This window comes from Seriola dumerili, unplaced genomic scaffold (genome assembly GCF_002260705.1).
Source record: "Seriola dumerili isolate Sdu_G_001 unplaced genomic scaffold, Sdu_1.0 BDQW01000017.1, whole genome shotgun sequence".
In the NCBI taxonomy this organism is placed as follows: domain Eukaryota; kingdom Metazoa; phylum Chordata; class Actinopteri; order Carangiformes; family Carangidae; genus Seriola; species Seriola dumerili.
The window spans coordinates 11,926,897-11,998,985 of NW_019174272.1; the positions used below are offsets into that span (position 1 = coordinate 11,926,897).

The 72,089-nt window shown below is 38.9% G+C and overlaps 2 protein-coding genes across 2 annotated transcripts; both read left to right on the forward strand.

The window, feature by feature from the left end:
• Positions 1-12,435: 12,435 nt before the first annotated feature.
• LOC111228609 (VIP36-like protein) lies at positions 12,436-21,956 on the forward strand. The gene is made up of 8 exons (XM_022754599.1): positions 12,436-12,640; positions 13,466-13,584; positions 13,880-13,997; positions 15,447-15,529; positions 16,117-16,278; positions 17,802-17,916; positions 18,172-18,288; positions 20,035-21,956. The coding sequence occupies exons 1-8, from the start codon at positions 12,436-12,438 to the stop codon at positions 20,175-20,177; spliced, it is 1,062 nt and encodes a 353-aa protein (XP_022610320.1). The 3' UTR covers positions 20,178-21,956.
• A 3,544-nt stretch (positions 21,957-25,500) lies between these two features.
• LOC111230855 (leukocyte surface antigen CD53-like) lies at positions 25,501-36,705 on the forward strand. The gene is made up of 8 exons (XM_022757724.1): positions 25,501-25,596; positions 26,187-26,276; positions 28,102-28,290; positions 28,433-28,507; positions 28,671-28,781; positions 28,967-29,074; positions 35,134-35,217; positions 36,138-36,705. The coding sequence occupies exons 2-8, from the start codon at positions 26,214-26,216 to the stop codon at positions 36,204-36,206; spliced, it is 699 nt and encodes a 232-aa protein (XP_022613445.1). The 5' UTR covers positions 25,501-25,596; positions 26,187-26,213; the 3' UTR covers positions 36,207-36,705.
• Positions 36,706-72,089: the final 35,384 nt, after the last annotated feature.

Below are 72,089 nucleotides of genomic sequence, written 5' to 3' on the forward strand. Positions count from 1 at the left end.
ACAACACACACACACGCACAGCGGCCACATGTTTTGAGGTGGGGCAGACTGGAAGAGGAGCCATGAGAAAGTCAAGTAAACGCAGTCACCATCAGACTGCAGCATATTGTATCATTACTCCATTCATGTCACATTCAATCATACAAAGTGAAAGGATTTTTTTCTTCAAATGTTCAGGATAAAACCAAGTTTTCAAATTATATCTCCGTTCTCAGTCATGTTAGGAACAGAATATATAAGTTATATAGAAAATACTTTATCAATGTTATGTGCTGTATTATTGACAGCGTTTACAGCACATAAAAGAAATGTCATGATGGTATGATTAATGTACGAGACATCAGTTTACACTATACCCTGTCTCCTTGAAAGTATATTTATATATTACTAGTTTGTTTAGCCAAATATATTTTAGGGGAAATGTGTTTACCTCCTAGATTATATTCAGTGCCAGCGTTTTTTTTTTTTTTTTTGACTTAAAGAAGTGTCATGTTTTTGTAAAACGGCATGTGACTTCTTTTATTAACATTTAACCAAAACCTCAGACTTTCCCTGACCTTAAAGTGGTAGTTTGGGTTATTCGACGTGGGGTTGCGTGAGCAGCAGAAGCTCAGTGATGTGCGGCTGTGGACATGTAGGGCCATGCGCAAAAATGTGTTTTAGCCACTTTAAAAATACCCACAGAAAAAAGCTGATACTAGTTGAAGTATACGCACAAGCACAAACTATCATTATTGATTTGCAGTATGTTAGAACAATACATCCAGTAACACTTTGATTCATAATTCAATACTGTATAACGATCATGGCATTAGAATATTTTCTGATTAAATTAACTTTGACTCTCTACTGCAGAATAAGTTACATTCCTTCACTGCCACCGCTACACGCAGCCAGTGGTCCAGTGGAGACTGTGGAGGCCAGAGCCACAGGCCTTGGTGTACTGTACATCTATTTGAGATGCGTCTGTAGGACATGAGCCACACCTGCGCCGCTCAGTCAGGAGTGTGTTTCAGAATTAAACTGTGTGTGTATGCAGACGGGCCGCAAGACGACCTTTCGGGCTGGCGGGATGAGTGAGGGGTTTGAAGCGGAGGATTCACGAAGTGATGTAAAGCATTCCTCACATTTCCCAGCTCCTCAGATCCCCTCGGAAACAAGTCAGACACAGTTAAGATATATTTGCTCCGCAGGCCTGAATAGTGACAGCAATGCGCATCAGTGGTGTAGTAATGTGTAATATGAGGTAATAAAAAATGTCTTGGTGAATCTCTGAGAATGACAATGTTGAAGTAATAACCCACATTTTCACACAGAGATGAATTACAGTAAATGTAACACGTTTGAATTTGAGTCTGCTGCACAACATGCAGATGCAGCGAAAAGAAAAGAAAAATAGATAAATGAATCAATGCTAGTAAATAGGGGCTTAAGACTTTAGTAAAATGTATGAAAGGATGAAAATAGATATCAACATTATTCTTTGAAATTATTTCTAAAAATATTAAATTTATTTAGAATTAAAAAGATTAAAAATTAAAAATGAATTTCAAAAATAATTACACAAACTTGTGTCTGATACTTTGTTGGTAATGGTACCATTCCTGTTGCCATTTTTTATGTCTTCATTTCTTACTGTTGCAGTATTATTAGTTAAATGATTAATTTATCATTAAGTAGTAAATTTGTTTTTGTAGATTTTTACTTTTAGTGTGACTGTTCATTGAGGGAGCTTTAACCAGTATAATACCACTTTACTGTTTCGTACTATGTATTTTTTTTTTGTTTAATATTGAATATGGAGAGAATGACAGTAAATTCCACCTTTATGGAAGTTATGCCAAAAACTATTCACTGAGAGAAATAAATGAATGAAATATTGTCAAATATGTTTTAAAATACACATTGCCAAAATATGACATTTAAACAACTACAAAGTCTAAAATAAATACTGCTATCGAATGACATGGCAAATGTACTGTCTCATATTTGTCTTAATACATCAAAATGATAAATGCAAAAACCAAAATGTGTTTATCCTTTGTAAATGGAGCCTGATCTATAGATGGTGGCAGATTAGCCTTTACAGTAAGGGAATCCTGTGCTTCATAAAAACTCTGTCTCCCAGAAATGATGCTTATACAGTACCACCTATTTGTTTTCCCAATTACAGTTTGTCTAAATGTATTCACTGCCTGGATCAAGTTCCCTGGCAACGTTTATTCTATTCAAGGCAGTGCTACATTTGATACCGCGCACGTACTAGTCAGAGTGAGGTGGTGTAGGTGGGTGTTGGGCGTATACCCAGAGACGGGATTTCCGTCCTGAGCCCTGTCTGTAGTTAAGACAACGAAAGCACCGGTTGGTAAAGGTTACACAAAGATTGTTGCTTCAGTTAAATGTTAATACATTAGAAGGCTGTGTCTCAGGCCTCAAGTCTCTGTAGATGTTTTCAACAATCTTTCTCTAAATTTAAACCAAGTGTGTCTGATGAATGTATTTGTATTGTAAGAGTGGAAATTGGTGAGAAAGAAATTCAATATTTTGTCATTGTTCAACATTTTGCAACTTGGCAGACATGTTTATTATATATAAATATTTTCTTATGTTGATAACGAGTATAATTCAGGTGGTTCTGTGTTTCTTTGAGAACGTATTTAGTTAAACATAGTTTCCTATAGAGGATTCTATTTAACAATTTATTTATAACTTATTTATCTATTTAACTTTTTAACTTTTTAAAATTCCAAAGTGCTTCAAATAATTGTGCATCTAGCAGCAGAGCAGCAGGTCAGGTTCACAACACACAGCTCCCAGTGAATCCAGTACCAACACCAGTCAAGCATAAACGGTAGGTAGAGGACAAGCCCGTCTTATTTAGCAGGATAATGTTTTATAGTTTCATTTTCTGCTCTGGTCTCATCAGAAATGAATGTGCCAAGTAAAGGCCTCAAAGTCTATGTGATCAGCTCAGATCTACAGAATTTTACATCCAGTGAAGGAAGAGAAAGACACTGACATTCAAATATGTTCGCTGCTGTGTTTCCTGCAGTAAAGTCAATGACAATGCAAACAGTTCTTCTTCACAAACTAGATTTCAGTAATAAAATCATCATAAAATCTCTAATTGAATTCTGTAACTAGACTATAATATTATAAAATTACAAAAATGTTATTCATCTGCAGGTTTTACTATTTCATGTATTGTTCCACAAATCATCATGTTAATTTAAACTCCATTTGATCACACAATCTTTTTAAAGTGTGTTTTTCTTTCTGAATGAAAGTACTGCTGCATTTATGAACCAGTCTAGTTAAGATGGTAGTTTTGGTTAAATGTAAATAAATTCACTATCTGAAGTCACTGTGGACTCTTCCTGTATTAAACAGGAGCACAATCTTTCTCTAACCGTAACCAAGTGCTGCGAGAACCATCAAAATGTTTCATAACACTGCAGTCGGTCACTGTAAGTGGGTATCGCACTGCAAGAGCACATATTTGAGAAAAAACAAAGACGTAGTCCATGAACATTTTACTGACATGATCAGTATCAACATTTTTGTGACTTGTCGAAATCCCTAAACATTTCCTCATTATTGTGAAAGGAAAACATTATCCAGTCCTACAGCACGTATTTAATGTAAATTCTGGGAAACAGAGATGAACTGCTGCTCGTCATAAAGACTGAATCTGAACCAGCAGTAAACAGAGTTAAGGTGCTTTTAAGTGCTGAAGATGACTGTCTGGCCCTGGCATTTATTCATTTCTATTAAAGTGCAAAGCTGTGAAGCATCACAGATAATAAGAACCTCTGAAGAGAGAGCAGTACACTTCACTATTTTAGGACTTTTAGGACTGAGTTTTGTTTTTCAGCTGTTTTGTTTGAATAGTAAACTTATCAGGAAAGGTTTATGCAAAGAAAAAGAAAATCAATGTAGTTTTCCCAGCACCAACAAGACCATAAATCTGTTGTATTGGAAGGTGAGTGAAGAAAGGGGATGAGAGGGAGCTGTGTAGGGAGGAGGAGGAGGAGCTGTGTGAGGAGGAGGAGGAGGAGGAGGCAGAGGCCCGTAGAAATCAATTTTGACACATTAGAACTATTAGCTTATTGACAGGTGAGAGATGGATTGAAGGCTGGACGTTAAAGAGAGCTGTAACTGTAAAACAGCTTCTCCGCTGATGAGCTCTCTGGAAAGAGATGCTCTTTAAAGATCTACACTCAAATATCTCTCCATCATTAATTCATGCCCGTGAGTATAAAGAAGTGAAGTCAGCTTCAAGATGTATAAAAAAAAAACCCTTACATTACACTACAATTATAACTGCATGATGGAATCTCAATTATTTGAAAAAAACATGGCCGACATGATGATTGATCATAAATGAAAACAACTTCTCCTCCTTTTTAAAGGAAAGACATATCTTTTGGTAAAATATTTTTTAAAAGATTACAAGACTTTGTTATATTATAGTATTGTATGTACTATATGTAATGGATATTAGGAACTAAACTAAACTTATTTATCTAAAAGTCTTTTTTTATATGTATAAAGTTCTTAAGTACAGTATTTGACATGCATGTTGAAGTGTGAAGTTTATCTTCCTCTTAATGTCATCTGTTTGTGTTTAATATGAATTATAGACTTCACATGACCCTCAATAATTGATTACGTTTTTCAGTTTACTTCCTGATTAGTAAGAGCAATCATCAGAGGAGAAATGTTGATATAAACTATTCAACCTTAGTTTTTTTACTCTTAATTATTTTGGGCCTATTTACTTTTATTTTGATAGTCCAAGATAAGAGATATGGCCATAGCAACAACTGTAAAAAATAGCATGTAATGACTGTATATGGACTTCCTGTAATACTTCCAACACAAATATTTAAATAATGTCACAAACCCTCTGCTCACATCAAGAGATACAATTCTAGAGGAGAAATGCTGGAGAGACTTTTATGTTTTTATTATTGTGTCTAAAACAGACACTTTGAAACATATTGAGTAAAAATTACTGGAATAAGCCTTCACCCCCTTCTACATATTTTATTTGTACAATGTAAACTACCCTCAGTTTACAGATTAACAAATAAAAAAGGATCAAATAAAATAAGGAGACCCTGATCTCAGTGGTGTAAAGCTACAGCCCTAATGAAAGGAGGAAAAACTGAGGATGACATCTGCCAATATTCAGCCAAAATGTCTTTATGTCATGTTGACAGCTGAATTAAAAAGTTGGTCAATGCTATTTAGTAATATTTAATTTGTATTTGCTGAGATTACATAGACACCAACACGATCCATGTTCTCACAATTTAACACTGACTTCCCCGATCAACACTTCAGTCAATGGTGATGACCAATTGTTTCGTTTTTTTTTTAAGTTTGAAAAGATAAAATGTAGTAATCTTACATCCCTATTGGCATGCTATTCGTATTTGTAAGGGTGGATTACTGAATGGACTGACCAGGCACGAGCCCAGGGTTCCAAGGGATCGAGGGGCCCCAAAGCCTCCTTATCATTACAGTCTATTTCAGCCTGTTTCTTTTACAAAAAGTAAAAATTTGACTTATGAGGATAATAATGTTTAAGTTATCAAGTTAACATGATCCATGTATGTACTGCACAGTGAGCGTTTCAGGAAAGTATGTTTAAAGGATATTAAAAGCTTAATCATCTTCATAATGAAATAAAAACATAAAGACAAAACTGTTAGAATGACTCCTGTTTTCATTTAAAATGTTAAAGTAACAAAATGTGAGTAAAAACAAGACGTCGTAGGCCCACCCATGTTTATGATTAACACATTATGGTTAAAACAGTTATCAGTGGGAAAACAGTAATAAAAATGCTGCTGAATTGCCCATTGTAGTAGACATGTAAAAATATAATAGATAATAAAAAATGAATGAAACAGTCTGAAGCTCATAATGACAAATAATTTCTGTTTCTGTTTCTCATATTATGAGAAGTGTTTTCATGGCGGAGGACTGTGAGCTCTTCACCTCCCACATCAGTTCCTCCACCTATCTTTCCTTCCAAGCTTCAAGTCTGACGCCCTAAACTGAACACCAGTGCACTTTTCAGGATAATTTACAGAAGCTGGCAGACTCCCGCTAATTTTCTGGAGTAGCCTCTCACTGTGTGAGGAAGTCAATCTTTTTAAGAAGAAGTCTTCTCTGCATTTACAAAATTGCTCAAAACCCAGTCAACTTCCTGTTTTCCATCTTACACATCAGCCAGGAAGCTGAGTCAAAACCTGGACAACCATTAATTTTTCCTGTCAGTCGACATTTCAACAAACAGAATAACTGGAATTTTTTTTTTTTTTTTTTTTCAAGCAGAACGTCAATATTTTTAAAGAAACGTGTATTTATCATTAATCAAAGTTTAATTGTTTTACGTGATCACTGTGGCTGTGAAATATTGACGGTGAATGCATCTGGCTAACAAATGCTTAAGACCAAATAGTGAGGAAATGAGCGTTTCAATTAAGAAGATGTGTTTTCCTTTTTGTCAGCACAAAGAGCCGGGGCGAATGAAAAGTCCATTAAAGTGCGTCTGAAATGAGCAGCGACGATAACTCATCCTCCTGACTGCTCTGACAATATTCTCTCGGGCCCGTTGATTTGAATAGTGTGAATATTTATGTCCAGAGGTGTTTGCCTGTTCTTAATGTCTGCGCTCTTTACGCAGACTAAGAGGACATTTACTGTCTGCTTTAAGTGATCATGTATCAACAGAGGCATGTCCTGCCAGAGGAAGCATTAAGGGCTCCTCATTATTTAATCATTGGCTGCTTCACACTGCGAGCTCGTCAGACACTGGGTAAACTGTTTACTGTATGTGCAATGAAAACTGCTGTATATGGTAAACATCAACACAATCATCAATAGGCTTTGTAGCTGAAATAACTATGAGCAACTGTAGCAAAACATCTGGTTATAACGACTAAAGCCAGCAAATAAAATTTTATATAATTTAGTTTATTTGTGTTTACCGCTTCACTACGCCCCTGCTCCTATTGTAATACAATATGTATAGTTAATGAGAGGCTGAGGGACTATTCTGCAACACCATGCCCTGTCATCAGAGACTATTGGACAAGGACACACAATGCCCCACAAGACATTTTTGATTGTGGGAAATGCCTCTAGAAATTAAGACTATATATTTTGGATATATACCTCATGTCCACTCGACTCCACTGGTTGAAAAGAGATAAATATTTAATGGATATACTGGTGGCAAGCAAAAAGACACTCTTATTACTCTTATCTTAAAATGGGAGAAACCAACTTTAAATGCATGGAAGCAAATTACAATGGACATTTATAAAGTGGGGCAGACAACAGCATTTGTCAATCATACATTAGAACAATTTACAGCACATTTGGAAAAATGGATTAAATATGTTACGCCAGTTCAGGCTTGATTTTATTTTCACAAATCAATAATATTGTTGTAGAGAAAAGATCATTCCCAACTGTTCATGGTTCTTTTTCATTGTCTTTCTTTTCTTTTCTATATGTGTGGGCTACTTTGTTAAGAAGTATTTTCATGTACATTCAGTTTGAAATCTGAAATATATTGTATGAAAATATTTTTTTATGGACGTTGAATGTCAATAAAAAAAGCAAAAGAAACAACACCACATTGGGGACATATCACTGTGATAAAAACGTTGGTATTAGGTTTTATTCACTAGTTTTTTCTTTGACTCTTTCAACTGTGTCTCACAGCCCACATCAGCAGATGGAACTTGTTCATGTGTCTCAAATATGGCCCCATTACTAGTCACAACATCGACTTACTACAGGTCAGTGTAAAGTGGCTCTGGGACATGGTCAAAAACTGTAAAAATAAAGGCAACAGGGATATTTCATCACAAAGAAATGTTCTGTTAGACTTTAATTTTGGTAAATTAGATGTAGAATTATTCTGAAATGTATTTAAAGATAAAGAAACAATGAAGAATTCTTTATTCAGGGGGGTTAAAGTATTAATGCATTAACAAATAAGCAGTATTTTAATACTGGAGGTAGTTTAGAAATGCATAATAATTTATGGGTTTAGGGTATTTTGCATGTTGTAGGTATTTAATTTGCTGGACTAAACAAAAACAGTCCTGTCTAGTTATTTTATCCATAAACAATTTCTACTGTAATTTGCTAGAAATCTTTACTTCATACATCTGGATTTGTGTAAATTCATAATATGGTCAAAAAGCAAATTATGATGCAAGATTTTCTTACCTTCATTAAAAACAGAAAGTTGGAGTGAGTCACAGATCTCAGGACACACAGTTAGTAAAGATGATAGTCCAAACCTAACCTGAAACCTCCATCACCGTCATCCTCATTGGTACAGTATGGGCTCATGATCAAACTCTTATTCATAACCTCCTAACTTCAGTGATTAGCTTCATCTCAGCGTTCAGCAGTGCAACCATGTGAACACACTGCACATGTACAGCTCTGGTATGGAGTCAGAGTTACACCCATTACTGACAAACCAGTGTCAGCCAGTGTTGGAAAAGTTATTTATGTACATCTGTGTTTAAGAATTACCTACTCGTTACATATTACTCATTGAAAAAGTAATTGCATTAGTAATTGCTCAACAGCAAAAGCAACTAGTTACATTACACATGACTTTCCTTTTGTTACTCAGCCCAGCTCTGTTGAACATGTCTTTAAACAACAGCACATATTGTTTTCTGAATTTAATGCATGTAGAAATATAAAACAAGACGGGTTGCAGTTTCCCTAAAGTCGCAGTTTACCGACCATCAACAGCTAGCTTAACGTTAGCCTAGGTAACTCTACACAGCACTAGTTACATCCTCACAGTAAAGCTGTGGGGGTTCATGCGCCCTCCAACAGAACCAGATGAGTCCTGAATGTAGGCTCACCACCAGTGGCTAACGTTAGCAAGAGGACACAACGTGTAGGCTAAACAAGACAACTCTGGCATTACAAGGAGGCAAACAGCTTCCCCTGTATTACTGCCCAACACTGGCCACAGTCTTATTCATCACAACAGTCAAAGCCACAGCCATGCCTACAGCCATAATCACAGTGAAGGCCAAAGCTACAGCCATCCCATAGTTACTCATAATTACAGCTGCACCACATCATAACAGATCCTCCCCTAGTTATCTTAACATTAGCAGCAATTGTACAGACTTGGGTCCAGACCTTCCACAGCTGAGGGTGTTCACACTCATGCTAACAGTTACATTATACATAACATTACTGAGTATCATCATGCAGCTCAGTCTTCCTCTGTGGATCACAAAGAGCACAGAATTTAAAGCCAGGAAAAAGCTAAATTGATTGCGAGGTCACACAAAAGTAAAAATTGGCCAACGTTGTGACCTTAAAGGAAGAACATGGGTCAGGTTCCTGCTTCACCTGTCTGGTGAGCCATCCGTTCTATTGTCATGACACATACAGTAGATGAATAGCTATGAATACTGTTTTATCTATGTAGTAAACCATAATGTAGCGATACCATATTGTTCCTTTATTTCCTAAACAACACACATGGGCTGCACTGCATTGCTGAAATCATCCCACATGTAGTTGTGTAAAAGTGATGCCTTCTCTTCCCCTAGGAAACATTCACTCCCAATGGTTTATACTAGAACAGGTGTGGGCGGCTTTAATGAAGATTAGCATTGAATCTGACTGTGACCAATGGATATTAAAATATCGCTTGACCTTGCAAACAGGGTTTACAGTGCAAGTCTGCCACAGCGGGAGGCGGCTGCATGCAGCATGCCCTGCAATCCTCTGCACTCAGTAAGCTGAGGCAGAATTTATGGCCCCGCACACAGCCCTGAGCTGTATGTGTCGGTCTCCGCCGCGGATTACAGGACACACAAATGGTGATGCGTGGGTGTCCGGAGAGGTGCTAGACACTGATGTTTCAGGTTTCAAGGTTCAGCTGGAATTCTGTAGCTTTCTCATTGTAAGTGAATAATATCTTCCCAGGGGACATATACAGGAAATACTAAGTGCCCCAAGTCACTGTTGGATCATAAACACCTTCATGTTTGCTCTCTTATTCCCTCTCTGTCTCTTTGTTTGTCTCTGAGGAGCAATAGCATCATCCTTAACTTGACTGAAAGAAGGTAATTCCTCACCAGGATCCTGCCACAAGTCCAGCACCATCACATGTCAATACTATAGGCTCCGTCCATTAATCGAACCGAGCGCCGTTCTTTTACGAGACACAACAATGCTGGGGGAGCGAGCAGGAAGTCTGGGCAAACAGCTGAGTCTAACGTAATTCACCGCTGATCCAGACGCCATCATAAGATGTTTCGTGTGATGAGGCCAATCATGAAAAAATGCATTGACTAGCTTCCAGCCTTGCTCACATTAGATCATTTACTCTCCAACTCATATGTAGCTAACCATGCACTTTTTGTGATCCATAGACCTTTAAGGTGCTCCAGTCTTATGTTTATGGTTAACAATTTACAATATGGTACAGAAAAATGTAGTCATTGAGGAACAAATCAAGTTGAGAGTTAGTGAACTGTTACAGTAGAGTAGTTCCAGAGGCTCTGAGTCTCTCTTCTGATTGGCTGACTGTTTTCTGAGTGACTGAATAAAAATTAAGCTTTCAGTATACAGATTTCAGGTAAACACTCAGAGGAACCAAATCCTGCAAGGTTGGATGGTGGGTCCAGGTCTGGGTCAGGTTGAGGCATGAATGAATAAATTACATGTTAAAGAATATGTCTGGCAGGAAAAGGGAAACCTAATTTGAAGGGCAGTATTACAGACGCAAACACGAGTCATTTTTCTTTTTTCTTATCTCAAGTTAAATGGACCTTTTAGACATGGCAGGAAAAGCACAGGTGTAATCAGCTGTAGTCAGACAGTATACAATAACATTATACAGCAGTATATGATTGAATCGCATTCGGGTGAACTAGTTCCAGGACACTGTGCATGCCGGTCATGGCTTACTGGGACACATAATGGAGCTGGAAACTTTAATCTGTCTGAATCCAGGTCTGATGCTACTTGTGTTAAACAATAACATGACACTGGGAAATCCCTTTATCATTGTTCTTCCCCTTTTAGCAGATTTTTCAGTTCAAGTTATCAAGTTGTTTTTGATAATGGACCACAGATGTAGAGTTTCCCTTTCAAACACGTCCAGCTGCGAAGATGCCAAAGATGATGATGATAATGATGCAGGATGAAGTCTTCTACTCGTGTTGACCTGAGGAGAAGTCTCACTCAGACGTTGCGATGTTGTTGAGATGTCCTGATTGCATAAATAATCGGTGACACCTCATGATATGAGCATCAGTCTGTGGACATTAATCCAGAAGCTTCACATACCTGATAGCCATTATCAGTGACAACAGCACAGCCAGTAAACAGACAGTCCTCTGGGATCACACAACACTTGGTCACAGACACACTGTCTCCATGCTTATCCATCATGTGGAGTGTGTAACAGGATCTGGCATCTGGAGGACATGGCACGCCTTGATTTCTGGGGTGATTTACAACTTTGACACCATGCTCTCAATAATATTTTAGAAAGATAATCTGTTAAAACTGATCACTACCAGTCTTAAAACAGCACCCACTGTATTTATAAAGAAAATACACCTTACAAAGACCATGAAGACATCACACTAGGTTTACATCAATTTAACTCAAGCATTCATGTTTATAGGCCCTTTAACAACGGGTGTCATTAAATTCCACAAACCTCACTATTTTATTTCCTTTCTATTAAGAATGGGGAAAAGCATATCAGTTCCAGCAGGAAGTGGGAGGAGGACAGTCACTGGGGAAAATTAGGAGAAGAGACTCTGAGAAGCAGGACTAGACTGAGACAAACTAAACTGGTAGGAAGAGAGAATGAGATGATGGTTTTATAGTATTCAAAGGAAATTTGGAGAAATGAGATGGATAAAAAGAAACAGAAAAGAATAAACAATAATATCCAGATTCAGGTTTGGTCATACAAGAGTCAAAGGCATCTTCATCACAATTGGAAAACATAATAGGTAGTGTGACTTTGTGGGAAAAAAAAATAGACTTTAGTTATGAACATGAAAGAAAAGATCTAATAAGAGTGAACTTTGATTAGGACACTCTCAGGAGAAAAACGCTTTATTTTTATGTTCTTAGAACACACTTGTTTGATAGGATATTCTACGTGTATTCATTTATTTTATAAACATAATGATTTCATTTCTTTATATTATTCTTTTTTTGTCATTATATATTTTTATTATTCTTTTTGATCAGTAATAGCTCAGAATTAGAATCGCGATATGTACTCCACACCAGTTGGTGGCGATAAGACACCATTTCCTTGTTTGCCAACCGCCATTAAACGTCAAGAAGAAGAAGAAGAAGAGGAGGAAATGCAGTAGTGGGAGCGTAAAGATGGTTGCCGCTGTAACTAAGCCAAGTCAGGACCGAATGAGAAGCATCGGGTTTTTATATCCAATGTTTTATTTCAAAAACATCCGTGAATTAACATGTTTGTTTGTTACCGCTTGTATTTTGATGAGCCAGTCGTTAGCAGACGACCAGGACTTTTTGGAGGAGTTTCTGAAGCGGGAATATTCTCTGGCAAAGCCATACCGTGGTAGGTTATGTTAACTGTCAACTAGAGGTTACGTTGACGTTAGCTAGTGAACCTAAACTAAACTAAGTTGACATTAACCAACAATAGCAATTCATCCAATCATAAATGGGGATTTCGTTCAATTCGCGGATTACTGAATGTATTAATGTTAGCTGCTGCTGATAATAATTAACTCAGAGGAACTTTGAGCCTCTTCAGCACTAATCGTTATACATCTTAGCTGGTGTCACAAGAAGGGGTAGTTACTATTAGCCCACATCGAATAACTGTTAGCAAGTAAGGCTAACGTAACTTTAACCGGCTAAGTTACTTGTCTCTTAAAATTAGCTCCGACAAGTGCAACTCTCGTGAGTTGCCCCGTTCAGGACTGTAGCAGACACTCTGTAGAAGGCGATTCCGGAAGCTCCCGGAGGAAAGAGCCGGTGTACTGACGAGTTTTAAATTTTGCCTTGTTGGTTTCAATTTCCAGTTCCTATATCCCACAAAGCTATGACACCTCTATATATGTGATTCGGTTACAAACACCGGGGGGTGGGGGGGCATTTGGAGCAGATTTACTAAGTGAAGCTGTGTTGCTTAAAGTTTGTACAGACTGTATTATCAGAACCTTTGGGCGAGCTACTCTAAAACGGGGTGAGCTACTGATAGCTCGCGAGCCAACTATTGGTGACCCCTGCTGTATTAGAGCGCGTTGCTTTTCTTACTACCATCAAGCTCTTAAAGGTGATTAAGCAAAATCATTGATATATTGTTTTTGTGGCATATCACTGCACTGTATATACAGTTGTGAACACAGTATCTAACAGGTATGTTACTGTTTTTCAGGGTTGGGCTTCTCTAGTTCTTCACAGTGGGATCTGATGGGCACTGCCATGGTTACACCTGACCATGTTAGGCTGACCCCAGACCTGCAGAGCAGACAGGGAGCAGTGTGGAGTCGAATTGTAAGTCTATCGCCACAAACTGTAAAACCTACACTCTTACACTCATACACTCTGCTCTGTGTAAGTTGGCACTTAAACCTCTCACATCCTACCTCATACTCACACAGTTACTCTGAAATGAAAATCACACATTATTGCATTTTAAAAATCGTACAGACCTTTAGAGTGTACATTTACTGACTGACATTCATCCTGTGACAAAATAATGGTATGTTACTCAGCCTTGTTGACCAACTTACTGCATATAGCACACCACAAGAATAACCTGTTTGTCTTCATTTTTGTTGCTTTTTAGCCTTTCTTCTTGCGTGATTGGGAGCTTAAGGTTCACTTTAAAATCCACGGTCAGGGAAAGAAGAATTTAAACGGGGATGGACTGGCCATCTGGTTAACCAGAGATCGCATGCAGAATGGTAGGTACAGACCCTATAGGTGTCTTATACAATGAAAAGGAAGTAGATGCTAGAGATTATTTAATGTAGTCTGAAAAAACAGGATAGAATCTTGGTGCCCAAAAAGGAAAAATCAAACATTTTAGGAAAATGCACTTGTTTGTCATCTTACTTTGCTCAGGCAGATGATATGATTGATACATCTGTTTCATCTCTGTATGCCCTGTACAAAAGTGATGTAGGAAACCAAATTGTGGCTGCACATATGCACTCTCAGCTTCAACACTAACTAACTAAACTAACTAACTAAACCACAACAACAATTTTCCATGTGTACACATTGAAAATACACAAGTTACAATGTGTAAATAAGACCTCAAGCCTGAAGAACTAAAACTTATGTGGATGTCTTTAAGTCAAAGTTTTGTTTCCAATGCCCTGTTGGGATTCGATTTTCAAGGGAAATGGGGCAGGTTCAATATTACTTGCACCAGTGAGTGATTTTAATCCTGTCATGAGGACCCCCACTAGTATAATTATAACCCCAATTACCTACTATTTTTCACAAACACTTTGTCCAGTTCCATCAGCTCAGCGCAGGGAAGACATAGAAAGGGACGTTGCTAATCAGATAGATCACTTGCCACCATCAGTCAGCTCAGTGAAGGAATATGTAAAGATAAACACTATGAGCACAGTACAAGCTCACCAGTGTCATGTCACAGGTGATTCTGTGTTTAATGGTTTACCTTTGTATTGCTGAGGTGATTCCATGTGGAGTAAGCTACAGGTACTAGGGAAGATACCAGTCCTTCTCTTAGTGAAACAGCAGAGCATTCAGAGATATTCACAGAGACATGTAAGCAGTTCTTAACTCTGTATGTGTGTGTTCTTATAATTAGATTACGGCTAAATAATAACTAGTAAATAATATTAATAATATTAATAAAAAATAATACTTAACTCACCTGTGATGAAGGTTGCATATGATTCTCTCTGTTGCCTGTTATAGGACCAGCTCCTATAATTTGCCAGTGGCTAAATTTCTGTCTAGAGCAGCAACTGTTATGACAAAAGAGGAGGGGGAAATATTTTAATTATTCACTAGGGCTGACTTGATTTTGTCTGAGAGGGGGGCACATTGTCAAACTTTGACAGACTTTGTTATCCCTGTATTTAAACTGATTCTTTTTTCCAAACAGTCAAAAGCCTGAAGATACTCAGGTTACTATCACAGAGGACAAAGAAAACTTTCAAATTCTCGATTTGAAAGCTGGAACAAATTAATTCTTTGGTATTTTTGCTTAAAATTGACTTAAATGGTTTTTCTTTTATTAAATTTGTTGGTGCATAAGTTTCAGCTCTTATCATGCCTGTAAAATTATTCCTGTCTGAATTGGACTTAGGATTGTTGCTTCACATTGGTGTTGAAACTGTGAAGTGCCCTAATGTTCCTCACTGTCTTTGCAGGTCCCGTGTTTGGCAACATGAACCAGTTCATTGGACTTGGAATATTTGTGGACACTTACCCCAATGCTGACAAGACCCATGATGTGAGTGACAGATGTTTAATGGCTGTGGTACTGTGGTACTGTTGGTATTTCTCTATAGTTACATGCTACGTTTCCTATAGACTCTATTGCGTTCTATCCTGCCATTTTTGTCTTTACTGAGGAAGATCAATAGGTTAAAAGTGTGTCTGTCCTCAAAAATTATACAACTTCTGGCAGTAGCACATTAATTTGTTTGTGCTGGATTAATGTCATCCAGCCAAATCTGACCGACACAACTTAAAAGAATGCCAGGGTACAAGCTGCATGTGGCCTCTTTATTTACCCTTATATACTGATCTCAAAGATGTGTCATATTTCTTTTCCTGCATCCCTCTTATGAATGTGAAGAAGACGCAGCCTGGAGTTCAGGTAGAATCAGAAACTGATGTTTATTCCACGACCTGAGCCTCTGAATGTCCATCCATCTTGAACTGCTCACCATGTCATGCCATTTCAGTATCATCATCATCATCATCAGTGGTGTTTGGTGTAATTGTGATACTATAACCGAAACAACAATGCGATTGTGCGTTTGTGAATCTACAGATAAAGGTGTCTATGTTGTATCTCCCCTGTCTTTCTCACAGAGGACTTTCCCTTATATATCTGTAATGCTGGGGAATGGGACTCTGTCCTATAACCATGATCATGATGGACGGACCACTGAACTTGGGGGGTGCACTGCTATGGCGCGCAACGCAATCTACGACACGTTCCTCCTCGTCAGACTCTCCAAAAACAGACTCACGGTATGAAACTGCAATGACAAAGTAAAAATATGTTTTTAAAAACTTTAACATATACATATATACTCTGTAGAAGCCTCTTTGGCACCAATTACAGCTTCAAGTCTTCTTGGTTAAGTCTCATCAAGCTTCACACACCTGGATTTGGGCATCACATTCTTCCTGATAGATCCTCTCAACCTTCATCAGATCAAATGGAAAGTGTCTTTGAACTGTCATCTTCAGGTCTCTCGTCAGATGTTCTACGGGGTTTAAGTCTGGGCTTTGGCTGAGCTTTTCAGTGACACTCCAGTGTTGTTGTCTTTAAATGTTACATTGTCGTGTCATAATTTAAAAAAAAATAGACAATTACTGAGTGGCCCATAAAATGTTGAATGTTCCATCATTGGAAAGTGATAGATTTCAAACCCGGGCTAGAGATGGGAATCGAAAAACGGTTCCAGTTGAGAACCTGTTCCAAATTGTCGAACCATCAGAATCGTTTGCCCCTGAGCTTATAAATTCCTTTTGTCAATGCCGGCATGTTTTCCAGAGCTTATGATTAGAACGCTGCATTGGCAATCTAATTCCCTTTTTGCAGTAACATTAGCAGGTATAAGCTGTTTTTTTTTTTTAAACCAGTTAAAAAAAGATGATGAGTCATTTTACACTGCCAGCCAGGTTTGAGTCTCTGTTCGGAGAGGACACACACACACACACACACACACACACACACACACACACACACACACACACACACACACACACAACTGCAGGGAGCAATGTCATCACATGAACACAGAGGACACACACACAGACACAGGTTGAAAGAGTGAGCTGCTAGCTGCTGTGCAGACTGGTAAAATGGATCCGTCACATCTCATCCCCGGGTTGATGCTCCTGTAAGTGTCGGAGCCTCCGTGGGAGACGCTTCCATCTGTCAGAGTGTGTTTTTTAAAACTTATTTCGGCCCTGCAGCTCTCACTCTTTCATCCCCAAGCACATTGTAGCCACAGTGCTTATGGTTTAACAGCACCGTGCTGGACAGGTGACAGCACAGAAAAGGGGCAAAAATTTGTGTTTTCACCTGGGTGTTTACATCACTACCAATCGTAGCCAATAAATAGAATAAATATTGTTTGTTTATACCTCATTCTGTTCTGTATTGGTCTACTTATTCTTAGACCGACACAAACAACAAGCAAACTCTTTTAAAGGAGGGAGGACTGTAGTGGGAGAACTGGGATGTCAGGTGTGACTGTGTGGCAAAAACCTATGTAGGCCTCCTTTTTGCTTCACACAGAAAATTGATGAGGAATCATTAAGGAATCGATGAAGAATTACACAGATAAGTAGAATCAATAATGGCATTGGTCTCAATAAAATATTATCAATTCCCATCCCTCCTGATGATGGTTCGGTTTGGTTTGCTTGGTTTAAAAACCTATGAAATATAAAAGATGAAAAACAGTTTATAAAGATAATCCCTAGCATGTTTTTTTTATCCTTCATCTGTGACTCATGCTGACCGTTCCTCTGCCTTCTAGCTCGTGGTGGATGTGGATGGTAAGCAGGAATGGAAACACTGTGCTGACGTCACAGGAGTGCGGCTACCTCCAGGCTACTTCTTTGGTGCCTCCTCTGCCACTGGAGACTTATCAGGTATAAAGAATTATCTGAAGGCTGCTTAACCACTGGAAACCTCTGTTTAATTAAGTTAAATCGAATGAAACTTTAATTAGATCCTAAGGGAATTTGGGTTACAAGCACTACAGTCAAAGCAGTTCCACTTAGTTGACTGGTAAGATGGGAAATAAGCCTCTCTCCCAAACTCCACAGGAACATTCAAATGGCACAAGTGGTTTGTATGAATTCTTTTGTCAAGTGTTAATAACTCACTTGTGCATGTTGCTCCAGATAACCATGACATAATCTCCATGAAGCTGTACCAGCTGACAGTAGAGAGGACTCCTGAGGAGGAGGAAGAGGAAGAAATCACCGTACCCAGAGTTGACAACATGGAACAGTTCCGAGGTAGATGCACCACAATCACCTCACCTCGACTCTCAGTCCTTTCATGGGTCACAGTGATAATTCACAAACTGTTTACATCTTATTTATTTTCCTCGCTGTGTTTCTCACAGCAGATGGAGTTGTCACAGAATTATAGATATTTCAATTTGTATTTCTTTCTGAGCTCTTTAAGGACTTAATGTTCATGTTGGCTTAAAAGTTGAGATCAATTTTTTTTTTTTTAACCTTTATTCAGGTTAGGTTCACTGAGAGGCAAGCTCTCTTTTACAGGATCGCTGTGATCGCATTTACACAGTTACACACATTCACACCCAGAACAGTCTGACCTGTTGGCCACTGAGCAGCTCCACTGGAGCAATAGGGGTTAAGGGCCTTGCTCAAGGGCACCACAGTGGTGAGGGTGAGTCCTACTCTTGACACAAAAAAACAGAGTGGGCTGGAAAACGCTCCAGGCCATCCTCATGACCCAGCACGGGATGGGCTGGTGTAGATTAGGGATGAATGGATGGATGAGACTTTTGCAGTGTCTCATAAGCGTGACATAAACCATTTTAACGACAATTTAGTGCCAAGTAATAATTTCGTTCTAAAGCTTTGGAAAACATGATTCATTTTTTGTGGTATTACTCTGTAATATTAAACATTCATTACTAAATGTGCAACAATCAAAGTTTGAAAAAAAAAAACACTAAAGTATTATTTACGAAATACTTCACACTCAAAAAACAAATCTGCTTCATCTGATCTTCAAAGCTGTGGTTTGAACAGATTTGATTGACACTGGCCAGATGAAAAACCATCACCAGATCTAGATTCAAATGCTGTAAAATCCTGATTGGTCCACAGAAATGCATGACATCACCTTTTTCCATTTGTTTGGCACACTTTAAACTAGTGAGAAGAACTCAGACTAAAACACAAATACAGAAAGTCTCTCGGATGAAATAAGAAAAACTGTTGGAAGAACATTTTGTGTTCATGTAGGACAGTATTGCTGATAAGAAGCTGATTGAGAAAACAGGTTTTCAGGACCTGTATTAGGAAGCTGAGCAGAGTATCTATCTGATTATAGTTACTTGATTATAGACTGGTTTAAAAATGTGAACAGAACTCAGCCAATATAAGCGGTCAGGTGCTGGTTGGTCGCAGGAAGATCTAAAATGAAAATCATACTCAACCACAATAAGGCTCCTTTTACCAGTTAGAAATGTTAGTAACTCATTAATAAATGCTTGTAAAAATGAGATGATGAAACATGAAGATGGATGTGGGGAGAATCAGCTCAGTGAACACCAGAGTATGAATCTGGTCATTTGATATGTGTAAGTTGATCTGCCAAATGAAACTTTTTGACCATTAAGATGCTGACGGTGGTTTATTTCTAGTAACTTAACAAACATGTGATGAAGCAGCAGGTACAAATGCTTGATGATGGAGGAAAACAAAGAAAGATAACGAACTAATGAGATATGAGGCTTAACAGTACAGAGAAATGTGAGCTCACTATTTGGCAAGCAACAGGTCACTGTTGCCCTTCTTATCTAATGTGTTATAACAGCTTATACATGATTTATAAAGTGTTAAAAAGCTAATTAATAAACCATTCAAAAACATACATAAGGGTAATCTGATTGTAAAGTGGCACCAAAATCCCTTTTTCAATAAGTGGTTGTACAAACTTAAAGTGAACACTGCTGGAGACCCTCATCTGTTTGGTAATGACTCTATCATCCTTTTGCCTTGCAGTGGAAGTCGAGGAGGAAGGGATGAGCGGAGTCCAGTTCTTTTTCACCCTCCTTTTCTCCATCCTGGGCCTAGGTGTGCTGGCAGTGGTGGGACTGATGGTTTACGGGCGCTGGAAGGAAAACAGACGTAAACGTTTCTATTGATAAGAGACCAAGTGAACCATGTGGGTTTTTCAGAATGTGTGTTTCTTAATCAACATACATTACAACAATGCAAAGACTTGCCATAGCTTTACTGAAACTATCGAATGAACTGAATGAACAACCTCATGGGTCTGAAGCCCACAGCCTAGAGATCATAAACTGCCGAGATGAACAGGTGAAGAGATCATGAACAGGTGAGCCAGCTGTGAAATATATATTTTTTTTTTAGAATTTTTTTTTTTTTTTATTATTATTATGGAAGGTAAAGCTGCTCAAGTTGATTTTTTTGTGTTAAAATATGCTCATCTCAACTTGAAGCACAGTGAGGTTGCAGCATCCCATATCACTAACTGACACTAGATTTCAGACAAACAAAAACTTCAGAATCAGATGCTGTATGTAGTTTATTGACGCCATGTTACGGTACTGAAGTGTAGTTACCTCCTACGGCCACTTGGTGCTGCCAGCGTGCAGCTTTAAATCTGACCTGTACCTGCTGTGAAGACTAATCAGCCTGTGGATCATTGCAGACGTGTTGCTGCACTGAAGAAGTTTCAGTTGTAGTGACCTCTTCAGTGAATCTGAGAGCACTTTATGAGCCAGGCAACGCACTTACATCAGCTGTGGAGGTTGTGTGACCTGTTTTTAAATGTATGATCAATGACACATCACATTATGTTGTACATGAAAGTAATGATTCGAGTCACCAGTGCTGTTTGAAGTGCCTAGCTAGGACCGATAAAGACAAGGTGTTACTTTATGTTGTGGCCCTGTCTGCAGGTTTAAGCTCCCTTTTCTTTTCTATTTAACATCTCAAATGATTTGGCTTCATTCACTTTCTGAAGTTACTAACAGTTCCGTTATGATGGAGTTGTTTATCCAGATCAAAAATCTCTGTTTCTGTGGCACTGAATTTCATCAGACCCCAGTCAATAGAAAATATTTCACTATTATATCAGCTAATTCATTTGTGATGATGTTGCTTTGGGATTTGAATCCAGGACGCACTGTGAATTGAATAGCCATATGCAGGATTATGTTGTCAAATGCGCGTTTGAGTTAAACTGAAGAGTATGTGAATATGAATGCTGTTTACTGTTTAGTTGTGTAACCTGTAATATAGCTGTTAAAATGATGCAGGGCTTTTTCTGCCAAAATACAAGCTGGTGCCTTACCCACGGTGTCCAGTGGACGCAGCTCTGTCACATGTCTGTTCCTTCTCAGCTGCTACAGACGCTCCACTGACTCTCCAGCTGGTGTGACAGTCAGTGAGCTTACATGCAGTCATTTTTCTTGACTGTCGTGTAAATGAGAAACTTTGTGTTCTGTTATCAGGGAGGATGATGAGGTTAACCTAGTTTCCTCAGGTAGATTGTTACAGAATGCTGAACTCTGGCCCTGTTCAGACCTGCATTAACAAGCGTCTTCAGTGCTTCAGAGATCCGCTCATATGTGGTCAGCTCTGAGTTCGTCAGTTCACACCTGCTTTAAAATGAGTCTCCATCAGATCTCACTTCCTGCTTTATATGCAAATAAACAGGTATGCGTTGATGTTTCTGGACAATCTGACAGATGGGTCCATTGTCAATGTGCTTGTGTGTATGTGTGTGTGTGCGCAGGAGAGAGAGACAGAGAGAGAGAGAGTGAGTGGGGCATGGAGGGTTTGAACGAATCATCGCACTGTGCACAGCTCTAATGAAATACAGTTTTATCCATTTGAAATATCGAAATATTTTAGGTTCATTATGAAACTGTGTTGGGACTAATGAGACTGTGGCAGAGTGGAGTGGACGGTCCTTCAATGTGGCCCAGGACGTATTTGCGTTCACACTGCTAAAAGAATGTGGCCACATGTGGTCCAGTCCAACTCTGAATGTGGACTGAGTGACCAGATCTCAAATGCGTCCTCAGGCGTGTTCACACCTGGACTTAGAGCTGACCACTTGTGATCGGATCACCTGAGACGGATGTTAACACCAGGTATGAACAGGGCCTCTGTCATGTGTGTGGGTAACCAGGTCTGCATGTGCACGACAAATGACTGCAGACAGACAAAGTAACAGGAGCAGCCATAAGAAATGACAGATCATTACAGAGCAATGTGTCCAACCAAAACCTGACTAAACTGCAACTAATGTGCAGTATCCTCTAGAAGTCTTAATAAGTCTGTTCCACCACTGAACATTTGACTGTTTGTGATACGCACAGTGCTGCCTAAAGTCATTAAAATAAGTCAAGTACAGCCAAAGGTATCATGAATAAGCATCTGCTTGTAAAACACAAAGAAAACAAAACAGCTGAAAACAATACTGGAAGTGTGTTTGCTGACTGATTAAACGTGACACAGAGACATCCACAGGACACAAGGGGTTGTACAGACAGGACTTTTTCACAGCAGACATTTTAACTTGTCACAGCGGGAAAGCCACAGGTGTTACAATACCACTAACAATGGCTGTGTTGTAGTCAAGGGTCCCAGTAAAACATGACCAGCATGAGCAATAGCAGGACCCTGACACTGAAGCAGCTAAATGGAATTCATCCGTCATTCATTTTATTATTTACACCTTTGCTTCTTACTGTGACATGTCAAAGTGTCTTCCTTCTAAAACCGGGGGCCTGTAGTCACTGCAACTGAACTGAAAAATTATCATTTTTATTTGACACATTTTTCTTCCTTGTCAAAACCCAAAGTCCGCATTACCCGCAGTGCAACGCAACCACCGACAGTTCAGTCGTATGTAGGTGTATGTAGGTGTGTTATGCTAGTAGCCGCAGGCCACTGTCAGTGTTTTGTGACCGCAGGCCTCTGCTGTGTGACGTTTTGTATTTTTCTAAACAAACCTCATGTTCATAGCCAAAGGCCAAAAACTGTACAAGCCCCATCTGATGAAAAACTACTGTCCAGTTTGACCTGTGTGTGTTCATCTGCGGAGTTCACAATAACACTCTGCAAGTGTGTCATGAAAATCTTCCAAGTTGCACTAACACAAGACAACAAGCAGGTTTAAACAGAGCGCCAGCACTCAGTCTATTAATTAAGGAATTAACTAATGTCAGTAGGTAGGAGGCCATTGCAGATACAAAGTAGCAGCTCCAGAGCAGGACAGTAGAGTACCTTTTACTAAAGCATATAACACCCACTTCTTTGTTAGAATGAGATATCCGTAGGAGTGTTAATCAGGGAGATTTTCATGGAGTTGTATTGTGTGTCATTTTGGTTCTCATAGCTGTTTGAAGTTGTGTCAATCAGTAGTAGATTATAATTAAAACCACTTTGTGTTCATGCTTACAGTTACAACTGTATCAACTGCTTCTTGAAGTTTTGTAGAAAGTCTGACAGTCTGTTTCTTTCTGAAAGGTTTACTGTTATTTCTCTTTTCCTCTAATTGTTATGTAGGTGCTTTTTTGTTCTTTACTGAATGTCAAACTGTTTGTCCTTTATCATTAAATTCACGAGCCATCATCAGGGCGAATGGGCCTGTAATTAATTATTTAAATATTACTATTAAGCGAATTATACTTTTAATTTGCTAACCAAATCTTTGTCTAAACAAACTGATAAATGTAAGTGAAGAGCTCAAATTCTTCCTGCTCCTGTGTCTAATTGTTTGGGTTTTTTTTTTTTTTTTTCAATAAAAGTTTCTACAGTGATTTAGCTCATGTGGTAATGGATTTTTTTTCTCTCCAAAATCTTTTTTATTGATACTTCATAAATGCTTTATATGTTAAAAACCAAGATGCTAATGCATTTCCTAATCCAAGGTTGGATAAAAAGTGTGCACACCTCATCGACACAATTCCTCCCTACTGGATTACTGCAACGCCCTCTACCTGGGTGTTACCCAGTTCACCCTGTCTCGACTATAGCTGTTGCTGAACGCTGCACCCAGACTGTCAACTGGTACCAGGAAGAGAGACAGCATCTCACCTGTACTTGCAATCCAGTACCAGTCGAATACCGTATCGAGTTTAAGGTTATTGTATTTATTTTTAAAGCCATACACCAGTGGTGGCCAAACTTTTTTGAATGGGGTGCCAGATCTGATAATGTGAAAATACCTGGGGGCCACGCCGTGTGAAAAGCCACTTCAGGGAGGCCAGGCTAAGCTTCAAGATGTTTCACATTCTCCACCCGTTCCCACGGCAGGGCAGTCGCTGGTATGACTTCGTCTCATATTGTCTCTTCACATTGAAGAGCAACAGTCACTTGGCAAATGAGACACAAACAGTTTTGAGTTTCAGTGAAAAAAAAATGGCGGCGCTCACTGTCGACTTAACGCTTCTTTGCTGTGGTCAGGTCTGCTACCGAGCAGCACATGTCTGTTCCCTGTTTACGGTCTGTCTTATGAAAACATCACTTCCACCTGCATTGTAAAGATGTCTACGAACTGTAGGACAGTGCTGCCATCTTGAGGTGAACGGGAAAAACGCAAAGTGAACTTGTTTCATTAACCGATACAGTGCGGTGGGCCACAGTTAGTATTTTTTGAGAGACAAGCTGCGGGCAGTTTAAAATTTGCCCTTTGGACATGCCTGCCTTACACAGTCTGGCCTCCGTGTAATGCACTTTCCATCCCCAGATCCCTCATATCCTCAGAGCAGCTGCCCCTGGCTGTCTCCTGGGCGAGGCTATGGGGAAAGAGTGATCAGGCTTTTGCAGTAGCTGCCCCAAAACCTTGGAACAGTTTACCAAAATGATTAATTGCCCCCCCCCTTCCCCGGTCAACATTTTTAAGACTAATCTTAAAACCCAGATGTTTTCGTTGGCTTCTGAGTTTCCAGAAGGTTTTATCTTTCACTTTTATCCCTTGTGTTTTTATTTCAAACTGTTCACTGTGTGTCTCAGACTATGGGATAGTTAATGCATCACATTTTAGTTGTTTTTATGTGTGTTTTCATTGTCTATTATTGTACAACACTTTGGTCAACTCTGATTGTTTTGAATCTGCTTTTTGAATAAACTTGGTTTGATTTGTTTTAATAAACTGCCAACTGAGTGTATGCATGTACAGTAGATAGGCTAATGGTTTCAGAAAGTATTCATTAAATTATTAAATACAGTTTTAATGAAATAAAACCTGTTTGTTTTTAGAAATTATTAGCAAATTCATTAAAATGCTTATATGTGTGTGTTTAACCACAGGAAGTAAAGGACTCAGATAAATAGGTGATAAATTCATCTAATATTTGTTTTCTGACACTGACTCAGCAGCTCGTCTTGCCAAGTGTGGACGTCCCTCCTCCTCAGTGTCGTGTCAAGTTGGTATTTCTTACTGCCTGTCAGTGGACAGGTGTCCTCCTCCCTCCCGTGTCTCTTCCTCATACCTGTCTGTCCTCAGTTAACACTGGGAATGGTAGGAACAGCATCAAAACACAGCTCAGTAACTGGAATATCACTGGATACAGTGTAGTTAAGGTAAGACCTCAGATGTTTCACATGTTTTATCCTTTTTTTTTTATTTCTTCCTAGTAATTAAACTGTGAATTTATACATGTTTCTATAAAAGTGTAAAGACCAGCTTTATATGTGAAGAACAAAACACAAACACAAAGAAGATTCAGAATGGTATCACTTTAAAGTGACTCAACACAGTATATGTAATATTGCTGGTGTTTTTAAAAGCAGGCATTTGGATAAGTCTAATTAGAAAAAATCTCAAACTTTATTGTGACATTAAGTGTAAATGGAAAAAAGAAATATTCAAACAAAAAATCTACTGATATATATAAAGATAAAGACCAAGGCTACTGTACTGGACATTTAGGCACAAACAAATGGAGATAAGAGCAGGAAATAATGATTAACTGAGTCTGAGTAGGTCACAAGTGTCCATTGTGCCTCATAGCTGAGTGTTTTCATATCAAACAGTGGTGTCCTGTAAACACTGTGCAGCCAAGAGGAGCAGCACCTTCACTTGTTTTCCTTTACACGTATTTAAGGAGATTTTCCAGACTGACAATTTTTCTACATTGTGTTTTTCTAAAGAAATCTGTCTCCTCTTCCAGATCGTATCACAGTGGAAGATTTTCAGGATGAATCGCACCTGTGTAAACTGCTGGAAAACTATGATGATAAATCTGAACTTCCTCTGCTGGGTAGGTGGTTGAAGACGGGAATACACTGCAGCCACACATCACACTGCCAGACCCCACCGCTGAGGGGGAGTTGTGAAAGTGTAATGCTTGTTACAGCCAGTAGATACAATGGGATATAGAAACCTGGATTATGTCCTTTCTTTGACAATTCAGAAACGTATTATGGTCACTTTCTGTTCTAATGGATGGCTGAAATAAAGTTCCCCTGAAGGAGAGAATGGCAGCAAGAATCCTCAGAGTTAAGCGAAAGATAAAAGTAAAACTCCTTCACTTTCGCTCCCAGACTTAATAAATTCTATTTATTTGACTCAACAGTGCTCCTCAGTGTCAGAGAGTCTGTGAGATTGGTTGAGAGCAGATCCTCGATGACAGATAAATGGCCGAGCACACCCACGCTTTCTGTCTGAAGCAGAATAATTAAGAAGAAAGTAGTTTTAGTCTATAATTTGCATTTTATTTGGAGTCACTGTCTGAACGTCTTCATTGTCTGCACTTGTCACTGTGGAACGATAAATTCTCCTTATTATATGATTATATGATTGAAGCACATTAGGTGAATTGGCGACTCTTAAGTGCCCATAGGTGTGAGTGTGAGTGTGACTGGTTGTTTGTCTCTGTATGTCAGCGCTGTGATGGACTGGTGAGGAAGAAAATACACATTTGGGTAGTTGGGACTTGACGCCTGTCTGTCTGCCCTTTTCTATTGAAATCACCTTGTTATCCTGTCTGGCCACACGTCTGTAACCCCAAGTCAACTGTATTTACATACTGTTGACCCCCCCCCCCTCCTTTTTTTTTTTCTTCAACTGTATAACTGTCCCCCTGCCCTTCACTCTGGGTCAGTCTACCCGCTCTGTGTCAGTTGGCTCACCGTATCCTGGGATACCAATAAACTCACACCACTACAGCGAACCTGGAATTAAGGACTTGAGTGAATTTTCACTGGCGACCTGTCCAGGACATACCCCGCCCTTGCCCCAATGTCAGCTGCGATTGGCTCCAGCCCCCCCGCGATGATAAGCAGTATAGCTAATGGATAGATGGATGGTTTAATATAGCGTCAATGCCATACTTTTTGTTTGCCAGCATTTAAAGGACAGTGAGCGGAGAGGGAAAAAATAATCTCTGGTCTGATGAGACAAACATTGAACCCTTTGGACAGAACTCCAAACACTGTCTGACAAACACCATCACCTGGTTAATACCATCTCTACAGTGACATACGGGGGTAGCAACAAACCGCCTGGGAGGGGGGGGGGTTTCTCAGTGGCAGGGACAGGAAACCTGGTCAGAACAGGGATTGAATGCAACCAAATACAGAGAGGTCCATGAATAAAGGGCCAGAGTGCATGCAACCTGAGGGTGGGCTGACAGTTCACCTTTCAGCACGACAATGACTCGAAGTGGCTTTGCGACAAGCAAAGTAACTTTAGTGGTTCCCAACCTGCAGGTTAACTCTGCAAAGCATCACTAGAAAAATCGGACTGTTTTTTAGATGACTGAAGTGTCATGAAATGTGAAAAAGTGTTGCGACACAATTTTTATTGATTTTTTTGGATTATTTTTTTTTGGTGAAGTTATTTAAACGAAACCATGTGAGAAGTTTAAAGGGAAAATGTGTCTTTGGTGTAACTGCTGACAACGCAGATATCTGAAATGTGACAAGGGACCTCAACTAAATACAGTTTTATGTAAGAATACTGGGGACCACTGCTTTCATCTGTCTCCTGGCTTTCAGGACAGAGTCTCAGTGTATTGTGGATCAAATCTAAACTCACAGACTGACACTGCGAGGCGTCTTTTGTCTGTCCTGTGCGTGCTGCAGCTGTGTGGTGCGTTCGTGGTGGCTTTCGGGGAATTCCAGATGATACACTCCAAGTTTTCCTCCCTCATCACCTCCTTCTGGCCCATCTACCCCGCCAACACTCTGGTTGTCACGGGTACCATCGTTACCTGTGTGTGCTATTTGGGAGTGTTAGGAGGCATGAGGGAGAACCGCTGCATGCTCATCAGTGTGAGTGTGAAGCATGATATTTATTATAACATGAAAACTGCTTATATGTGTGTTTAATGAGCTCGGCAGTTCATTTTAATGCATCGGTTGTACAGACTATACAGACTGACTCCTGTTTGAATCTGATTTGCACTGATTTCAGTTTTTCGTGCTGCTGTTTATTCTGATGCTGGTGGAGCTGGCCATGGCCTGTGTGTTCCTGGTCTACAGCAGAGAGGTAGGAGAGTTTATACGTAGCCTTCACAAATATACATTTATAAATGGTTAGTTCCGGGTGTTGATTTGGCATATGTTGGGCCAGAAGTTTCATTTTGCCATCTGGGACAGCTCACTGTTCTTAGTTAGCGGTATGTAACGCAGCCTGTGTCTCTGTTGTGCAGATTGACACGTACTTTGAGAAGGACCTGATGCGAAGCCTCGAGATTTACAGACAGTCCAGTCCTGAAGGCAACAAGACCATTAAAGATGACTTCAATGCTGTGCAGCACCTGGTAAATGATTCACTGCTATTCACACATATTCTCTATATAGATATATTTATATCTCCATACATTTTGAGTATATTTTACTGCAGATATTTTACACAACATCGTATTTATTTCAGTATTAGTCATTCACTTTCCCCTGCCCAGAGAAATACATGTCCGTTGCACTGAAGTAGCTTGTTTTTGTACAGTTCCAGTGCTGCGGAGTTCATGGTGTGGCCGACTGGAAGGGGAACGTCCCAATCTCCTGTTGCATCAAGGACCCCTGCAACACCCTCATCCACAGCAACTGGCAGGAGGTTATTAGTCCATCTACATTTCTGTTTGTTTTTCACATTTTAATCAGTGAACAGCCGATGATTCTTCCCCTCTTTCCTTAATCCTGTCTGTCTCTGACTGAGCTGTGAGCTGGGCTGTGCCTGTAGTGATTTGGGACATGAACCTGCAACTGCTGACAACAAGTAGGAAAGTAAAAAAAAACACCACCTCTGATAGCTGCTTAGAACTGAGTCGGGATAATACTTGCTCAGACATTTTGCTGCCGGTGCTCATCTGTTTGAGAATCATCACGTATGGGATGTTTCTTTCAAATGGCAATTGAAGGCGTCAGTTCTTCTACTGCTCATGGTGTTGTAATGGTGCTGCAGGCCATAGATGTCAGAGGAGTCTTACATCTTCCTGCACCAGTCTGCAGAGCACATCACATATATATACTGTAAGCTCTCTATTATACCCTGCATGTTCCTCTACAAGGGCGGCACAGTGGTGTTAGTGGTTAGCGATGTGGTCTCACAGCAAGGAGTTTCTGGGTTCAAACCCGGGGTCTTGCTGTATTGCACATGCTCCGCGTGCCCGCGTGGTTTCTCTCAGGTCCTCCGGCTGGCTCCGACAGTCCAAAGACATGCAGGTTAATCGGTGACTGATTGGCGAGAGTGAGAATGGTTGTTTGTCTCTATATGTCAGCGCTGTGATAGACCCGCGACCTGTACCCCGCCCTCGCCCCAATGTCAGCTGGGATTGGGATAGGTAGGAGAATTTGTGTCTGTCTGCTGTTTGGTGCTGGGCAGGTAGTGTACAGGTTATAGAGCTCTTTTTTCTTTTTTTTAATGAAAGTAGTCGCCTGCTGCAACTGAAAACGTTGTCATGAGATGAATGAGATTGAGCCAGAACTGTAAAGGACCAGAACAGCTGAACAATAAAATGAAACTTGCTGTAGCATGAATCAGTGTGTGAATGTGTGTGTATGGTAGAAAAAAAACGCTGTATGAGTGTGTGTGTGTGTGTGTGTGTGAATGGCTGAAATCAACGAGTAATGTAAAGTGCTTTGAGTGGTCATTAAGACAAGAAGAGGGCAGTCCATTTACCATTCAACTCCTGCAGCACTTACAGTAAACAGAAACCTTTGTATGATGTAGTTTTTATGTTGCATCCCGTTACCGTTCACATATAAAGTTCCTTTAAATGTAAGTGTTTTTGGGGTGGGTCGACGCCACATCAAATGGACACATTTTGGGACAAGGTTCCTTTTGTATAAACTTAAGGACCACCCTTTACATGCACTTTTCAAGGCACCCATGTTCTCTATTGGGCGTTCCCCACCAGCCTGAGACAATGCTCGGCCGGAAGCCATGTGACCGTAGGCCCCACCCATCTTTGAAGAAGTCCCCATAGGCAGATACAGTATGTATGTGTTCACATATGATTGGCCACATATGATTTTTTTCTGTCTCATACTTTTCCTACTTAAATGTTACTTGTGATGTGTTCTGTGATGATTTTAATGAAAGACCACAAGAAACACATCTGTCTAATAAAGCGGTCTGTTTACAGCAAGTGCTGCTGGAGCTTTGACCTCTTTAGACATTCTCCTTCCTCCATGCACCTTGGAAGGAAGTTGTGCCAGAAACCTGACTTTGCTTAAGGAGGAATGACTACAACAAGCAGACAGCAAACCTGCTTCAGTGTTTCTAAGACAGACTTGATCCAGTAAGTGGTGTTGTGTTGGCTCTGAAACCAGACTGACCCTCGTCAGTCTGGTTTCAGAGCCAACACAACACCAATTCAGCTTGTTTCTTAGTAGTTAATGGTTACGTTAATGACTGTAAGAAACATGTGCATTCAAAGATGCCTGCAGACATCTGCACTGAATCCCCATGTAAGCACCATGTTAGCACTGAGCGACTACCAGCCCACCACCCGTTAGTGCTATGTGGAAGGTAAAGAAAATGCACCCTTCATGCTGAACCTTGCATAACAGCATCCAGAGATTTCATAGTTCACTGTACCATCATCTTTATCTTCATTATTGTGAACCCGTGAACACAGCAACACAACACAGTGGAGACTCTGAGTTGAACTTGATCACAGAGCAGACTACACAGACTCCCAGATTTCCCTCCCTGCTGACTGTTGACGTGTTGAAACTTAATACAGTTCACAGGTGATTCAGCTGAACTTGAATGCACCATCAGTTCCTGCCTGATGTGAGCTTTACCTGACTGGCTGCTGGACCTGAACGCGTCACTGTTCTGCTTCTTACTGAGTCTGAGATCTGCCCAGACACAAACTGTGAGACATCAACCACGTGTCACAGAGACATGAACAGTTAGCAGCAGCTGGTTTTCCACTCACAGTGTTGTCATCAGGTGGTCTCTGGTTCCCTGGAAAATGAAACACACAGTGACACTCACAGTTTGTGTTAACCAGCCTTAACTAACGTTGGAGTGGATTTTCTCACCTCGAGGTCTGATGAGGAGAACAGTGATCACAGTGATGAGGAGTTCAGCCACATGCATCATCAACATTATGTAGGTCAGAGCAAAACAATCTGTAACGAGCTGTGGAGAAGAAATGAGAGGAAACATGTTTTAAAAAAAACAAGATTTAAAAAAAAAACAACAAAAAACAAAAGAGCAGGTTTATGTGTGAGCTGTGGAAATAAAATCCCAGCAATAGAAGATAAATAAAAGATGATCAAGTTGCACAATGAGGGTCTCATAAAACAAAGGTGAATCATGAGTTGTAAGTTTCTGTCCAAAATGAAAAGGTCAGAAAAACACCTACATCTACACTAACAACCTCACAGGAGATGTCGGCTGTTGTGATCGTCATTGTGAAGACCGGGACAACCACACAAAAATGAATCTGCAAACACTGATACTGTATGTAGTGTTTTAAACATCTTCACGTTTGACCGCAATTATACGTTTGCACAAGTGCATAAATATCGGAATCATGTCGGATTCAAATTAGTGAATGGATCTGAATAAAGGAGATTACACAACACTGGAGCAGTGGAAAGAGAGCCGTGTCAGATGTGAAGTCTCTACTTTGTTGAGTGATTGTTCTGTTTCCATTTGGTACAGCTGAATATGAAATTAGATAAAACAGGAACACAATAAACTTATCATCGTCCTCCTGGCCAATCACTGGTGAAGATGGAGACATTGAGAGAGAAAGACAACATGAGTCAAATTAACTTCATCACTGTTATTATTGTAATTTTTCAGTGTTTTGTTCTAACAGACGGTTTGATGTAAATACTCACTGGTAACAACAGACAGATAAAGCAGCGCCTCTTGTCGTCGTCCTAATTCGTAAAAAAAAAAAACATCTGCGGATGTACAGACCAGCATCCTCACGTGTGACTCTCACGTATCTTCCCTCCGTTCAACCAGGCCTACAGCTGAGTCTTTTGAACCGCTGAAGATCCAGGTCGGACTGTCACATTTACCCTGATCATCTCTGTCATTTTTGATCAAGGCAGAGTGACTTCATCTCCATCTCTGACAATGGAGGAGAGACGTAGTCCTGTGACAGCTGTTCAGAAGATTAGAAAGAAACATGAAAAAATAAATGAAATGTTAATATCCAACTCCAACAAGTGCTCCAACAAAACCACCATAGAGGTCACTTGTCTCTGCCCTTGGATATGACCCGTATGGTACCAGCTGCAGGCATACTGGACCTTCATCGTCTCAGAGTAGGACTGTCTTTACAGTCAGTGCGATGTTAGATAAAACTACAACAGACGTTTGTAAATGTATCTTATCCTTGATTTAAGACTCCATTAAACTCTGTTAACATCAAACAAACACACTCAGCTGTTCTAAGGTTGTAGTTACTAAAGCACCAACAGTAAAGTCTTCTAATGTTCTCTAAAAAATAAAGAGATTTTAATCCATTTATTCCACTTGAGTTCAACCATCGTGCTTCTGTCTTGTTTTCACACCTTCGACTGAGAGAACACATTAACTAAGGCTTCTTCAGGAGAGGCGTTTACTTCCCTGTCACTTCCTTAATATGACTTGAGTCTTCTTTTCCCATCTTTCAGTCGTGTAATTGATGTCGTCAGAGTGTATGAGCTTCTCATCTCTGAATTCTTGTAGATAACAAAATATCAAAAATCCAGATGTTTTTACAACTTAGCATCAGACTTTGCTGTGAAACATTAGAAACATTGATATGAGCTGATTGTTTTCATTCATTTAACACTTGATGTTACACAACACTTTTGCCAGTGATGTTTACATCATTCTAAAAGGAGGAAGATTGAAGAGGATGAGTGGCCGACATAGTTGTGCAACTGTTGTTGCCCCAAAACACAGTTGAGTGTAGAGTTCAAGGTAATGTTTGACATCATACATAAATGCAGAAGTGAATCACCCACCAGTCTTTGACGCATGCAGCTGATGGTATACAAGATAGTCATACTGGGAAACAACAAATATGATGATATTTTTGTGTTTTTTTAAAATTGTTGCTTCCTTGTTGCAGCTCAGTATTTTTTTAGTATTTACCACTCACAAGCTGCAGTGCTAAGGTTGCTAGCAGGAGATCGCTATGTTTCGAAGACTCAAACAGTGATTTTGTAAGAAACCTGGCTGATGCTGCTGCCTCTGCTTGTTGATATTTCACTTGTGTAATCTCCTTTTTGTCTGCTCTGCATATGAGACCAGTTTGTTACTGTACATTGAGAAATTGCTTCAAATTGCTAGAATAAATGCACACATAGTTGTTATCCATCTTTCAGTTCAAGCAGTGGTCATCGGGGATTGACTGCGCCCACAAAAGGTCAGCGCAGCTTGGGTAAAGTTCTACAAATTTGAACCTGATGGGAATGTCATTCATTTGGTTCAGGCTGGGGTGCGTTCAAGTACCAGAGTGCACCTGTGACGTGTACACATATGCACATGCGCAGTTAACTTGTGGCTTGTTTCGAAGGTTATATAACCACTTTTCCTATACAGTGGACAGTTTACATACGAGTAAACTGTAAGTGACCACACAATCAAATGTTAGACTGACTTTATGAATAGTTTCGTCAGGTCAGAGAATATTACAAGTAACCTTTCATGTCCAGCAGCAAATTTGTAATGTCTCTTTGCAAATGCATCACAAATAAAATTAAAAAAAAGAGTGAACGATGAGTAATAAGATGTTTTGCTGCCTTTTCATCTTTAATAGTCAACAATAGCTAGGTAGAGAAAAATATTTAATTCAGTGTACAGCTCAAAGGCTACCAGCAGCTACCAACAACTTTAAAGGTGGAATGTTTTCATGTGTGTTACTTGATGCATGAGTTGACGTTTTGAATCAATAAGTACACCTTAAATGTCAATATATTTTTATTGGCTCTCTTGCTGGACATTCACTTTCAAGCACTTCCTCACTTGGAGAAAAAATGGTGGAGCGTTGTTCCTGTGTGACCTACCAGCACTACACCTATGTTGGTGAAGTGAGCCTGGTCCGGGATCACACAGACACACTGCAGGCTCTCATGCACACCCTGAAGCATTGGCACACAGAGGTAGAGAGACTGACACAAGGTGTTGACAGAGTCTGAGACCAGACTTGGCTTCAGCCAGGATGTGTGCATGTGCAGAGTGCACACAGAATGTTTTTATTGATGAACCTTGACTGCTCCTGTGTAACAAATTGAAATGCATGGCCTTGAAAACCTTGCGTTTCCTGTGCTTAACTTGATTGAGGAATCACTTCTTGCATGCTGCTGTTTGGATTTGTTACATTAGTCTGTAAATAGCATGGAGGGTTTTGGCCACTTGCAAAATCAGCACAAGATAGTTTTGAGAGTCCAGCTACAGTATTACTATTTCAAATGGATTTCAGAACTGTTACTGATTTATTATCTTACTCTCACTACATTTATTGGAACACTATGGACCAAAGGCAAAACTTCCTGACTTTTACTTGATTTTAAATCAGTCAAATCAAGAGTTTTTTATTTTATTTGTTGATATAACTATAAACAGGACATTGACATAAAAGTGTGATCTCTGTTCTGTCACTAATCTACAAACTGTAGATAAAGGATAACCAAGAAATGTTTGTCTTTTAGGGCTGTCTCCTAAAACTCAGGAATTGGTTTGCCAGGAACTATCTCAGCACAGGCGCAGGCGTTGTCACAATGTTTATCATACAGGTACAGTACATTCAGTTTTCTCATTTTCCTCATTATAAGGCTTTTGAGCAAAACTCAACCCTTAAACTTCATATGGTACAGTTAGTGATGTCCCAGCAGGTGTTGGACATTAGCTATCGGATTAGCTACCTGAAGACCTGATGTGAGTTAACTTATTCAACTGTGGCCAAATGTGAAACATGCCTTGACATTTAAACTGTCAGAGTAGTGTGGCTGCAGACTAAAGATTCATTCATTCGTATTGAATTGCTTTTTTGAGGTAGTAACAATAGCTGCCATGTTGGAAGGCATGAGCTTTGTGCCTTTTTAAACTCATGATGTGGCTTTCTCGACAGACAGAACTAAGAAGGCATGGTTTATCCGTCTTGTGCATGACATCAGTTAATTTCAAGCCGTCTAGCTAATAACTACATCCTCTTAGCCACTTTTGGAGCAGTGGAACAAACTTTAAACACATTATGACCCTCTAAAGATGATATGGTGAACGTGTAACATTAGCATTCATTTGAAATCATGTTTCTTGGTACACAGGCAATCTAAGTCACTCTCACTTTTGCTCTGTTTTGGTCTCCAACAACTGCTGAGAAATATAACATATCTGGCTCTTAAGCTGATAAATGCTCCAGCTATTCTATAACTGTGTCTGTCTGCTACTTTGTGCTAGACAGGAAGTGAACTGTTTAACCATTAACCATTGTTAATACAAAAATATTGATAAGAGCAACTTTAAGTTTCCTCATTTGCACAGTGGTTAATTCCATTCTGTAAATTGCAGCTAACATTAGTATGTTTGCTTACTTGTAGCTTGAAGCCAGTGCACTATATTCTTTCTCAGTTTGTTATTAACTTTTATATGTTTTTATATTTCATGTCTTTGCAAAACATTGTTTGATAATAAACTTGTTTTTCTTTGTTTACAGTTTGTCTGTCTGTCTATCACCATCCCTCTCTTTTGCCACTTCAGGCAACGTGGACTGGGTTACCTGTAAAAAAAAAAAAAAAAAAAAAAAAAGGACCTATAAAACTGTATGTGCAATGTACAGTGACTTTCTGCAAGTCAACAGTTTCCCTGTATCAACTTTTTATTAATTTCTTATGAATAACCAAAAGGTTGCTGCCATTTTCAGTCATCAGAGAGAAGAGCCAACAGGACAAAAAGCTGTTTGACCAAGAATGAGCTGAAGATGGCAGCTATAATCACTATTGATGATATCATACGAGGTGACAGACTATTCAATGTAATATGGAAAACATGATAGAAGATGTTTAACTAGTAGGTAAGGTATGACATGATTATATAAGACAAGATATGATCATAATTAAACTCCTTTATGCATTTGTGAGTTTCAATCATTTTCATTTCACTTTGTATTTTTATTTTGTGCTTTCAGTTTTAGCAAGTAGCTAGTGCTTTCAATTTTAGTGATTGGAAAGGAAGATAGTTAAACTTGTGAGTGCTCTTTTGCTCTGCTTAATAAATAAGTACACATGCTGATTTAAACCTACACATTTGAGTTGTTTACATTTGTGTGTGATGTTTTTTTCTGTGTACAGCCGATGGTCTCTGTGAAACAGCTTGAACCACATGTCACAGTAATGTTTAAGATCCTCTCAGTGTCAGTGAGTCTTATTTTCAGACAGTGTTATTTGACAGAGCTGATTTTGTAGCTGCCAAGAAATGCACTTAGATACATTTCTGTGCATTTAAAGGTTTATTTCACTGCTGTTCTTACCTCACCATTGAACCCAAACATTTTTTCTCCGACTATTCCCATCTCTGACACACTCCTGTCAGGTTTTAAATTGTTTCAGTTTGTTAAGTATCAGCTTTGATTTAGCTGATTGGGCTGATTCTGGTCCTTGGAGCTATAGGTCATTCCTGATACTATTTGCAAAATGGATGTTTTAAGTATTTCAGATACATCAGTTATTAATCAGTTATTAAACTGCATTCACAAAATGTTGGCAAAATGTGAAGAACAAGAAGAACACCAATTATTCTGACTTGGGAGAGTTTATGCAATATTCCGAGATGGGTAGCCCTCATGATAACCCTGTTGTGCATAAATTAGCTACTTTTGTTGTGTTACATATTTGAAGCACTTAATTTCCAAGTGAAACTAGATGGAAACAAACAGTGTATAGAAAATAAATTATAAAATTAAATTTAAAAAACTTAAGGTGTGTAAACATTTACTTTGATGTAACTGCTGCCATTCTGCCGTCAATTAATTGATGTGTGTGAAATTATTTTTGCCAAGTGGGAGCTATAATCTGTGTCAGAAATTCCCTATGTCTCTGATTCTGAGCTACAAATCAGAGGCCAACATGAATAGTCAACAAGCAATTCTGCTCCTCTGCTCTTTTTCATTCAGACATGGAGCTGATTTTTATAATAACCTCATGCATTTTAAACATAGAGCTTTTTATGTGTTCCTGGATAAGTGGAGCGTCGCTTCTTCTGCAACAATGAAAGTAAAAGGACCATCGCCTTGTGTGATGATCTGCCAGGAGTGGCTTCTCTCCTGCGCGCGTGTGTGTGTGTGTGTGTAGACACTCAGATTTACAACACAACACAACTGTAATTGTAATTCAGCAGTATCTTGTCAATTATACCAGTGATGGAAAGTGAATAAAAATATTTCAACCATTAAGAAAAAAATCATAAGTCTAATACTCATCAAAGTTATTTTGAAGAAAGTGAATAAAAATATTCTTATTGTCCTAGCTTTGCCATGAACAAACACAATAGTATACTTGCAACAATGTCCAAGTGAGTGTCTTCTTTTAAATTTAGTCATGAAATCATTGCCTTTCTCAGGACATGCCTCTAAGTGCCGCAGAAACTGTGCGTCTGTACAGGGAACGCCGGAATGCAAACCCCAAAAGAAGAGTGGCATACCTTCAAAAAGTACAAGGGAGTTACTGACTCCTCCCCAACTCCAGAGAGTCCACCACAGCCAGGGCCCTCAAGGTTAGCAGGAATGCAGTATTACAATACAGAAAACATAACTACAAATTTTTATATATCTTGCTATCATATAGCATCTTTTATTTGTTTATGTTGTTTGTTAGCTTGTAACTGGCAGCGGCTGACATGCTGACACAGTGTTAGTAGTTGTGCTGATGCTAACTCTCGCTGTACTGACAAGGTTTTGGGTTTATTTAGCCCCGCCCCCTGTCCCCACAAATTGACAGCATTGGTTCTTTTGGTTTGTGACGTATGAAACCCTGGCTGTCTGAATCTTTTTTTATGACACTGTCATTGGTTCACTGCAGTTCAAGATGGAAACACTCAGTCATGGTGTTGACAAGGTTAAACAAGGTTAAAATTAGATTTTCATTGGAGGAGGTCTTTGCTAAAGATTTCATTTTCATATTTTGTCTGTTCTTCTTTATGTGTCCACTCTGTTATGTGCTGTCATGCATTGGTCCACCCCGTCATCTTGATATTTTTAAATTATAATTCAATCATACTTTGAAATATATGTCTATAACCTACTGTGTTCAGTAACTGAGTGGGGGAAATAATATGCACTTAAAAAAGTATCAAAATATCAGAGTTTTCTCTAAATAAAACAACTAAGAGGTATGAAATGTGTTTCTTTAAAAGGCGATGGTTTACATTAAATATTTTATTTATTTATAATTTGAAAGCAAATAAACCTGTTTAGGAAAGGGACATCATACCTTTCAGAAAATGTAATTTTTTTCATCAAAATATTGAATTTAAATCATATTTTACAGTACATATTGTGTAAGGCCAGGACAGGGTGGGCATATCTGTTAGGTTATTCTACGAATAATGGCCAAAAATTTTCTGAAAATATGTATGGGACCTCAGCTAACATATATTTCTACAAGTTGAGTGTCTACTATTTATAATAAAACATAAAGGGAAGAGGAAATTGAGACCAAAATGTGTGAGTAGTGTGATGGCTGAAAGGCACTCTATGGTGATACTGACCCTCCAATGTTTTTGAAGATGTGAGAACACCCGTCAGCTGTCTTCTCAGCAGGTCACAGTCTGGCTGCAGTGTTGCAGTCAGTGTTGCTCCAATGACTGTTTATAAAGATGGACAACATGACAGCTCCCTAAAAGTGAAGCCAAAACATCTTGATCACTCCATGGTGACTGGCTACAGTAAATGTCATAAGCCCCATAACGTTTATCAAAATGCGACAAACAACACAGGCAAGGAGCCAAACAGAGTAATTACCAAAGGGCTTGCCAAAATAAGACCGTTCACTATAGGATGACAGCAGACACTGATTGGTCAGTCACCCTGGGGCTGGACTGCAAGCTGCTGAGATGACCAAGGGTCCAAAAGGACAAAAATGTCAGGGGAAATTTCCAAGCATACATTATTTGGATAATCTGACCACAAGCAAAAAATCTAAATGGTGACCTCACATGAAAAAATATCAGAATTTCATAAAAGGTTAAGTTAGGCTATGTACATGTAATCTCATGAGCATGAAATATTTATAATGTTGCTGTATGTCCTTAGTATTTGTTGCTCTTCTGGATTTTGAGAGTGTTTCCTTTAATGTTTTGCTTCCTCTGTTGTATGTGTTTTGTCCTTACAGTGCAACAGATAAACTACTAAACTCTAAAGTACTAAACTCTGCAAAAATCCTCCTTGGGTATTAGTCTTTTGATTAGCCACTTGAAAATTCAATATGGCTGCAATTTCTGGTGAGAAAAATATTTTTTTGCAATAAGTTCACACACAGTTTTCCCATATGAATGATCCAGGTGTCAAATGATACATTTTAACAACGTAGACGTCACATTAATAGTCCACATACTGTAAAAAGGAAGCTCAACATGACAGTCCCACTACTAGCAAGCTAGTTAGCTTATAGTGGCTACCTTTGACAAAGGACACACTGAGGCAAGTTTTCATTTTGAAGTCCAAGCTTTAAGGTAAGTAAGCTTTAAATGTTTCAATTAACAAGGTTTGTTTGCTAACTTCTGAGCCAGCTCGCTAACTAGCCTAGCGCGCTAGCGAGGTAGTATAATGAAGTAGTTAGCTTATATCAGCTTTGACAAATCGCACACTTAGGTAAATATTCATGTTAAGGTCCAAGCTTTAAAGTAAGGTGTTTTAAGTATGTACATTTGAAATGTCAAAGGGTGGAATTAAATTGACATTGTTTGTATGCTAACTTGTGAACTTGCTCGCTAACTAGCCTAGCGCGCTAACGGGTTAGCATAACAAGCTAGCGAGCTAATGTTAGCTATTTGCTTTTACAGAAATTTTGGTTCATTAATAATAAATGGTTTGTAATTACATTGTGTATTATTAATATTCACATTAAATATTAGAAATTACAAATAAAGCTGTGATGAAATTCAACAATCGTAAATCTGACATTGATCAGTCATTAAATTTCAAATTCATTGAAATCTGTCCTATGTGTAAAATTCTGTGCAGGAAATGGTGGCCATCCTGAAACTTCAAGTGGGATTTTTGAAATTAATGACTCCAGAGGGATAAACATACCAGTTCTGTTGCTTGTTAAAAGATTATAGGGGTCATGCACCCATAGACTGGGGCAACAGTATTCCAACCACAGAAAGTGCAGTTGAAATGAAATATCATTTCAACTTCAACTTCAATACTTCACATAACATAAAGCATTTAACACAAATGGCTGGTGTGTTTTAGATATCATGTGGCTATGTGTGGCTCCTGTCAGCCTGTCAAAAATAAGTCAGCTGGAACAAAGTCATTCAGAGACAGCATTTTTAACCAACACAGCCTGCTCTTGTCTGCGTAGCAACAGTAACTAAGGGGGCAGGTGTTGGTATGCACTCATTTGAAATTGAACCATTTGAAAATACAGCTCTCAAAACATTGAGTACATCTGAATAAAAAACACGATACCTGTCGTAAACTCACAGGTAACAGCTAGTTAGTTTCAGTGGTTAGGTAGAAATAAAAATGGATGTGAATTCTTCTTCAAAGATGAAAGATGGAAGGACTCCCCCTCTTCGTCGGCGCAAAACCTCAGGTATTTAAAAAGTTAGTGTTAGTAGTAGTAGCTAGTTAGTATAGATAACCACCAGCCTGTTTCAATCTCTGGTTTAAAGAAGAGACAGATAAAGATAAATAGATGACCTGGTGGCCCTCACATCACACATCAAGAAGACCCTGGAGTGGCTGCTTCTCCACCTTCTGAGGCCACAGGTTGAACATGCACTAGACCCCCTACAGTTTGCCTCCAAGGAACATATTGGAGTGGATGATGCCGTCCTTTACATGCTCCACCGGGCCCATTCTTAAGTGGATGAGCCAGGTAGTTACATGAGGATTATGTTCTTTGATTTTTCAAGTGCAACACCATTCAACCCCACATTCTTAAAAACAAGCTGGAAGGGATGGGGGTGGATCCCAGCTTCTTGTCTGGATTACGTGACAAGACGACCACAGTACGTCAGGCTGGGTAACTGTGTCTCAGGGACAGTGATGAGCAGCACTGGGGCTCCACAGGGGGCTGTTCTGGCTCCAGTCCTGTTCACCCTGTATACGGCTGACTTTAAATACAACTCTGAGTCCTGCCACATCCAGAAATACTCGGATGACACAGCTATTGTGGTACATATTAGGAATGGGCAGGAAGAGGAGTACAGGAATCTGATGATGGCCTTCAGTGAATGGAGCGACAAGAACTGCCTCCTTCTGAACACCTCCAAGTCCAAGGAGATGGTCATCGACTTTCAGAGGTCTAGGCCCACCCCCTTCAGTCAGTCAACATTGGAGGGAAGGACATTGAAGTCATGCACACTTATAAATACCTAGGTGTGCACCTTTTTTTCCTCAGGAAGCTCAGGTCCTTTGACGTCTGCAGTGAAATGCTGCACATGTTTTATCAGTCAGTGGTGGCCAGTGAACTTTTTTATCCTGCAGTCTGCTGGGGCGGCAGCATGTCAGACATGAACACAAGGAGACTGGACAAGCTGGTCAAAAAAGCTGAGTCTGTGCTTGGCAGGAGTCTGGGCTTACTGGGCTTACTTACTGAGAGACACGTGCAATGTAAGATGGAGGCCATCTTGGACAATAGCTACCAACCATCCTCTCCACAACATTCTGGCAGGACAGAACAGCTACAGTTGCAGCAAACGTCTCATCTGGCTGTGCTGCAGAGAGTTTCAGGAGATCCTTTGTTCCCACTGCCATCTATCTGCAGAGCACATAAAATAACAAATGGCCCTCTAGGAACACTGTTCAGAGGCACATATATATATCTATATATATAGATATATACACTGTTGCTCATAAAGTTGGAATAAAATATTTTTTACCTCTTTCCATGAAATGATTGTGACAATGTGATTTATTCTTGACAGATAAAGTGTATATCTTCTCAAAACATTAGTAGTCAATCTCTTCCAAACATATCACAATGAAAATTAAACCACAATTAAACCACAATTAAACTGAAAACTAAATTATTCCAACTTTATGGGCAACAGTGTATATATATGTAAGTTAACTAAGTTTATAATGTTATCAAAATAAGATGGTAATGTGCTTTAGGAATTTATAAGCTGCTTATATGACCAGTGACACGTTAATGTTAGCTAATTTTCCTTAAGGTCAAGTAGTCTTAAGTGAAGAAAATATATTGCACTATATTGTTAAAGTATGAAATTACACTCTGGCGTACCCTCATAAAACTGCCATCAAGTAAAATGTCCTCCATAAAATCACCCTCAAGGAGACACAGAGTGTAGCTCTCTGAAAGGCTTAATGAAGGTCCATTTTCATTTCCAGACAAACGGGTTGAAGAGCAGGACAGTCCATCAAAACAGGTCTGGGATGGCAATGACAAATATACTACAAGACAAAAGCCATTATCCAGGCTTGGACATCCTCTGGAGGTAAGCTTCTGGTTGTTGTTTTGTATTTTTGGTGGTTTATTTGTCTTTTGTTAGTTTAAGTGCCCATATGATCACCCACCAACTTCACTCTGACTTTTTATTAGAAAAGAAGTGTTTTAAATGTTCTAAATGTGGAAGTTTATTAAAATTTAATCTATGTTGTTTTTATTTTCCTATCTTTCAGAAAAAACTTGAACAAGAGAAGGTGGGGAGGTTTGTACTGATCAATGAACACAACAGACTCACACAGGCTGTGAAGGAAAAAAAAGCTAAGTTAAAGAGGCTGCAGGAGTCATTGAAAGCAATGCACCTTCAGCCTGCAACTTACAACAATGAAGACACGTTGAAGCAGGTAAGTGTGCCCTCCAGAGACATTTTGGAGCCTTACAAACTCACTCACAGTCACCACCTCCCAAAAACATTGTACATACTGCTGTCAAGAGCCTGTTCTAGAGGCTCGAAAATGTATCTAATGTCATCTGTCAGCGTCTAACTGCACTGGACGTACTTATTAGCACCTCCCCCATCCTACACACTCTCCCCATGAGGCTACAGTTGCCATCGCTCTAAGCACAAGCTTAGGTTGGCTATCCACTGTGACTTTGGCAAACCTCAGCTAAATGTGCGTGAGATGTTCACACACACTTTACTGTCCCACAAGAGGAAATTATTTTTATAGCAATGCAGCATAAAGTACAGTGGCTCAACACACTGCAACTTAAGAAAACACATACAAATAGACAAAACACAAACTAATTCAGAAAACATATTCATCAATATGACAACACATGCTGCAAATACTCACAACACAATGGAAGTGTTTCCAGGGGACACAATAAAGTGATGCGGGGGACAACCAGGTGGCTCACTTGGCAGAGCGTGTACCATGAAGGCGTAGGTGCATATCATCCTCTATCTCTCACTGTTGCTATAGGAATTAAGGCAAAAAGTAATAATAAAAACAATAAAAAAAAGATGAACCCAGCTGGGACGCACTTGCATGGATGTATTATAACGTATCCATGTGTCACAAGTCACAAGTCATTGAACAACAAGTGCATTGCAGCCGGTTCATCACTTTTTAGTGTCCCCCTAGAAACACTTAAATTGTGTTGTGAATATTTGCAACACGTGTTGTCAAACCTGCCACCGTAATAAAGACATAAAAACATAAAACATAAACATTAAGATCCGACAACAGGCTCATGTGATGAATCTTTTTATGTATGTTCAGTGTATACAGTGGCTTGTGTTGAATGATAGACATTTAAAAGTAGATGGCGCTTTATTATGCAATTGTGCAAAACAACTGAGCACCTGTGATAGTGGGATTTGTAGTTATAGGAGTTGCACATTTGTAGATTTTTTTCTGTCCACAAACACACAGTTACACCTTCTCAAATTCTTCATTGCAGGTGCACAAATTCTGTTTTACAATTCATAAAGAAACTCATACACTCACATTTTTGCTACAGTTGCTGCAGTGAATGTGGTGCAAAAAGGTAAAACCTAAAAAGGCAAACTTAATACATAGTAAAAAAAAATGTCACTCTCATGTCTTTGTGAACAAGTGCACTAGTGTCACCACAGAGGGACAGCTAATGCTGGATGTGTTCATTTACATTTCAAGTTGTAGCCAACACTATATTCTGATATTCTACTATCACATACTGATTACAGACTATAACTTTTTGCTTTATTTTCTGCTGTCAGCATATAAGACAGCTGGAGAACAACGCTGAGAAAATGAAGAAGAAGATCACAGAGGCAAAGAAGATCCAGGTGACCTATCACCACATTTGTGAGAACCTGCAGCAGGTGAGTTATGCTATTTCATGCACTGTCAACCTCTATATGAAAGGAGGTTTTAGAAGTTTATTAGGAGGGATTGGTGTCCCTAAGACTTTAATCTGTGATACAGTACATACTGATAAGATTAAGAATAAAAGTCTGGTAGCTCTATTTCTGCTTCTTTATAAGTGCACTAAAGTGAAATAAGATTGCATTAGAGTTAACAGGAATAAATGATTAAAAACTATCATTCAAAAAGAGTAAAAACATGTAAACAAAGGAGTGTAAAACAAGAAGGATGGAAGAATATTGTTATCACTCCTCCTTTAGTCATTAAAAATGCATCTGCAACTTGTCTTGAATAAACAAGCCTTAATTTGCTGCAGCTGTTGTTTTGCTGAGGAAGTACAAAACAACTACAATAATGGCATGTTGTCTTTTTAGGTTTCCAGTGTTTGTACAAATGACTTTTGTACACATGCATGCCAGTTGTATTTTATCTGTTTTCATTCATTTTTTTCAAAATTAACCCACAATTCCAAGTGTTTAAACATATCAACAGAAAGTAAACACAACTGGTATGTAATTGCATGTTTATGGCCTAAGTATGCTTCAAATGTAGAACTTGTTGGATCATCTTACGGTGTCTGAAACTCCTCCTCCTGTTTATTTTCTGATATAATAACTGTCAGCTATGATAGAATGAATTCAAGTATGTGTATGAATGATGTTTAATGTGAGAGGAAAACACACATTTTCAAACACAGCTGTGTACAGCTGTGGTGTCTGTGTAAATGATTATATGTTAGTGAAATCACTGATATTAGGTCTCAGTTTAGAACTCAGTTAAGAACTCAGCATGCACTCAGCGCGGCCTGTGAATGTTGGATAAAGGAATAAGTAATTATAAAGTAGATATTCATATAAATGAGTTGTGTGGAATACTGTATATGAGTGAAATATTTATTATTTATATATTGTGAAATAATTGAAGAAATGATTAAAACTCAACTAATTATCATAAAAGAGGGTAAATAAACATAACACTTACACACAGGAATGAACATTTCCTTTTATTTATTTAGCTTAACAAGGCTGCTCATGCTACCTCCCACCCCACCTAGCAGGCTTCCTAGGTGGGCTTGAGATGACTCTGCTTTGGCTCTAGCCAGCAGGAGCTAGTAAGCATTGCTAACACTGGCTCCTCAGTTTGATGCTGTATGAGATAACTGGACAGATTTAGTAGCAGAGTTTTTTAGCACCAGGTTTTGTACTTGCTAGCTGAGGAGAGACATGAGTACACAATTGGCTGAAAGGTGAGAGGGCTGTGACATCACCACTGTCATGCAAACAAAAAGTGTTGTATTAAATGTGACATTATGAAATAAGATTATACATGAAGAAAAGTGTCATATTTTTTTATTAGTGTTTTATTTATTCATAGTGTCTTTTTGGTTCATTGAATATTGAACCAAACTCAAACAATCTAATATTAAATGACACAATCTCGTTTCATGAGCCAACTACAAAATGGATATGAATGAAATAAAACTCTTCAAATCTGTAAAGTTTACATTCCAGCCCTAAAGAGCAGGACACTGAGATGCAGGCCCTTGGATCCACAATATTGAACCGTTCTCTCATTCAGCTAATGTTTTGTTTTTGTAATGTGGTTAGGAGGTCCGTGATATTTACCAGGTCCTGGAGCAGAGAGAGCGTGCGGTTGCCGATAGACAGGCAAAGGTGGACAATGTTACCAAAATGCTTCAGTCGGCAGAAGCTGCTGCAGACGGCACACTGGTAAGACCTCACCAGCACAAACCTAGCTTAACCTGACTACAGCGAGGCCTGATGTGGATTTCAGACTGCTGTTTGGAGGCATTCGGGATGCTTTCAGAAGCTCCACTGGGTAAAATGAGCAGAACTCATGATCAGATAATAATTAATGATTATAAGATATAAAACTTCAAATCACCTCTAGAACAACCCAAAGAAATGTGTACAACTTTTTATGCTGAAGTTTTCTTTTGTTATTATAGTTTGCAGCTTTTATCTACAAAATAAGGAAAAATTCAAGGTCCGTGTTTTGTTTTTTCTTGTTTTATGGGCTACTTACCCATATTACACTGTACAGAAGTCTTTATAGAGTGACATATATTATTAGCTGATGTTGTGCTGATTCTGAATCTGTGCAGCACTTAGTGAAGCTTTGCTAAAAATGACAACTTTATAAGGCAAAACACAAAGGTATGAAAAAACGGAAAAGTCCTAATGTGGACCTCAGGGTTAAATAAAACCAATCATCAAACCTGCGTCAGGTCTTTCGAAGATTAAAAATGCGATGCTCTTTGTTCTTCTCTTTCTTTCCAACCCATCAGGGCAGGATGGTTCAGGTGGAACATGAGACAATGGAAACAAGAAGAGAAATGGCTGGTCAGCTGTGTGAACTGAGTACAGAAGTAAAGGAGCTAAAAAAGGATATGGAAACATTTGGGCGTCTGAGCCCACGAGGACAGAGCAGGATGAAAGAGCGGGTAAGAGTGGAAAAGAACCTAATCAGAGATTTTGATGAAGACAAATAATGTTAATCAATTTTTAAGTAAAACTGATTAAGGTTCATTTATTGTTGTTACATATCATTTTTCATATGCAGGAAACTGAAGAAGAGGAAGCACGTTTAGATTCTGTTGAAGGTGCAGCAACTTCCTTCAGTGTGCCAGAGCAGTGTGAGCTCTGTATTACCTGTCCCTTCTGCTTAACACGTCCACAATGCTGTAAACCTAAATAAGTTATGTAATGAAATTGTTAAAGTGTTGACATGTGCTGTGTGTGCCTCCTCAGATCAGCAGTGTTATGACCTCTGTGGTGCTTCAGGGTATGACATGAAACCAGTCAAGGATATGGAGCCTGTGAGTGAAGCTCTGGGCTGTGCTGATGTCCAGGTAGTCAGTTCACTTCAAATCACATTTATATTCATTATCAATGAAGCAGTTGTAGCAGACAGGTTCCCTGCAAAATACACAATAAGAAATAGAAAAATAGAAAAGCAAGAGGCACATTGTAGCTCATGTGTTTGAATCCTGGCACAGGAAATAACTACAGATTTATGTGGTCATTCCCTGCAGGCACGCAGCTGGCCATTCTTCCTTGAATGTAGGTTGTGATGTTTGGCACCAAAATTCAGTGTTGGGACAATGTCTAATGCCAATTTGACGTAGAATACTGACGACAGCTGGTGATGATATTTTGTTGGTTTTAAGTTGTGTGTTGTTAAGTAACCAAATTCCAGTGTCCTCTAAACGTCTCATGCCAATGCCAGAATACCAACATTCTAGTTGTTAGCAAAACCCAACGTCTGCTAAACGTCACAATGTCAATTAGCAAACGTTGGGTTTTGACATCCAAACAACATTTAACATCTGTCCTACGTTTCAAGTCCAACATCTTTGACTTAACATTGATGTCCTGAGCCTGCTTGGTTGATACCGTGTTTCATTGTGTTCACATCATTGTTGCTTTGATTAAGTTACACAAACAGTGATGAGCCTGGACAGCCAAGATTTCTAAAAACCTACTGTATTCTATATTTATATAATTATACTACATGATGCTGTGATCAAACAGTATTTCTTATGAAAATATTTCGCAACTGAATTCATTTTTCATGAAGTTGTAGTTGGTATAAAATTTAGATTTATTTAACTCTTCATAACAAATTATACAATGTGTCCTTTTGTGAGATTAATTCAAGGGATAGTTTGACATTTTGGGAAATCACTAAATAATAAATATTTGCTCTCTTGCTAAGAGTGAAAGACTGATGCCACTTCTATGTTTGTTGGTAAATATGAAGCTAAAGCCAGCAACTGATTAGCTTAGCTTAGTATAAAAACAAAAAGGGGGAAAAGAGCTTGCCAGTCTCTGTCCAAAGGTAATGACCTATGGCTTCCAGCACCTCCACAGCTCCCTAAGTACAACATTATTTGTCTAATCTGTACAAAAACTGAACAAAAACAATATGTTGTGGTTTTATTGGCAGTTAGGAAACAACAACAGCAAACAACAAATTGCAGCGATTTCCTGGCATCTTGTCACTTGAGGTTGTCAGACATCAAGTTTCTGTGCCCAGCCAAGAAATATAGTAACTGAATGTTGTTACTTTTGGACAGAGCTAGGCTGCCTGTTTCCAGCCTTTATGCTAAGCTAAGATAACCAGCTGCTATAGCTTTAGTTTTATATTTAGCATGCAGACATGAAAGTGTAAAGTGATAAATCATATTATTTTGGGTGAGTTCAGGGGTATCAAGGCAGTCCTTTGAAGCAATTTGTTGATTTATAAGACAAATGCTACACAATTATTGTTATAATTATTATTTCTATTAATACACACTGCAAATAAGCCATTGGCTGCATTGAGTGGTTAATGCAACATTTTTGATAGCAAGTCAAACTTATTATTTTTACAGTATATTATGTGACCAGAGAGCTTGTTTAAACCACTGTTGTCTGGCTGAATCATGTGGTGTCTGCCTGTCTTAATAGAAGCTAGTTAACAAGATGGTGTCACAGCGAGCTACCGAGGAGCAGCTGGCCACTGAGAAAACCCAGTATGATGAACTGATTGAACAGGACGCCCAAATCTTGGCTGATCTGGACCTACAGTGTGCCGAACTCAAGTTCAGTGAGAAACCTGCAGCTATAAGGTATTGTCACTGAAACACTGCTACACAATCTGAGTTATCCAGTGTTCAGGTGTTACTGCCTCATGTCATATTCAGGTGTTGTATTCAATCTTTACTTAATCAACCAATAATAAATAGCAAACCACGTGTTACTTGTAGAGATAGAGTGCAGGTTAATTCAGATGGTCACCTCATATACTGCCAATTTTGATTTGGCACACCACATTTTACACATTTAATTAAAAAACAATGTCATTTAATTAGGGCTGAAACACTGAAAACTGTTTAACCAATATTCTGGCTGGATCGTAACAGAGGGGCCACCCCTATAATCTGGAATGTCCCTGACTGACTGACTGACTGACATTGGTCAGCCGAGTGCCTCATGTGGCTCCAACTTAGCACATTGTATCTAGATTTAGAGAGTTTTTTTTGCAAATGGGTATAAACCTGGTAAATGACTGGACCGTGTATGGATACTGACCAGGGGCTTAGGGCTACACCTCTTGTCTATTGAGCCGCTCTGGTTTCCCAGCTGCTCGGGAACTACGGGAAGAGGATAAACGGTTCCAATACACTGAGCCTCGCCTCCATTACAGCGAATAAACTACTTTCATTACATGTATCATTATTACTTAAAGCAGGAAGAGTAATAACTAAACATAAGACACACCAAGCAAAGAGAGCAGGAGAAAAGGAGGGAGAGAGAGAAGTCATCAGTAACTAGCAGATCTGAATAGCAGGTAAACAACTGAAACACCAGCAACCAGAAATGAGACACTACACTGTTAAGAAATGAAAGGTTTCTGAAACGCTAGAGGGTTGTTAATTTCAAACCATAACAGGAAGTGTTGATTTTGTATTAACACGTAATGCAGTAACTTTAACATTACAATCAGGAGCGACTGAAAACAAGGCTTTATACTAAAATACACTTTGGCCAATTGTACATATCAAAGAGAGGGAGTTAGACATAAATACCTGCCTCAAAGGTCAAAGTTCAAGGTCACAGTGACCTCACAAAATGTGGTTTTGGCCATGTGGATGCGATATCTCAGTGACGCCTTGTGAAAAGTCTAACATTTCCCTAAAGTTACCGCTGGGGAAATACTGCACGATGGATGTGCTATTGTGAAAATGTCATTGTTTTTGGAAAGGGTAGAAAAATCTAGTCTTCTATGTGTTTTCTGATGCAGTTTAATACTTACTTTAGTAGCAATGTATGACAATACTAGGATAAATTACTCCATAGACAATAAATATGGATAAGTAACCAATGTAGCATGTCTTTTCATACTACCCAGTCTATTCTAGATGCTAGATTTGCCACATGCAATGAGCCATCAGTCTGGATTACTGCATCTGTCTTAGAGCTCACATGTAGTTTAATGCCCATGGCCATGTGGAGGATTTGATAATGGCGACTATGATTACTTGAAAGCTTCTCCTGATAGGTGCTTTCGGCTTGACTGATGATTCATCACTGGCATGGTGAGGTAATCTCTGTTAACAGCATTCTCTTGTAGTGTGATATGAGACCTGATTGATGTCTCTGCTAATTTCTCCTGAGATGTTTTCACAACCCTCCACCCCTCTCATCCCACCCCCCTTCGCCTTTGGCGATTCTCAAAGTGTGTTGTCACACAGTGACATATTCAATATCTGATCTGCACTTAATCTTGTTAAACAGCTGGGACAGGGAGAGTTTTGTACTGAAGAGAAATAACAGTAGTAACGACAGAATGACTGAAGAAGAATTGTGACACTGTCAAATGGGGCCATTAAAATTTTATCATATACTGCAGAGTGAAACATTTCACTGCCATGTTTAGAGGTTTCTTTTATAATGTAGTGGGAGAGGTGGAGTGTCTTAAAACACAACATCTGTTTTCTTTTAAGGTTTGAAAAGCTGAAGAAACAAATACAGGCAAAGCCTGTAGGGAACCATGTTGAACGACTACATGCCAGTCTGGAGCATTCTCAGGATCTGTTGGACACTGTTGAGCAGGGGGTCAACACCCTGTACTTCAGGATGAGCTCCGTGCCCGTGGAGGTCTGGACCAACATCAGTCCTCTGAACTTTCCCACTATTTGTTTTAGGATGTCTATTTGTTTACTACTTTCTTAAAAGGATTTATTCAGGGTTTTTCAAGAGAGTACACTGTAACATTACTAAACCTCTGTCCCAAATCCTTCCTACATTCTTAATTTATATACCAAATTATAATGGTATACTGTTGTAATGTTATACAAAAAAATCAACATACTTTTAAAATTCACACCAAAAGCAAATGAAGTAAATGAATAACGTCAGATGTCAAACTGACTAAGTGTGTAAGCATGCTAACATTTGCTAGTTAGCCCTAAACACAAAGTGCAGTTGAGGTTTACAGGAATGTCATTTGTTTTGCATATTTGAAAGGTACTGGACAAATTCAAATGTTGAGCTGATGTTGTTCGATGAAAAGTCAGAGGATCATCAGAGTGTTTACAATTCATCCAGAGAGGAGCATTAATGTTTGCACCAAATTTTATGAGAGTCCATTCACTTACTACAGAGACCTTTCACTCGGAACCACAAATCTAACAGCCACACCACTGGCATGGCTAAATGGTGGAAGAAAAAATCTAATCTACATCTAAGCTAGTGTAATTAATCACACATAGCAACACTAGCAATTTGGTCCAATCCTGGAGCAGTTTACCTGAGAAATATGATTGATCGCTGGCTAGCATGGTTTGTACAGACATTCAAGGTCAAGAGGATTCATCCTACTGACTTTGGTGATTGCCTTATATCCATGTTCCCCTCAAGATAAAGGGTAATTGTAATCATCCCCTGATTTTTCCATCTTGCACCGCTATCATATTAGCATTTTCATTTGCCAGTATTTTTCTTTTGTGACCAATGGGAAAGCACAGATGGACTCTTACCAAAATAAACTGATGTATTCAACAAATCTTTTGACTGTTTTTCAGGGGTTCCGCTGGCCAAAATGTACTGACTGCACAGACAAACTGAGAGACATCAGCGCACCCCTATCGACATTACTGCAAAGCACATCGATGCAGACACCTGAGACCAGAGACATGGACCAAGAGACGGTGCTACAAATCTCTTATACTTTCTGTTTGCTCTCTGCCACTCTGTTCTGTTTGCATCTGACCAATCCAAAACGGATAAGACAGGCCATTGCATAAGAAGGACAAACAATGACATAAGTATAAATAAATATATGCAGAAATAAATAATTTAATACATAGATAAATGCAAAATAAATACATTTTGGAAGTGAAAAATGCAATTTTTCTTTATTTATGCATTTCTGCATCTACTTATTTTTTATTTCTATAGTTCTGCACTTATTTAATTATTTCTACATTTATTAATTTATGCATTTCTAGCTTCATTTATGTATTTAGTTCTATATTTCTACATTTATTTATGTATTTAATGATTTATTTCACGTTTATTTATTTATACTTTTCATCTAACATTTTCTGTTGTTCATAATTGTGATGTATCCGACATTTTGTGCTGCTATTATTATTATAATGTTATAAGACAAACTTTAAACATCTATTGAACTACAAAAACCTCAATTCTGTGCAGATTGTCAGTATCTTTATACTGGACTATTTCCTTTCCTCAGTATTTCATTTTATGTAACTATTAAAGAAACACTTGACATTTTGGAAAACACATTTTCTGTTTGAAAAGAGTTATATGAGAAGGTTGATGGACAGTATTCATCAAAATGGTGTTTTCCAAGTTCTCTAATGCATTTATGACTTAGTTACTAAGTATTTCTTACATCAGTTGTTTGTAAGTAAGTTTGTGTCAGGAATCAAATTGGTGTAAATTGTTCATTTAAAAATATATATTTTAGTTGCAATTCTAGTTTCAATTGATACCTCTCAGCTTCCAGTCTCTTTAGAAAAGACTCAAGTTGTCTTATAGGTGTAACCATGATTCTGTTGAGTCTGTTTCATGTGTTAACCTCCACAACCTTTGCCTTTGCATCTTACTAGTTTTACAGTTTGCTGGAAAGTTTCAATACGATGGAGCTGAGTAACAACAAGAGACCAACCACTCCTACAGGTGAGGATTGACTCAGGATTCCTCCAGCTGCCTATAACCGAGGAGCTATTTCTAAATTTTGCTATTCCTACATAGCTAATGTTTGCCTTAACAGCAGTACATATATAAGTCTTTTCATGGTGGTACAATGCTATGCTGTGTTATGTATTAACATATGTGTTTATTTAGTTAAGTTTAGAAAACAGCATTAGGCTGTGGTGTATGTTCACAAAGCCTTCACACTGCTAAAGTCATACTTTAGAAGGCTGCTAGTCTGTTCCAGCATTAGAAAAATACAACCGAAAAGCTAATGTACAACAGTAGCCAAGTGTTAGGGAGAGGACAACACTGACCTGTTGAGGATACCAGGGGATACCTTGCAGTTGTATTGACTTTCATGGAGGCAATGAACAAAGTGATTGGGAAAGAAATATAAAACAGGAAAGTCAGGAATCTCACTCTGGGCCAAATCAAAGCAACGTAATGGGAAGGATCATCAGTGCAGTGAATTGTTCGTCAGTACAAAGTAGTAGGAACGGGCCAGATGGTTTATCAGTATACTCAGGTTAAAGCTTCCTACTGCAACAAAGTTAATTAAGGAAAATCACACTATTTTGCTTTCCAGTATTGACTCTTTAGGACGGGGGCAGGTGTGACAGCTGTCTTTAAAAATCAAGGCTGTCGTTTGTGCGGCCATCTTGACTGAGCATCTGCCTTTCTCTCTTTATCCCATCTCGCAGACGCTCCCCAGCTGAGTGATGAAGAAGAAGAAGAAGAGTGCTGTCCATCCCGTGATGAGATCAAACGCTGCAGTATTAGACTGATTGAAGCCCAGCAGAGCAAGAAGTCCTCGAGGAGAGTCAAGCTGTAGTAAAGATGCAGACCACACAGTGGGTTTAATAAGGCTAATGAAATAAACAGGAAAACAGCAGGATTTGTCTGCTTGTGTTGAGTGCTCATTTGATTCACCAATCAGGTGGCTTTATGACATGAAGGACATTAGTCTGAGTAGTCTGAATACCAAATCCACAGTGTACCAGATCTTCAACCCACTTCAACTAATGACAGTGGAAGAGTGATTTCTATCAAAATTCAAAACACCAGAAGTCATTTTCTACTCTAGACTAAAAACGGTGACAATCTTTTCCTTGGACTTTTACAGAGGCAAGAATTCATTCTTCATTTATGGTCAGATCGTCATCTAAGTTACAATAATGAACACACACAATCTGTTTTGAATAACACTACTTAAATCATTTTATTTTGAGTCCAGGACTGTGTTGTAGCAGAACAGTGGCATGTTTTCATGTTGTGCTACTTTATACTCCTCTCTTCATTTAAAAGGCAGATATTTTGAATAATTTTTTTTTCTGCAGAGTACAAGTTCTTTTACTTTGAAATTTGAAACATTTAAAAAGTACCTCCAAACTTAACTTTTTCATGGCTTAAAGTTCACTGTGCCAGAATTCCAGCGCGGGATGTTTTAGATTTGAAAATAGATAATTATATGTTTCTATTCTTGGGTTTTTTTTTTTGGTTTTTTTTTACTGTAGCAAGAAAATGGCTTTATGTATATATATATATATATATGTATACAGCCATAAGGAACCCTATATTTTGTAGCTATTAATCAAGTAGACCTACTTTATTACTAGAAACCTTTGTTTACACTTTGTCTCAGTGAAGCTACTTTGAAAAAGCCCTGCAATGAATAGGCTATTCGTTTTGTTTTCATATCATCGTCACAATCTTTTGGAGTAATTCGATATAATCGTTTGATGAACAGTGAACAGTAGGTTCGTTATGACATCATACTGTCTAGAGACCAACAGCAGAATGAGCGCTGAAATGTTAGAAAGGTGTATTGGATAGGCTATTCTTTTCTGCTGGAAAGTTGTGCTTGGACTGCAATTACCAGACTATAGTTTCCAACTGAGGAATGGGTGAGTAGATGATGCATTTTTCTTCCATGTGGATCTTTCAAGTTAATGTGAGGATTCACATTTAGGAACGATTAGATTTGGTGTTCTTGTCTGTCTGAAACGGATTGCGATATGCGCTACAACCATCATCAATCTGGCTTGCAGCCTACAGCTAACCCCCAAACACGTTTCAGGCTAAGAAATTTTCCTTGCTTTAAGCCCTGCTTTTTTCAATATTGTATTGATACATTTACTTCGGTAATACATGTCCACCACCACATGCACGTCCCAGATATAAATATATATATATATATATATATATATATATGTAATTATATGTATGTATGTATGTATGCATGTATATGTATGTATATTTGAACAAATTAACTGTATATATATATATATATATATATATATTACACACATATATAGTTAATTTGGTCAAATGTGTACACTGCAAGAAAAGCATGAAACAGCCTTATGTATGAACTGCAGAGCATGAACGCTACCATTAGGTGGGAGCATTGTGCAGCCTATTCTGAGAAAACGCTGCATGTCAGGCTGGTGGTAAATTTATCTACCTGGAGGATGACACTGGACTGACTACCAAAAGTGAAAATGAAAATTAGTCTGACATGGAACAATTCTGTGCGGCTGAAAATAGCATATTATATGCTACACAGATATTGTCTGGGAATCAGAAACTGACAAGAAGGTTACACAAGGTTATACACATGCTTTATATATGCTTTATATACATGCATACATTCATATATACATACATGTCTGTCCGTCTATCTATCTATCTATCTATCTATCTATCTATCTATCTATCTATCTATCTATCTATCTATCTATATACATACATGCATATTTATATACACATATAGAATCTATATACAACACACACACACGTATATATATATTTATATATATAGTATATATATATATAGTATATATATATATATATATACACACACATACACACATATGACTGATATGCCTCTGACAGCATGTTTGGTCTCATAATATGTGTCGTGTTGTGTCAGTAAATCCTACATTTATACATACAAAGTTATAAAGATATTTACATCACTTGTATTTTTCTTTAACAATCGGTTGCATGCATTTCTCAGTTCTGAGAAATAGAGAAAGGTGCCACTGAAAAAAAATCACACTACTGGTTTTATTTTCTTTAAGATGGAAAAATAGGGCATTTTACTGCACCCATCTCGATTTTATACAAGAGTTTGTTTTATGGACTCATGATGAAAGGTATTATTTAAAAGGACAAATATAATACCTAATGGAGATGGTTTTGAATTATAAGGATTTAAGGCTGGATAACAGATTGGGCGGCTTTTAGCAGTGTAGCTTTCATCACCAAGGTAGATCTGGGGCATTATGTGACTCAGTTACATGACTGATATTCTGTAGAAAGAGCAAGGCACACATACCACCTCCACTGCAGTAGACAGGAGAAAGGCTGGAGTGGGCATGTACAGTAGATATTTAGCAGTTTAGTGTTAGCATGCTAACATTTGTTCATTAATGATGAGCACAAAGTTTAACAAACACTGTTGGTGATGTTGGTGGTTCTAGATGAAAAGTCAGAGTAACTGAGATTCATCCTCTGGGGACCATGAGTATTACAAACATTTTTACAAAATGTCGTGACAATGAATCCAGAAGTGCAGAAACATTTTGCTCACAACCAAAAATGCCAACCTCATGGTGGCAATCAATTTGATTCATCCTCTTAGGACCATGTGTGTCTTTACAAAGCGTCATGGCAGTAGTGACACGTTTCAGTAAGGACCCAAGTGAATTGCCCATTGATCAACGATCACCTTTAGTAAATTTCTCACACTCCCTTATACAAAGTCCTCAAAACCTGCTTGTCTCTCTTGGTATGTGACTGTATGAAATTTTCATGTCTAGGAACAACGCAGACAGTACACGTGCCATGTTTGGTTAGATAGTACAGGAAGTTACATGTCACAGTTACTGTGTGAGACCCCTATGTTCCTGTTAAGCTGCCTGTTTATCTCATCCTCGAAGTGAATTGAGAGCAACTCTGATCTGAGCGTCGGACTTTTGCAGTCAAACCTGCCATTTCTGAATGACATCTGGGATTAGGTCAGGGCTTGTTACCAAGCGACGACCTCCAGGGCTGAAAAATGAAGCCAACACTGAAGTGCCAAAAACTGCAATTATTCGACTAGAGTCTGTCTCCAACAATGAGTCAATCCCCATAGACTGCCACGTTAAAATGTCCAGCTTTCCCGCAGAAATAAACATGTTTGCAGCCTGTTTTGGTCTTTATAGCTAATTTCCGCCCCTCCCCTTTGCCAATTTTTGGATTAGACCAGGAGCTCGGCGGAGTCAGGCACTGCCAAGGTATCGGGGTACTGTGGAGCAGCTCACTCAGAAACCTGTGGGTGATGTCACAGAGGCTGTGTCCATCTTTATTTACAGTCAATCCTTTTTACACGTCATTTCCGAAGCTGTCATGATCAGTCGACGAGTCAGACATCCATAAAAACGTCCTTCATCAGTTTCTGTCCATCAGTGTGACTACACTTACTCAGGTCACTCAGATATGGAAATTTTCATAGGTCCAAAATGGTAAAATTTGTGACTGGAGAGAGTATTGATACGGGAAAACAACACGTTGACATCAGATTAAAGGGCTCTATGAAAGTGGTATGTAATTGCTTTATCTACACCAAACAAAAATTGAGACTTCTGGTAGATATTTTAAAAAATCTTATCAAGTGAAAATTATTTTCTGCGTTGGAAACCATATGGAAGTATAATATACTATAGCTCATGTTTTAAATGTTTTCACTTACCTTTGATAGGCCGTCTTTGCATTGTGTGTAGAGTGTGTAGTTTTACACATTCACTGCAAGCAGCTGTCCAGTACAGCCACGGTGTTACATGTGAAGAGAGCCAGATGCATTGGAGCTATAACCCAACACATCCACACCCTCCACTTGGACACATTATTGATTTAATCTGTGTTAGTGACCTGCTTCTTCATGTTTGCAAATGATTTTCTATTTTTTTATCTCGTGTTTTTCATCTCCATTGTAGCGCTCCTCTGCTCCTCCAGGTGTCTCTGGGCTTCTGTATCATCCATTTTTAACGTAAAACAAAGCGGGTCACGCAGGTAAGTAGGTCACCGCACAGCTGGAGTTGTGAATCCCTCTGGCTTCAGCACATGATTATGTTCTGTACGTGTTGCGACTCTGCCAATTGCTCCGCTCAGGCATCAGACATGTGGAGACAAGGCACGTTTCCCTCCAGGAAACTCAATCAATGTGCCAAGTGACCTGTTTGTTCTCTGACACCATCATACTCTGCCTTAATTGAATTGTCACTATAAAAATGATTTATATTTTTCCTTCTTGGCTTGTTTTCAGATTTGTTTAGTTATCTCTATTTAAACCCTTAGTTATTAGAAGATTGTTTCACTATAATGTTTTTGTTAGTAGCCTCTGTTTCTTCTTTGGCTGCAAGGCTAAAAGTCCAGTCTCAGGGTCGCAGGGTCTCAGGACCTTTTTTTTTCTTTTATCATGGACTTGTCTTTGCCTCGGCCACCCGTCTTCCACTGATGATGCTCTGCTGTCATTTAGATGTCAGTTCCCTGTAAGTGTACAATAATTCTCCAACATCGAATGCGCTTTACAAGTCGAGGAAGAGCTTGTTTTTCATAGTGTGGAGTGGAAACCGCTCATAGTGAACGCACCACATGATTTAAAGATGAAATAACATAAACTGTGCTGTGGCCGTCTCCTGCTCCAGGCCAAGTCTGAATGGTCAGGGTGAAAGCATTACATACCACTACTGTAACATACCTGCAAAATGACTTACTGAGGGATGGGGGGCGAAGATACCAAACGGCATGCAAGTGTGCACAGCAGGCCACACACACACACACACACACACACACACACACACACACACACACAAGTGAACAAAGGTCGTTACAGACTGTGGCTCCAAGAACCTCATTTATATTTTTCTATGGGGTTATTTTTCTATTTTTCTACATGTATTTTTCTATATACAGTGGATATAAGAAATCAACACACCCCTGTTAAAATGCCAGGTTTTTGTGATGTAAAAAAATTAGACCATGATAAATCATTTCACAACTTTTTCCACCTTTAATGTGACCTATAACCTTTACAATTCAAACAAACAGAAATCTTTGGGGGGGGGTATGCAGAGCTCCTAATGGCAGCGGAGCCAGAGGCTCTGAGCCAAACTTCTTCACAAATAACAAACCAAAGCTACGGCGCTCATACACGGCATTGCAATGTTTTCAATGAGCTTAGTTATTTTTCAGCTCCAAATATTCCCACACCAAACTTCACCTTGCTCTCTTCATGTTTACCTGCGAGGCCTACGGCAGCCGGCAGCTCAGTATTCATTTTTCTCTGTTGACAATGTAAATTGCGCCCCAGCTGGTTGCTGCCACGTAGTGAAATCCATTGCATTGCTCCAAGACACAATACACAACACAACCTCGTTGATACGCACGTTAGATCCATCAGATTCCATGTGGTCGACAATTAACAGTTAATGAACACATTAGTCCAGCTTCACAGAGCTGCTAACATGGCTATTGCCTGTTAAAATTATTTTAAAGAAAAAGTCCTGCAGTAAATCATTGTGTATGTGTTTCCATCATTACAAAATCAGTCGATAAAAGTGATTTGCTCATAATAATGCTGTTGAAGTTTGTTACTAAAGAATGTTAATTGAGTACATATGAGAAAATAAAACAATGTTAATTTTGTTTTTAATTCTTTTTTTTTTTTCTTCTTATAAAATAACAAAAAGTACCGATAAGAGAACCGTTAAAGTACCGGATCGATAAGCAGTATCGGTAAAAGTAGTAGCACCGTTAAAATCTTAATGATACCCATCACTAGATGTGACATTCACATTGTTTTTTGTCACTTTTCAAACTTTTCTAAATGCGACTGTGAAGTGAACACTACGCTTCTTTCATACCTCATCTTTTCGGTTTATAATGATCTCTGAGCCGTTTTCCCCGTTAGTACGATCCAATCAGCCCGGTGAGGAAGCTGTCAATCAAACCCTGTTACAGATTATGCAACAGGAGTGAGACTCCTTCATAAGAGTCACTTCCATGTGGGCTCTGGTGTAGTGGTGCGGCTCATTTGTATTCTGAAAGAAAAGGACAGGTATGTTGTTTTACTGTGAATTCAAAAGCTAAAACACAAATGAATCATCTGCTGTTCACAAGCTGTTCAGGAAACAATCAATATATAGATCTGTATAAGTGATGTGTTTATGTATTTATGTAAATAGTTTTGCCTGATTCAGGACCGCTCATCAATCATCAGTGAGAGGCAGTTTAAACTGTCCCCTGTTGTGTTCATATCTACTGTGTATTTTGCCAGTTCATTGAGTTCTTTAACGCAACACAGTGATCCCACTGTAATCTTCAGTGTTTAACAATCGGAGCCAATTTGAAATGTTGACGCTGCTAAACAGTTAGTGACAATGACAGTATGACAGTAGTTTTCATTAGTTTGTTTCAAAGCCTTTTTTATTATGATTAAGCATTCACAGCACTTGGGAGCAGCGACTTTGCTTTTGTTCGGCCTCTGAGGCCCAGTTCAAACCTGGTATTAACCTGCATCTCAGGTGATCCGATCACAAGTGGTCAGCTCTAAGTCCAGGTGTGAACACACCCACCCATTGAGGACACATTTGAGATCTGATCACTCAGACCACATTCGGAGGTGGTCTGGGCCACAGTGTGAATGCAAATGCATCCTGGGCCACATTGAAGGAACGCCTACTCAACGGAGGTCCTTTTACTGTTTCAAATGGATTAAATTTCATTTCAGTGTAGAGCTGTGAGCAGAGCAATGATTCACTCAACCCTTCCATGCCCCACTCACTCCCTCACACACACACACACACACACACACACATTCACAATGGACTCATCTGTTAGATTGGCTAAAAACAACAACGCATACCTGTTTATTTGCATATGAAGCGGGGAAGTGAGATCCGATCACACTGGAGACATATTTTAAAGCAGGTGTGAACTGACGAACTCAGAGCTGATCACTGTTGAAGAGCCACTGAAGTCGCATGTTTACGCCAGGTTTGATAGGACTGTATCTCTGGACAGGGCCAGGCTCAAATCTGTGTGTGTGTGTGTGTAAATGATTCGTGAACAAGGGCTGTTTGTGTCATGTGATGGTAAAGTTTGATATAAGTCAATGGAACCACATCCCTGTTTGGCTCCATCGGGAGAGAGACATAGTGAGAAAGCAGAGAGGTAACATACTGCACAGGCAGCAGTGGAATCTCACAGTAAGGTCTGTTACTGGTGCAGGTTCCAGCAGAACAGCAGTGATGGGAATGCATGGTAATTTGGCAGGACTTGAGTAGTAATAGGCCAACTCACTCTCCCTCCATCCAGGGACAGTTTAGCCAAGTTATCGCTCGATTAACGGAAAACGAGTTCACCTCGGAAGTTTTTCTCTCGAGTGTTCCCGTGTCTTGTGCAGCTGCTGATGATCTTTGGTGCTGAATCTGATCAAATGATAATCTGTCTGTCATCTACTTTGAAACAGTGCTGAAGTCTGTTATCTAGGGGGAAGTTGTTTTCACATGAATAATCTCCCTGCTAATTAAAGATGACTTATGGATAATTAATGAGCAGAATAAATCAACAAAACATGGCAGATTTGCAAAGTTGAAAGTGAAGTTGACCCAAATTTTGTCACTTTGTCAATTTAGATTTTTATCTCACAGTGTTAACAACCAGAGCTGCATTGGATCCATTTTGAAACACATATACTACGAGTCAAAGTGCATTTCTATGTTTACAAACCCCTCAGGTAACTGTTTTGTGGAGTTGAGGCCACGGCAGGCTGAGGATAAGCTGAAGGAATTCAGGACCTCAGCCTTTTTTCAGGTGCATGTATGTAGTGTGGGTGTTTTTGTGTGTGTGGGTGTGTGTATGTGGAAAAGCCATGTCACCCAGCTGGTTGGATTTGACAGGACAGAGCCGTGCTTTGTTGCATTATCCATTATAATGCATCGGAAAGATTCTTAAACTTGAATAGTCTGATTCCACGTACGGTATGTGCAGTTCAGAAGAGAGGTTAATTCATATATTTGAGTTAATATTACTAATAATTCACCTGGTTCAGCAGTGACGCCACCTCAGCTCATTCCCCCAGTCGTTCCATCCTGCTCATCTGTTCCACCCACTTCACCTTTGTCGCAATAAATCAAACATATTCTCTACAAATACCAACTGTGTCTGTGTCTGCTTCTGGGTCCAAAACAACAGCCATAACACCTGGATGAAATGTATGGTATGGCAGGTCCTCAACCAACAACTTTGTATCGTAGCTCATTTTTTTTTCTTTTTTTTACATTTATATATATTTATCTTTATTCTGTATTTAGTTTCTCTGTTAGTGTTTTTTTTTGTTTATTCATGTGGTGGTTTTTGTATTCTGCTTCATTTTGACTTCTTGTTTATAGTTGGGTTTGGAGGCATGTATGTTTTACAGGGTTGGGGGTGGGAGTATTATGTTCTGGTGGTTGCTTTGTATGTACAGATGTGTATGTTCCACAAACATGCATATTGGTAATCGCATCTGGAGTGTTAAATTGTTCTAAAATAAATAAAGATATTGTTGCAAAAAAATACATTTTTCTAATGTTTAACAGTTAACTGTTTACATATTTATTTTACACGCTTACGTATTACACGTCTGAATAGTTTATCAGCAACTCTACAACAGTTCCAGTAATCTCTTACAGCTCTGTGCTTTTCCTCACGTTTATCTTTGTCCAAGCTTCTGGTTAGTTAGTCCAACTTCCCCCACTCACAGACTTTGGCGCTTGCTAATTCCATGAGAACTTAACATTTAAGGACTCTGTTCTGTCACTTTCTGTCTTCAGACTTTTTTATTTAATTACTTTTTATCTGTCATTGCCATTTTAACATCACAGTGCTATGCATTGTGGGTTTTTCCCTTAAGCAAACATTGTAGGAGTTAAATATGCATTTTCTATTAAAAGTCCCCTCTTTCCCAGGTATAAAGGTAAATGTCCATGTGTTGTTTGAATATAAAGCAGGTCTAGGTTCTATATTAATACTGTGAAAGTGTCAAAGTGCTCACACCACAGAAAATGCACACACCCTGCATTCAGAAACTAAGCCTTAAAACCAGCCGTCAGGACTTGTGATGTGAGAACTTTGTGATGTCACAACAAAGCAGTTGCTGCCCTCAGCCATGCCCCAAGCCCCGCCCATCTGGAGCCACCATCCAACTTTGCAGGATTTGGTGTCTCTGAGTGTTTACTTGAAATCTGCTATATTTTTATTTGGTCATTCAGAAAACAGTCAGCCAATCAGAAGAGAAACTCAGAGACTCCCTTTCTTCTGATTGGCTCACTGTCCTGTTGTTGCTAGAGCTCCAGAGAGAAGCCTAAGAGAGGAGAAGTAAAACTACATTAAGATGGTTTTTGGTTCTTAAAACCACAAATATATCTTCTTATGGATCAACACTTCAAATACAGCACAGGAAAAGTTTAAAATAGGGAGCTTTAAATGTAATTACATGTTATTAACCAGCATTATGTATTTGTAGTTGTTGTTACATGATTTTGACTTCAAACAAATATATAATTTTGTGTTTCATTTCAATCATGCTGGTGTCACTCTGCAGTTCTTTTTATATTCTATTTAGTAGGCACAAGACAAATAAAATAAAAACAGGAGCCATAGAAATGTCTATATGACAGTACCTCAATCATTCTGCCTTTCACTGGAAACGTTACTGAACCCATGAGCAATTAAATCATATTTCTGATACAGTTCCACCAAGAACAGAATAAACTTTACACTTTATTAGTTGAGGTTAGCAGTAGCTGCATCACTGAAAAAAACACACTATGCTAAACCAAACATGCGGAGCCTGTTTACATATTTGTACAGGTGGTCTGCTATTGTCTCTTCTTTGCTAATGCTAATGCGGATAAAGAAGGAGAAGAAGAGTTACAGGCAGCATATACACAGATCTGAATCTATTTTAGTTCAGTGATGCTAGCAGGGTAAATTAAGGAGTTTGGGAAGCTGAGGGAGGGGGGTCTCTTCATGTGCGTCACCCTCTCGTCAGACATCTAAAAAAAGCACTGCAAACATGTGAACGACCCTCATGACCACCCTCACCGTCACCACAGACACCCAGTTTTCACACCTAGTCTACCGTGTGGAGAGTCTGAACCTGCAGCGGTCCAGATAATTATGATGGAACACCTTGACTTGCGTGTTTGATATTGTGGGTAAATTTCACAGAAAGCCTGCAGAATGAATGACTGTGTGATGAATTACTACAAACAGCTGTGGGGACAAATTCTGTTGTGATTCAGGATGATCAGTAGAAGCAGCTGTGCTCCTCCTTATAAGCTTTTACTACAGGGATAGTGAAAACATACCTTACCACAGACTAGACAAAACAATTATATAATATTGATTATGAAGTGTGCAGGTATGCTCCATTTGTCTCTAGTTTATTAAAATGCCATTAGCAGCTGTTTTACACTTAGATTGTTGCAGCATTACATATGCTTATCACTTGTAGCAGTGCTGTAGAGCTCTGAAGCTGCTTTGACTTCATGGCCTGCACATTTCCACAAAGGTAGTGTCTGAGCTGCTCTCATCAACCCCCTGTAGGTTCTTCCTTTCATCAGAATAAACTCTCATAAACTCACTGTGAGCTTCTCGATCATTCAGCAGGAAGACGACAGCTGATTTATGTCCTGCATTTAAAAAAGGAAAAGTACAGAAGTGTAGCTGGCCTTCCCTGACTACTCCATCTTGTCACAAACTCTGCGTTGTGTAGGTGAATAATAAAAGATGTAACGGGGACAGCTAATGTCTTGCCAGCCAGGGGAAGGATTTATTCACTCAGTGCTCTGTGTTTAAACCACTTGGGACTTTAAGCAGTGACAGTTGAAGTGACAACTACGGCAGTCATATACGTTCCAACGCGTTGCCATAGTCATGGAAATCAAAGAGGTCGCTCTGAATATTGCAACAACATGTCTCTTAAAATGGCCCGAGAACTCTTGGTATTTGCTTTAGAGACCATTTAATAACAAATGAGGAGTTTGTATAAAGCCGACTGTTATTTCAGCACCATGGACAGCGTCATAGTTTTATCAGTACACAGTACAGTTAGGTTGTGGTCTGGAGAGGGAGGATGGAGATTAACAACAGTTTGTGCTGATATATCTATGAATAAAGTGGAAAAAAGAATAATAATCCATAAAACTAATGGTATGATTAAATATAAACGAAATATAAAAGAAATGACAGTGTCAAATATGACAAAAACGTATAATTACCTGCTAACTCTTTAACATATCACAGGGTATGGCAAACTAGTCCTTCTCCTGTCGGAGAAAGTTGGGCTGCCACAGTAGGAAGTGTCGACATAGAATCTACGTCATCACATCACGCAGTAGCTATCTCTTCAACTGTCACTAATAATATCAGTACAGCAACTTCTTATGACAGAGTTTCTACTCACACACCTCCCATCGTACCATTACACTCTCTATTTTACATCAGTAAACAAAATACATCACATTTTGGTCGTATAGTTACAATTACAGTATTCCCATAAAAACTTAACAAACAAAGAAAACAAAGAAAACTAAATTATCAATACAAAAAAAATTTACATAACAAAATAACAAAGAGGGAGCTCACATACCTTTGTGTAACACAATGATATCAGTACAGCAACTTCTCATGACCACATTTCTACGCGCACACCTTCAAAGGAGAAAGGAAGAGAGCGGTGGACCAGCTCCGAGCACCATTAGCCTAGCTTGAGATCAGTAAACTAGCATGCTACAAAAAAGAAAAAAATGTTGTACATGATAAAACTACATAAACACAGTGAAACAACCATTAAAACAACAAGGAACAGTGTTTGTGACCTATACAAAGTGATATTCATGCCTCTTTTTAGCTCTTTTACCAAGTTTTCTCTCGCTATTGACAGGAGCACTCATATAGTCTTACCTGAGAGTGACTGAGAAAAGAACACAGCCAAAATGTCAAAGTCATACAACAAGAATACAATTAATAAAATAAAAGCTCCCCAAAATACACAAAAAGAAATATATACAAGGAAAATAATAAATTCTGCACAGAAACTGATTTTTGGTGAAATATAAATCTATCACATAAATACTGTACATGTGTTCCAGAAGCATTATTAACAACGTATACTTATATTCAAGATGATGCTCATTTTAACTGGATAGTTTAGTCTATCATAGTGCATCATGTGTTATTTGTTTACCATACAGTATATGAAATATTACAAGTACAATGTTTCTTTCTGACAGAAGGGACTAAATACCTCCCAGTACAAGTGGAGAATGGATATAAAGTTAAATAAAATGGACATATTACGAGCACACAGGTCGTCTGTGCAGAAGGTTGTTATGACCCATAGTTACGTTTTGTTGCTAGGCGACATCTAGTGGTCGTAGTAATTATGACAGGAGCAAAGGGAAAAGTGCGGTGACGTAGTATAAAGAGAGACAAAGTCCTAATCAGGAGGAGGATGTGGTGGATGGATGAGTCAACAAAATACAGAAATATGACAAATTAGCTGTTTATTATAATAATAATGATGATAATAATAATAATAATAATAATAATGATGATAATAATAATAATAATAACTATATATATGCTATATGTGCTATATATATCATTTATATAGGACTTTTCTTAACAAAGTTCCGAAGTGCTTTACAAGAAAAGTAAAACTTGATCAAAGAAAAATCCAAAGTGAGCATGATTAAAAGTGTCGGACAGCATAATAAAAACATCTCAAATCAACACTACGCAAAAAGATCTGACAGCAATAAAATATGTACAAACAATAATAAGGGATAAAACAATATAAATAAAACACGTATCAGACATTACCAAAGGTTAAGACAAAGAAATGCGTTTTTAAGAAGAGATTTGAAGGAAGTTAAAGAGTTACAGTGTCTGATTTGAGTCTGGAGAGAGGTCCAGAGTGCTGGGGCTCTAATACCGACGCCTGGTCACCCTTAGTCACAATCCTTGACCTTGGAGGGAGCCAGCAGGCCTCCATCCGCAGAGCTCAATTCTCAGTTGCTCACATACAAATGTCAATAAATCAGAGGTGTAACTGGGGGCAGAACCATTTAAGGCTTTAATAGTCAGTAATAACATTTTGAAATCAATCCGAAATCTAACAGGGAGCCAATGAAGGGAAGCAAGCAACAGTTATGTGATTGTTCCTGCTAGGTCCAGTAATCAGACGAGCAGCAGCATTTTGTATGAGCTGAAGATGGTGGATGGAGTGGCTGGAATAAATAAAAGCCTGTATAACTTTTTGTCGGTCAGTGATTGATAAAAATGATCTGATTTTGGAAATGATCCTGAGCTGGTTAAAACAAGATTGAACTACGTTTCACTTGGATGTCAAAGCTCAGGTTGGCATCAAATATTACGCCTAGATTCCTAACTGCTGGATTAATCTAAAAGAGGTCGCCAAGATTTGCGCTGTGAGAGCTGATGGAATGTGGGGGGCCAGAGAGAATTGCTTCAGTTTTATCATTGTTGAGTTTGAAAGAATTTTGGGAATCGCAAGGCTGCTAGGATCTGTCAGTTTTAGAGGAATATATAACTGGGTGTCATCAGCGTAGAAATGATAAGACACACCATGATTTATAATAATCTGACCAAGTGGAAGCATGTATATTGAAAACAAAAGGGGGCCAAGAACAGAACCTTGAGGAACACCCCATCTTAATTCAGCTTTTGAAGAGAAGGAGTTATTAAAGGCAACAGGAAAGGTTCTGTTTGAATGATAGGAGTGTAATAAGGTGAGAGCGGAGCCCTTAATGCCTATCCATGTTTCTAGATGATGTGGGAGGACACTATGATCCACAGTGTAGAATGCAGCACTTAAATCTAAAAGAACTCAAAGCGAGTCAAAACCATTGTCAGCGGCCAACAAACTAAAAAACTATTGAAAAGATTATTTTTGTTCATAAAGGATGTCAATTGAGATGAAATTACTTTCTCAAGAACCTTGGATAATAAAGACAATTTAGAGATGGGTCAGTAATTAATTATAGTAGTTATGTAATTAATAAAGGGTCCAGATTGGGCTTTATTCGGAGGGGATGAACTATGGCATGTTTATTGTAACCCTGACAACAATGACTGTTTAGTATTGAGGAAGCACTTATTTTAACCCAAATCACCATCTTTTCCTAAACTTAAGCCATGGCCGTTATTATAGTAACCATGGCGACAAAGGTAGGTATGCCACTGTCAGTACAGTCCGCCTGTTTATTATTGTAACCATGACAACTGAGGTCCAGTACGCCTGCTGCCGTAGGTGCGCTATTTCAGAAAACACTGTTCTGGGTCGTATCAGAGGGTTGAAAAAAATGTCCTACATAGTTGTTCAGATTGGAGGAGTGGTTGAAAAGTAAATATATATCAACTAAATAGGTAAAATTTATATTAATAAAACAATTAAAAAATAGATTAGTTAATCATGAAATGAATTAATAAGTGATGACTTATATTGATGAGACATTAAATCAATATCATCAACATAATATGAAAAATGTATATATGTAATTTGCCTGGAGGTGGCCAATCTTTTGTATACAACTGAATCTCCCTTCTCCCACTCCTCTTCTCTCTCCCACAGCTGTGCCTCACTTCAGGTCAGACAATTTTAGTGCTGAGTAGAAGAAGCAGAGGGGAGTTGTGATCAGTTTCTGCCCTTTGCAGACAGATCTGAGCAGCACTGAGCAGGTCTAAGTGCAAATGAAAACTGAGCTTATTTTTCAATTCAGCTGCTATTTGCTGTGAGACCATAATGTTATTCTGCCCCAGTTGTTTTGAAGTACAAAGTCTCCTATTGTTTGACCTGCTTTCCCTGATGAAAACGATACAGCGTTGATGGAGACATGAGACTGAGAACGTTAACGAGTTATACGGTTAATGCTGTGTAAAAGTGAAATTTTATTATTGTATCTTATTGTCTAAAATGACTCTTTATTTTGAATGTATGCTCCTTATCTGGTACTGTCCAGTACAAACTAAGGTGTAGTTTATCCTTGAACACACACCTGCTTCTTCTTGTCAGTTAGACAGTCAGGATGGCACCCAGAATTGTTCACACACACGCATCCTGACCCTGCCTCCTTCTTTCTTTCTTTGTATAAAGTTCATGTACACTCTTTGTTCAATATCAGTCTGCAATTGCACTCCGTTCGACTGTACAGTGATCCTTTGCAAAGCTCTTATTAAAATATACAAAGACAACTTGATCATTTTGTCAACTGTTCATTTTCAGATTTCCATCACAAGAGTTTGTTAAATCCAGCTAAAATGCATGAATATTAAATAAACAATGACATTAATTTTTTTTTTGCATGTGAAATGAGCTCCTTGGCTCGATTTTTCATTATAAGCATGTGACAGCACCGACAGCCATAATCCTTTACGCACAGTGGGTACATGGTTTTAATGATTTTGTTTGTTTTCTTAACATCCTATCTTGAAAATGAAACTGTGACAACAGGAGATACTGTATTAATTTGTGGCTGCTTTCACTCACTACCATTATGAGTGTAGATTCAAGAGGGGAGCAGGTGATAAAGGAGGAATTTGGTTCTTTGATGCTCAGTGTTGACACTGCAGATGTGAAGCACTGATGAACATCTGTCATATTGGATCGATGTGGAGGCCGTTCTGTAAGAGTTTGATGTAACGTTCAGATGCAGAAAGAACTTCGAAACAGGCAGGAATATGATTTCATTCTTGATGTCTGAGTTTTGATGTTGTGTTAGTGTTATGACTGTCTAAAGAATTTACACAACTGTTCTTCTGATGATGATGTTACATGAAGGAATCTGTTGTTTAATGTCGACTTTTACAGCACGTTTCTCTGGGATATTCAATATAGTATATAATAGTTTATTGTAGTCTGTTATTTAGCTGCTGTTGTTTTTCAGGCCTGTTGGTTGGTCTTTGAAATGCATGTGGTGCTAATCAGAGTTTTATGGTGGGGTCGTGTCATAACTTTAGTGCTAAAATACAAATACATCAATCTCTGTCTCTCTCTTTCTCTCTCTTTCTCTCTCTCTCTCTCTCTCTTGCTCGCTCACTCGTTGAGGAGTAGACATGCGTGTGTGTGTAGGAAAACTAAAGGTAGCCTACAAGTGGACAGGTGGCTCTTGTGTGCACTAAATGTGAGTGGGATTTTGAATGCGGTTTTCTCACATCTGGAGCAGAACCCTGAAATTCAGTTTTCACCTTGGCCCTCTATTGACCTGTCAGTACTGTGATGATCCTCGTAAAGGCTCCAGGTGTGTTCCACTGTTTTCTCCTTCCCTTATGTTTTCTGCGTTGTCTCTTTTCTCTCTCTTTCTCTGTGTGTGTGTGTGTGTGTTTCAGTCACCCTTTGCCAGATGGTTCAGTCTACCACAGTGGTACAACGTCTAGGCCTCGTCGTGAACTCTAGATTTGCTTCCTTGTGTGTTTACTTCTGACTAACCTTTATCTCCCCGTGCCTTGGGATCATACTCCTCGTGTCTGCCTGCCAGATGCACATGTTCCATCCTGCCATCCCTTATTGACAGACTCCACATTCTGCCACTCACCGCCTGCCTGTCCCTCTGCCACCTCACCAGTCCTCTCAGTCTTCATCCAGCCTTCACCTGCCCTGACACCGTCTCGCTTTACAATGAACTCACTTCAACTTGCTCCACTGAGTCTGTGTTCTGCCTTTTGCATCCTTAAAGAACAGTCACTGGTTACAACAAGTTCACTAAACTATTCTGTAAAAATGACACATACACAAGCATCTGAGAAGCAGTGTGTGGCTGTGTGCTGACTCTGTTTATAGCAGCTATACTCTGCCTTCTCTACGACCACCACAATTCTGAGCACTCACCTGCCAACTGGTGAGCAAGAAACGAGTGGAGCAACATCAATTGTTACTTTTCACCGCACCCTGTCCTCAGGACCCCCGCCAGAAGCTTGTAAAAAGGACACCTCAAATACAGTGACATGAAGGACATGTTGTCTATTCGCATTGTGTCAAAGGAAATAAAGCCAGGATGTGTCTGAACATTTCCAAAAAAAGTGACAACCCTAATAAAAACTGATTTTTTTATTTTGTAAAGTAGCAAATTAGAATGTATGTGTAAATGATGTAAAGCTTATGTCAAGATCAACTACAGTTTGAACATGGAAAAAAAGTGTGTGTGTAGGGGTTGCAAAAGGATGAACTTGAATGAACAATGAGTGAAACAAATGAATGAGTGAATGAATGAATGAAACAATGAAGAATGAAGAAGGAAAAAATTTTAAGCTTTCTCTTCAAGTTGCAAACAGC

What these genes read in the sequence shown, in the direction of transcription:
- LOC111230855 (XM_022757724.1), top strand. Translation starts at nt 26,214, where the DNA reads ATGAATCGCACCTGTGTAAACTGCTGGAAAACTATGATGATAAATCTG. An exon ending in ACCGCTGCATGCTCATCAGT is followed by an intron (nt 28,291 to 28,432) that starts GTGAGTGTGAAG and finishes CACTGATTTCAG; the next exon opens with TTTTTCGTGCTGCTGTTTAT. An exon ending in TCCACAGCAACTGGCAGGAG is followed by an intron (nt 29,075 to 35,133) that starts GTTATTAGTCCA and finishes TTTGTCTTTTAG; the next exon opens with GGCTGTCTCCTAAAACTCAG.
- LOC111228609 (XM_022754599.1), top strand. Translation starts at nt 12,436, where the DNA reads ATGGTTGCCGCTGTAACTAAGCCAAGTCAGGACCGAATGAGAAGCATC. An exon ending in TCTCCAAAAACAGACTCACG is followed by an intron (nt 16,279 to 17,801) that starts GTATGAAACTGC and finishes TCTGCCTTCTAG; the next exon opens with CTCGTGGTGGATGTGGATGG. An exon ending in CAACATGGAACAGTTCCGAG is followed by an intron (nt 18,289 to 20,034) that starts GTAGATGCACCA and finishes TTTGCCTTGCAG; the next exon opens with TGGAAGTCGAGGAGGAAGGG.